Source organism: Ostrea edulis, chromosome 1 (genome assembly GCF_947568905.1).
Source record: "Ostrea edulis chromosome 1, xbOstEdul1.1, whole genome shotgun sequence".
Lineage (NCBI taxonomy): Eukaryota > Metazoa > Mollusca > Bivalvia > Ostreida > Ostreidae > Ostrea > Ostrea edulis.
The window spans coordinates 99075693-99136640 of NC_079164.1; the positions used below are offsets into that span (position 1 = coordinate 99075693).

General features: G+C 35.0%; 3 protein-coding genes across 4 annotated transcripts; 1 reads left to right on the plus strand and 2 right to left on the minus strand.

Moving 5' to 3' along the window:
- The first annotated feature begins 1574 nt into the window (after nt 1-1574).
- LOC125671127 (complement C1q-like protein 2) lies at nt 1575-11535 on the plus strand. Its single transcript, XM_048906610.2, has 2 exons — nt 1575-1952; nt 10163-11535. The coding sequence occupies exons 1-2, from the start codon at nt 1760-1762 to the stop codon at nt 10597-10599; spliced, it is 630 nt and encodes a 209-aa protein (XP_048762567.2). The 5' UTR covers nt 1575-1759; the 3' UTR covers nt 10600-11535.
- Nucleotides 11536-18028: 6493 nt separating this feature from the next.
- LOC125671135 (complement C1q-like protein 2) lies at nt 18029-21518 on the minus strand. Its single transcript, XM_048906621.2, has 2 exons — nt 21198-21518; nt 18029-18560 (listed from the first exon to the last, which is right to left on the minus strand). Exons 1-2 carry the CDS (start codon nt 21385-21387, stop codon nt 18124-18126), a joined length of 627 nt encoding a protein of 208 aa, XP_048762578.1. The 5' UTR covers nt 21388-21518; the 3' UTR covers nt 18029-18123.
- An 18042-nt stretch (nt 21519-39560) lies between these two features.
- Nucleotides 39561-60134, minus strand: LOC125671062 (transmembrane protein 208-like). Of its 2 annotated transcripts, XM_048906543.2 has the most exons (6): nt 59930-60134; nt 55587-55682; nt 51768-51827; nt 50575-50711; nt 50330-50414; nt 39561-40809 (listed from the first exon to the last, which is right to left on the minus strand). In XM_048906543.2, the coding sequence occupies exons 1-6, from the start codon at nt 59933-59935 to the stop codon at nt 40687-40689; spliced, it is 507 nt and encodes a 168-aa protein (XP_048762500.1). In that variant the 5' UTR covers nt 59936-60134; the 3' UTR covers nt 39561-40686. The 2 variants fall into 2 exon arrangements, with proteins under 2 accessions (XP_048762500.1, XP_048762501.1); XM_048906544.2 differs by lacking the exons at nt 55587-55682; nt 59930-60134 and adding an exon at nt 55356-55424.
- Between the last annotated feature and the right edge of the window lie 814 nt (nt 60135-60948).

Below are 60948 nucleotides of genomic sequence, written 5' to 3' on the forward strand. Positions count from 1 at the left end.
GCAAACTGACAACTCAACTGTATGACAAACGGGATGATTTCAGCTTCTCCATCGTCAACTTCCCACATTTATGTAGCAATATCCCATTATCACCTGCATATGGTGTTTATATATCTCAACTGATTCGATATGCAAGAGCTTGTTCTGGGTATAGTCAGTTTTTAAATCGAGGTAAGCTACTGACAAACAAGTTGATGGTACAGGGATTTCAACAGTCTCGATTGAAGTCAGCATTTCGTAAATTCTATGGTCGTTATAACGATCTAGTTCGTCAATACAACCTCGCATTGGGTCAAATGCTGTCTGACATGTTTCATACCGATTGTTAAGCCGTTCTTGGCACACTGATTTGACTGCGGATAACTCCCTTTACCTGATCAGGATATGGGGCTCACGGCGGGTGTGACCGGTCAACAGGGGATGCTTACTCCTCCAAGGCACCTGATCCCACCTCTAGTGTGTCCAGGGGTCCGTGTTTGCCCAACTATTTATTTTGTATTGCTTGTAGGAGTTATGAGATTGATCACTGTTTGTTATCTTCACCTTGCATTTGTGAACTTACCATACTTATTTAGCAATATTCCACTATCACCTGTATATGTTGTTTATGTGTCTCAACTGATTCGATACGCAGAAGCTTGTTATGAGTATTATCAGTTTTTAAATCGAAGCAGAATACTGATAACTAAATTATGTTACAGGGGTTTCAACAGTCTGGTTTAAAGTAACATTGTCAGCATTTCGCAAACTCTCCGGTGTTACAACGATCTAACAAATACAACCTGTCGTTAGGTTGAATGCTGACTGACGTGCTTCATACCAATTGTTAGGCCGTGCTTTAAATTCTAATTTTGACTGTAGATTACTCCGTTTACCTTATCAAGATATAGGGCTCACGGCAGATGTGACAGGTTAACAGGGTATATTTACTCCTCTTGGGAACCTGGTTAAGGGGATGCGTTTGTCCTCCTCTTAATTCTGGTGTGTCCAGGGGATGCGTTTGTTCTCCTCTATTTTGTATTGCTTATAGGAGTTATGAGATTGATCACTGTTCGTTATCTTCACCTTGTATAGGAATTGTGAGATTGATCTTCACTTTTTCATTGAATTCCTTTGCCTACATATATCAATATATCTTACCACATTAGTCGCTGATTACGAACTTGCGAAGGCACGAAGTACGCCTGGTCTGTTTTGTTACCAGAGTAGAGATTTAGTGGATCGGAGACGAGTTTTTATAATGTGTATTTTCTATGTCTGTTTTCAATACATTTTGCAATAGCATGCGCGGTTGAGTTTCTTACTACCTATAAAACGAAGTCACGTCAAGGGAAAGAGGGGTTACATCTATAAATCTTTCTAGAATATGTGTGAAAATTGATTTCATTAAATTATGTTAGAGACATTTAAAAAAAAAAAAGCAATACCATACAAAATTAACTGGACCCATACCCGTCCACTCCGCGCACATAGACAAATCATGAAACATGTCAGATTTTTATTTTGTGCTTAGTACATGTATATGCACAATTTTGATTGCTCCAAAGCCAAACCTATTTTTTTTTTTACTATACCGGATATGTTCTATGATCTGCCATGCATTGCGGAACTAACTGATACAATGTTACGATACCAAGGTTTCTATTGCCTGTAATGTTGCCAACTTCTCTAGATTTGCGTAAGAGATGACGAAGCTATCGGGGTATATAAAAAGGATTTTAGCAATGTTACAGTCACTAATGCAGCGATCGTCAGCAGAATGAAGTTTGTAAATACATGTACAATTCTCTATTTCTGGTTCTACGTGTGTTGCGTTTCTGCGTTCTCAACAACGGATAAAAAGATCCCAAAAGACGATCTGACAGACATTAAAAACAGACTGGGATCTCTGGAACAAATGTTGGGACAGCTGATCACAAATAACTCTTCTCTGGATGTTCTTAGATTACCCGGTAAGATTTCCTAACAATTCGTTTTAAATTCTGCGATATTGGTATACATATAAAATATTTCCATCGAAAATAAGATTTTAAAGGCGATTTGAATCTTTTATCGGAATTTACCAACATTTGTCATTTTTGACTTGTCAGATCATCTCTGTTTTCAATACTTTGAAACAATTAATATTGATTTATTATTGCAATTAATTAGATATGTGATACATAAACTTGCCCACTGTGTCACCAGTACTGTCTGTTTCGAATTCATTTTGCAACCGTTTGATTCAAAATTCGTTTTTTATATAAAACACAAAATCAACATAATCGTAATTATTTGAACATACCATGAATTCAATTATTGCTAGAATAATTGAATTGATACATGTATCAATTGTAGTGGAATTATTAATGATAATCATTATTATTTTAATTATTAGTGAAATTTAATTTGGAGATCGATAAAAATGATTTGATGATCTCTTTAGTTCGACTGAAGAGAAAAAGTAATTAATGCACGCTTCAATTTTTTAAAAGAGAGCAACAATTCATTTAAAAAGATCATTAATTCAAATATGGTTATATTGAAGATATCACACACATCAATTGAATTAATGATATGTCATGACGATTCGATAAATAACTGTGAACACGAAATAAAAGACAACACAGAGTCATCCGTTTCTGCTTCATACTTAGATATTTTATTGGAAATAGATACTAACGGCTAACTAACAACTCAACTTTATGACAAACGGAATGATTTCAGCTTCTCCATCGTCAACTTTCCATAGTTATGTAGCATTATTCCATTAACCTGCCCATGATGTGTATATCTCTCAACCGATTCAAAACTCACGAGTTTGTTCTGCGTATGATTAGTTTTTAAATCAAAGCATGCTACTGACAAACAAGTTAACGGTGTAGGGGTTTCAACAGTCTCGTTTAAAGTCAGCATTTTGCAAAATCTATGGTCGTTATAACGATTTAGTTTGAAAAATCCAACTTATCATTGGGTCAAACGCTATCTGACATGTTTCATACCGATTGTTTGACTGTTTTTTCCACACTGGTTTTGACTACGGATAACTCCGTTTACCTTATCAGGATACAGGGCTTTCGGTGGGTGTGACCGGTCGACAAGGGACACTTACTCCTCCTAGTCACCTGATCCCACCTCTGGTACTTCCAGGGGTCTATGTTTGTCCAGTCCTCTATTTTGTATTGCTTATAGGAGATACGTGATTGATCATTGTTATCTTCGCCTTTCATGAAATGGTGAACGCAGTAATCCGTAGTCAGAATCAGCGTGCCAAGAACAGTCCAACAATCGGTATGAATGACGTCAGACAGCATTTGACCCAATTACATGCCGGACTTGCAAAGTAGATCGTTATAACAACCACAGAATTTCCGAAATTCTTACTGTAAACGAGAACGTTGAAACCCTTGTAACATTGACTTGTTTGTCGGCAGCCTACCTCTACATCGTTAATTCAAATGAACAGGGCAATAATTCAATTAATGCACGCATGGATTGAATTGATGCCCGCAATAATAGAATTTAGGAGAACAATAATTCAGTTTTTGCGCGTATCAATTCAATTGTTGATATCAATTCATTTGAAGAAAGCAACCATTTTGTCGAGCATTCCTTACCGTACAACGGGTTTTACTCGCGATAATCTAATTTTCGCTTTTTTGCGGGTATTTTTTAATCGCAAACAATTCAATTCGCATAAAATTTACACCGATTGTGTACTATATCATACAAGATAAGAATAACTCGGTGAATAGAAACTCACCATTTCGGGTGTAGTACTAATGATCTTAAACGGTAGTCAGGCGTTATCGCTCTGTACACGCACCTGTTTAACTTGGGACAACATGTATAACGGTAATGTTTGTTCTGTACGAATTTGAAACTTGTCAAGTGTCAATTAATTTGTAACTTGGAGAATAGCAAACAAAGAAGAACGCGAATAAAAAAATTAGTGTTTTAGGATATTTTCGCAAAATTTGTAACACGCAAAAATAACCCGTTATACGGTATGCAGAAAAAGTAATGCTATAAACAAGTCATTAATGTGCGCAATGACTTATATCTGAAGTTTGAACATATATTGATTTGAATTGTTGCGCGCGTCAATGATTTTATGAAAACTTCAAATAATTAAAGATATCTTCAATTATTCAAGCTTATGTTAATTTGGCGCTCCATATGCTGGTATCATGCCGTTCTCATTATGTAACCCCATCTAACTTCACAATATGATATACAACATATGGAGTAAATATTTCATTTGCAGAAAACGATGTGTATAGTTCTACCTTTCCACTACCTTTGTTTCATGATCAGCTGATTTTTGTTTACTTAAGTTATTAAAGATTACCGAGCTAAGATAATGGAATATTATGATTCTTGATGAAATCATGTCTTGTACATGTGTAATACCTTTATTGATAGCGATCAGTCAGAAGCTAATCAGTTGATAATATAAAATGTTGAACGTCATCGAATGACGTGAAACCTACTTTATATCTACACGATTAAAACACTTTTGAAAATAAAAAAGTTACGTGTAATCATATGACTGTCAGTTCTATTTATTAACTTTTGTAATTATGATCATCCGTGTTTTCACATAATGTGAATGTCTGAAGTACGTTTACTTTTACGCTTTTCTGTTTTGTTTATAGAATAGAATACTTTATTCAACCATTTTGGGCATAGTTTACATACAGTTGTAAAATTGTAAACAATTTACAAAGTGGCATATATAAGTAAACAAAAAACCATTTACAATGCACGAGGAGAAGGCAGCTAACTCATGACATGAGTATCATTATACAGACATGAAACATTTTTATAGTAATCATTGCTAGATTATCTGTTCTGCTTTCTTACGCTGATATAATAAAGGCAGGATCTTCATTCGTCCTCATCAATATGTATCAATTAACACATTGCTGACCTGCAATATTATAATAATCTGTCCCAAGCACCTGCTCTTGTGTCTTGCTGTAGAATGTTAAAGGGGTATGGACACGATGGAGAAATACAAAGTTCACAATTCTTTGTTATATAAACAAGGCTCGTGCCATGTCTTTCTTTACATGCAAGGTGAAGATAACGAACAGTGATCAATCTCATAACTCCTACAAGCAATACAAAATAGGTTAAATATAACAATCAAAGTTTCGTTTAAATTAGTATTTTTTTTCAATTCACAAGTAAATTCTAAACAAAATTAAACAGTTTCTACATATGGCATGTCAAACGTTGCAATATTTGATCTTTTCCATTTGTATTTTGTATAGTTTTCCATTTGTATTCTATAGTTTCGATTTGCATTGTATATTTGTTAATTTGCATTGTATAATTTCCATTTGTATTGTATACTTTTCCATTTGTATTCTATATTTTCTATTTGTATTATATATTTTTTTCGTTTGCATTGTATAATTTCCATTTGCATTGCAAAATCTTGCATTTGTATTGCATCCGAGGGATTGTTTATTTTGATTTGTTATGAAAGGTGAAGATAACGAACAGTGATCAATCTCATAACTCCTATAAGCAATACAAAATAGATAGTTGGACAACCACGGACCCCTGGACACACCAGAGGTGGGATCAGGTGCCTAGGAGGAGTAAGCACCCCCTGTCGACCAGTCACACCCGCCGTGAGCCCTATATCCTGATTAGGTATCCTGAGAAATGCTTGACGTAAACCAAAAAATTCCAAAAAGGATTTCATTAGTTTAGGTCCCATTTATATCTAGCTGTCACCAGCTGTAGGTGACGTACCACAAATAGACTTACTATGCTCAGCGCACAGTGGCGTAGCAGTGGGGGTTCTTTAACGTACCAACGCCTGTCGCAACACGGGATGTCTGCTTTTAAGGTCACGTTATCCGAAATACCCGTAGTTCTCACTTTTAAATAACAATGCGTATGGGGAAATATTAACTACATTTACAGGTAAGGTTTGATTCAGCCATGACACAGGTAGAACTCGAACATGCGACTTCGCGGTTACGAACCAAAGGGTATATCACTGAACTATCGCGATCGGTTCCATATAGGACTAGTTGAACATACATGTAGCTAGCAATGAAGAATCTTGCGACGGGACCCCACCCCTTCACAAATATGATATTTTGTATATAAATGTCGGGGAAAAAGCATGCATGTACGTTTTATTTTGTCAGAACGCACTTGTTTCAGGGGACTTCGCCCTCCCACTGCAACACCCCCCCCCCCCACCACCACCACCACCAAGGCTTTGCACTGGACTCACTAGAGATCTTAAGACAATCCCCAGACATCCAGCAGTTTACTGCATCCTTTCGTTCAGAATTATCTAGATCAGTCAGTGACTATAGTTTGAATATGCTGATCACATTAAACGCATAAAAGCGATAAATTAATTGGGGGTACGCCATTGCATTTAGCAAATACGGTACATTCTTGCGAAACGTGGCTCCTGAAATTGACCTCTTCAACATCTCGCACATTACCAATTTCGATAAACAAGAACTTAAGCTTAATCCATTGAATAGTTGTAACAAACCAAATTCGATGTTAAGAATCGGTGGGGACCCAAGTCCCCCGAATCTACTGAATTCTGACTAAATAAATTTGCATGCTTTTCTGGACAGTTCTAATAAAAAAAAAAATGATCATGTTGGGGGGATTCGCCATTGATAGAGCTAGCTACGTATTTTTAAGAATAACTAGTCCTGCATGGACCTGGTCGCGGTAGCTCAGTGATATATCGTTTGGTTTGTGAGCGGGAGGTCGTCAGTTCGAGAACCGCTTCTGCCATTGCCGCATCAAACCTAAGACATAAACAAAGGCAGTGATTGCTCCTTTGCTAAACATTCGGCATTTAAAAGTGAGAATCACGGGTCCTTCCGATATGACCTTTAAACCAGGTATTCCGTGTCGCTGCACGCGTTGGTACGATAAAGAACCATCATTCCTACCGCCCTGTGCGCTAAGCACGTCCACATTTGTGGTACATCAGTGAACAATTCTCAAAGCAACGTTAACTAATGAAATCCTTCGTAACAAATCAAACTAAGAATTCCCTGGGATACAATACAAATGGAAAATATAGAATACAAGTGGAAAATTCTACAATACAAATGGATTGATTGATTGATGTTTTCCACCACACTCAACAATTTTTCAGTTAGATGGTGGCGCCCAGTTTTTATTGGTGGAAGAGAGAATCCAGATACAATGTACCTGGGAAGAGACCACCGACCTTCCGAAAGTAAACTGGGAAACTTTCCCACTTACCGGCGCGAGCGGGATTCGAACCCGCGCCGACCAGAGGTGAGAGGCCGTGTGATGGAAAATATAGAATACAAATGGAAAATTATACAATACAAATGGAAAAGTATATAATACAAATGGGAAAATATACAATACAAATGGAAATTATACAACGCAAATGAAAAATTATACAATGCAAAAGGAAAATAAAGAATACAAATGGAAGATTATACAATACAAATGGAAAAGATCAAATATTGCAACGTTTGACATGCCATATTAACACGTCTCATTTTGTTTTAAGGTAGTACTCTACATCGTCATAATGGCTGACTTCCTTTAAAAACATGGATGAAAAAATCGATATCAGCAATATTTGACTTTTCCTTTTTAATTTAAATACATATCCGAGTAGCTCAGTAGGTTAGAATACCGACTGCTGAAATGTAGGTCGCAGGTTCGAGTCCAGCGGGGATTTTAAATTTTTTTCCGATTATCTTCTACTAAAACTGTATTTTTTTGGACAAAATAAAGTAAATTTGAAAATTTTCAACATCAAAATATTGTTGTACATATCCTCCAATTTTCATCTACATCAAATTTCTCTGGTGTAGCATACCTCCTTAAACATGCTATTTTCTATTAATCAATCTGTATGTAAACAAAATCATGGCACGAGCCTTGTTTACATAACGAAGAATTGTGAGTGCTCTATCTCATTTGTAACTCGACAGCTGATATTCAAAATTCGTCTCTAGATTTTCTCAGATTATCTGCTAAGATTTCCTAACTATTCGTTGGAAATTCTATAATAAATTGATGAAATATTTCGATCGAAAATAAAATTGTGAAGGCGATCTGAATTTTCAAGAATTTGTCATTTTTGACTTGTTTGGTTATCGCTGTTTTCAATATTTTTCAAAAATCAATGTTGATTTACTACTTTAATGAATCAAATATACCATACACAAGTTTTACCACTGTGTCACCAGTACTGTCAGTGTGGAATTCGTTTTGAAATCTCTTGCTAGGAATTTCAATTGAATGCTTTTATGGAATGCCAAATTAACATGAAATCATTGTGCACAATACCAAAATATTATTGATGCGTTCATCAAATCAATTTTTGTTCTCAGCAATTGAATTCCCATGGACAATGAATGAATTTATGTGCGTATCAATTGAAATATTGCGCGCAATAGTGTTGAACTGATGCTTGTATCAAATTGATTATTGCACTCATCAATTGCATTGATGCGCGCATCAATGTGGTTAAACAGTAATACATGTAAATGATAATTAATAACGTGAATTAATATTCTAAGTATTATCAAACTTTGATTTGGAGTTCGGTATAAATAATTTTATAGTCTCTTTGATTCACTTGAAGATATTTCTAATTATTCATAACGACTTTGTATAAGGAATTCATGCGCGTATCAATTCTTTCAAATAGTGCAATTATTCATTCATAAGATTTAATTAATTCACTTGTTGACTTATTGAATAATTACCCTCTCTGAAAGAATGTTTGCGCGCAATATAGCAAAACTTCAATTATTGTTGGCATTAGTTGAATTATTCCTCTCTTCAACTGAATTATAGCGCGCATTGATTCAATTCAATTGTTGGTATCATCAATTCCTTTGAAGAGAGCAACAATTTATTTAAAGCGTGCATCTATTCAGCAGAATAATCAATGCTATCAACATTCAATTAATGTGCGCAATAACTTTTATGAGGATATCATTATTTGAAGAGATCTTTATTTGAAATGTTGCACGCATCACATGAATTGATATCTTCAAATGATAAAGAAATCTTCAATTATTGGAGTTTGCTCCATATGCTTGTTAATTTTTGCATTATGCTCTCTCACTGTGATTCAATCTAACTTCAAAATATGATATGAAAAGATGTGGATTAAATATTTCATTTGCGGAAAACGTTGTGTGTAGTTTTCATCTTTATGCTGTCTTTGGTTCATGATCAGCTGATTTTTTTTTTTCATCTACGTTATAAACAGTTACTGAGCTAGCGTAAATTGTATATTTCATTTCTTGCATGATAAAGCCAGGCTGGATATTTTCTGATATTATGTATTGTGTAATACCTGTATCGATAGCGATCATTCAGAAGCTGACTAGTTGAGAAAACAAAATGTTAAGGAATTTATAGCCCCTGACGTCACAGAACCACTTCAATCGTTTTTATCACTACAAATTACAAACACTTGAAAATGTAAAAAACAAAACAAAACAAAAAAAACACCATTAGATACGTGTAATCACAAAACCATCAGCCTTAATTACAAACTTTTGTAATTATGATAAAGCAATCCGTAAGCCATCATCCATGTCTTCACATCAATGCATTAGAATATCTTGACTACGATCGCGATAGTGCTGTTATGCTTTATTTATAGAATTGAATAGAATACTTTATTGAAACTAATTTGGGCCCACAGAGAAGCACATCGTGTATCTTGTCCGAAATTGTAAAGAATTACAGTAAAATTTACAAAGTGATATGTATATATCCAAAGAAATAACAATATATTTATAATCCACGTGGAGCAGCCAGTTAAATCATAGCATGGGTATCATTATACAAGCACGAACTATCTATATAGTCACCATTACTAGATCATGTGTTTTGATTTCTTACCTCCAAAACATCCTCACCTAAATGTCGACATAATATAGTATTAAAAGCAGGATCATCATTCGACATCATCCATATGTTTGTATATCTATTTAACATATCGCTGATCTAAATAGTATAACTATCTGTTACCACACTATGTCATATCACCCTATGTCCCACACATCTATTTTGTTTTTAATTTGTGTCTCACTGTAGAAGATTTGATCTATTTTTTTAATTTCCCCACTTTGTGTCCCACTGTAACCTACTAAAACAACAATCTGTTTTGTAGGTTCCGCACGTAGAGAGGAACACGTGGCTTTCTCGGCGTACAAGAATCAAACCCAGTCTGGACTCAATAAGAGACACATCATCAAGTTTGAGGGCACGGTTTTGAACCTGGGCCACCACTACCACCCCGAGGACGGTATCTTCATCGTCCCGGTGACGGGCGTCTACCTCTTTCACTGGACTATCAATAACAACGGATATTATACGTATACAAATATATTAGTTGGTGGTAAAGTTATTTCTACCACCACCACTTCTGTTGTGTCTGGGAATTGGAATTCTGGATCCGCCCTGGTGATAGTTACCGTGCAGAAGGACGAACATGTCTGGATACAGACCTGCTGCGGTTCTGGTAATGAGGTGTACGGGAATACACTGGGCCAAGAAAACTATTTCCAGTCCACGTTTTCCGGAACCTTACTTTTTTCAGTTGTTTAAAAATGCATAGTCATACAGAGAACAGAGTGACAGTTCCTACTAAAATGACGACCGTTTTCAGCTTCAAAGCAAAGTAGCGAAATATTATACAGTTAGTTTGAATTGATGTCGGCTAATTTACTTTTAAATGAAGTGCTTAAATTATCAAAAAATATTAATTTCTTGTCATTTTCACAGCACTTAGAAGTATGAGAGTGTCTCAAACGATGCATTTAGCTTGACACGTGACATTTAAAAGTAATGAGTTCTACCTTACCTGATACGAAATCGTAAAGTTAACTGCAGCGAGTGACCAAGTATCAGCAACTGGCTGCTTAACATGGGAAAAGTTGGCTACTAGTAGTCATCTACTCGACAATGGAAAAGTTGGGTAATAGTAGCCACTACTTAATTAAAGTGAGGAAATCTAGCTACGATACTTGTATATTAGTACATAGCTGGCTACTTCAAAGAAGAAAGGCTATACAAGTACAATTAGCTACTAATAGCCATCTATAAGAAACATGTTATTGGGTTTCAATATAACTGCATATCAGGTTTATTTGGATGATGAGAAGAATACCAAACGTCATACTTGAGTTGGCCAGCTATTTAAACTTTGTTGTGTAGAATACCATTAACTTCCAAGTTGACTGTAAAATGTTGAGTGGCTGTTTATTTCTGATGCAACAATATTCCATCCAGGATAAAATGCATGAAGAGGATAGAATAAGCTATAAACATTTCAGCTTTTATCCAACGGACAATTATCTACTTATACTGACGTCTTTATAAACTTAATAGGTCCTTCTGACTGAAAATGTTCACGAAGAAGAAATCTCTTGCTGTGGCTTTTAGACATATCAACAATGTTATATCTATTAACAATAATCATTTCCATTCATATATCGATTCGATATATCCCTGTGAACTCGAAATTAAAGACAACATAAAGTCTTCCATATTTGCTTCGTACTTAGATATTTTGTTGTACATAGAAACGGCAAACTAACAACTCAACTTTATGACTAACGGGATGATTTCAGATTCTCCATCGTCAACTTCCCATATTTCATTATTATCTCCATATATTGTTTATGTCTCTCAACTGATTCCATATGCAAGAGCTTATTCTGCGTATGATTAGTTCTTAAATCAAGGCAGGCTACTGGCAAACAAGTCGATGTTACAGGGGTTTCGAGTCAGCATTTCGCAAATATGGTCTTTGAACAATCTACATGTAGTACATGTATGCTAATACAACCTATTATTGAATCAAATGCTGTCTGTCTCCGTTTACCTGATCAAGATATAGGGCTCACAGCGGGTGTGACCGGTCGACAGGTGATGTTTACTCCTCCTAAGCACCTGGTCCCACCTATGGTATATCCAGGGGTCCGTGTTTGTCCAACTATCTATTTTGTATTGCTTATAGGAGTTATGAGATTGATCACTGTTCGTTATCTTTACTTTTTCATTAAGATGTTGAATGTTTGTATTCAATTACCTATATAGAAGTATAGCATTATTTATGTATTATGGGTGTATATGTGATTGTTTTTCTGAAGTCCATGCAGGAAATGTATTTAAGCAATGTTAAACTGGATATTATAAGGAAAAAATCAGCTTGTGCATGCAGAAGTGTACGTTTATCTCAGTCCATACGACCTTTATTAATGTCCAGGTGTCCGTGTTTACCCTCCTATTGCTTGTAGGAGTTATGAGATTGATCACTGTTCGTTATCTTCACCTTTCATTAAAACCTAATAACTCTAGTAGCACGTGACTGTACACATGGGGTGGGGTGGCTTGCACATGCAGATATATATGCACATGCACTTACTGTGTTTAAAGGACAGCAACTTATTTCACAGGATAAAGTACACCATAGAGTTAGTATCAGGACCGAAATTTCAAATAAGATGATCATATAAATCAACGCGCTTCAAAATAAATAGTTAGTGTTGGTGTCAATTATGTATTTTTGTTTTTATGTGGTCAGAAAAATAACCATTTCTTTGAAATACAGCTCATTATTCAAAATATTAAGGTTATTTTGCTTTAGGAATGATTAAATACAGGCGTGATCGGATGTTGGATGTTGGAGTCACGAGGGTTCGATCGCCGGTGGTCAGATAGCTCCGTTTGTGAACATTTGCATGACTAGAGATTCAGGGAGCCCGGGTTCAAATCCCGGTCTGGTCCGTTGCATTTTCTCCCTTTCTGTTACATAGACTCCATGTTTACATATGTTACTCTCGTTCTTCTTTTCTTTTTTGTCTAACTAGCCTTAACTAGGTTGTATCCACTAGTGATTTACGAGAGAGAGAGAGAGAGAGAGAGAGAGAGAGAGAGAGAGCAATCATCTTCGTGCCGTCATAGCTAAATAGTTCCGTAATTAAAAGTAGTTACTACTGAGGTAATATTCCCAAGGTTCGTATAGCTCGTTCTGATAATCTAATACTGCATATACAATTATCTATTCTATGGAAGGGAATTACCGTCTTAATTCTCTACATCACTTTGTATTCTTAAATCAGACTTTGATTTTACTATACTTATTCTGCCCATTCGTTCGCAGATAGTATAACCATGATACTGTACATGTATAAAACTTCAATCACAAAGACGTCAGTAGAATTCAGTAGACTTTATTCCTTTCGAAGTGGTGCTAGTTCTAAACCATGTACATGTATGCGTGTGAGTGTGTGTGGTAAAAGACTGAAACAAAGAAACATGTTCTAATTACTGATTGATTCACAGAACATATATAATAGCTATTGAATACAATGAAACATATGACAAATTGGTAATTATAATAATAAAGGCTGAAGAACTATCAAAAAGTAACAATATAAGTCCAAAATATGTATTTATAACACAAATGGCTTTCCATAGAAAATTGTTAGAACTGTACTTTTATACATATACAGTTTATGACAATAATGGTTTTCCATACTTTTAAGAGTGAATGAGAGAATTACTGATACAGCCTAAATTCCTAATTATAGCAAATAATAAACATTGTGATGATATATACAACAATATATATGCACAAATATCACAATGTACTTACACTGTGTGCCTGCATACGGATGAAAATCTGAGGAGCTCAGAGTGAACGATGAGTGGTGTGGGTCACACCCAAAACAAGTAAACAGGAAGTAAGGAACATTAACTCTTTTAAAAAGAAAGATAACTAATTCACATTATCAGGGAAAATAACTCTAGGGAAAACTTAGCATAAATACATACAAGAACATTACAATACTTCTTAGCCATATTGGAAATTATTTATCGAATTGATAATCAAACTGCGCAGTAATGTCAGAATATGGAAAGAAATTGGGATCATTGTGACTGGCAATCTAAACTTCCTACGGAAACAATGACAATGACAATATTCGTATTCTCTTAAACTGATTTACTGTGTAGAAAAACAGAAAAACTCTGTAAAATCGGAGTTTTCAGTTGAACTCGACACTGTTGTAAATGAAAAATATGTGGGGGTTTTCCTGATAAATAGACAAGTGGGGTAGATAAAAATTTTGAGCCAGCTTGACCAATTAATTGAACCCATGTAACAAATAATGAACCCCTGCCTTCCCCAACCAATTTTAGGATTTTAAGGATTGTACAAACATACTCGTACATCTGCAACGCACTCTTTCATATTCTATTTGAACTACCAAATTTTAATTTTTTTCACAAATACACCATTCCCGTGGGGATCCGGGTTAGAATAGGTCCTCAGTACCCCTTATTTGTCGTAAGAGGCGACTAAATGGGGCGGTCCTTCGGATGAGACCGCAAAAACCGAGGTCCCGTGTCACAGCAGGTGTGACAGGATAAAGATCCCTTCCTGCTCAATATATAAATTTTACAGTCAGACCTTAGTTTACAGGATTGATGTATTTCGTCGTTATAAATTTTACAGTGAGACCTTATTTTACAGGATTGAAGTATTTCGTCGTAATGAATTTTACAGTCAGACCTTAGTTTACAGGATTGAAGTATTTCGTCGTTATAAATTTTACAGTCAGACCTTAGTTTACAAAATTTTCGTCGTTATAGATTTTACAGTCGAGTCTTTCGTAACAGAGCTACATCACTATCATCAAATTGTAAAACGAGTAAGTGATTTTGTAATTGTAATACATAAGTGAAATGTTTGTACATGGAATACCAAAACCGAATATGTTTCACTCCAGCTACTTAATCTGGATTGGTTTGGTAAACCTATCATTTCTAAATCTGCTTTACTAACTGATATATTGAACCAGTCTGAAGTCCACCATGTTATGCTTAATTATTGTTTTTACGAAAGCGAGTTATGGTTCCGCTTCCTCTACAGTTTTATTGGTACTTTGATTGTAGTTAGAGTTGTTTAGACGTAGTATGACGAAACCTAGTATGCAAAACTATATCCCACTCTCCGTGAGGGGAAACTCCTTCTGGTTGATATTAGCCACAATTCGACATTTCTCACCCTATCGCCCATCTTTAAAGGAAAGACGGCGATGTTAGTCAACACAATTCCTTAAACCTTTAAAGAGAAGACTTTATTCAAACTCTTAGATGTACAGCTAGAGTTTGAATTTTAACTTCTTTTATCTTCACGACAAAAAATGTGTATGGTTGAACATTTCACCTAAACATGTAAGAAGTACCCATGCCGTCTATAATGACCAATCGGGTGTCGTGACGACCATTTAATGTCTTCAAGAAAGTGGGGGTTTTGAAGTGACAATTGACCTCCACTTTAAAAAACAACAGAGCTCCTGGTGGAATTGAATCCCGCAACTAAACGGTGGGGTAGAATCAATTAATAATAATGTGTTTAATGAGCGCTGTATGTGCCTGGTAAACAACGAATAACAAACAACGAATAACAAAGGCTACAAAGACACGATGATTATTGGATGTCACTGAAGCAGGCGGTGAGACAATCATCATAAACGATTCTTCTGTGGTGGATCTCAATTTTTCGGGTACGATTATACCGCTTATATAGATCTATCTCGCATTAAAAAGAAATCTTGATCACGATGTCAAATGGTGTCTGTGACTCGGTATATATTCAATGTACATGTATGTGTAATGATTCCGGATATTTGAGGTACGACCATGCGGAGTTCTCAATTAGTCACTTTACATCACGTGATCTCATTTGTGTATAAATACCGAGACTCCGCAGTCGTCTGTGTCATTCAGATAGAAGACCCAGCCAAGTTGAGAGGACGAGAGTATGGGTACTAATAAAGTATTCATGGTAAACAATTCCTCGCCTGTTCTTACAGTTAGAGAGTGAATTTGGAAGGCCATCAGAAGTCTGGCCTGCCACGAAGAGGTTGACCTCCAGTAAAGAGGCTAGCCATAGTTTGTTTTCTTCGGTGTCGTCCGCATTGGCTGAACAGACCGTCGTCCAGGCCGCTATACTCATTGTCCGTCCTGAATAAGGCATCCTACAGTGAGTGTAGTGGTTGAAGGGCTACCACATATACTGTCCGTCCTGAATAAGGCGTCCTACAGTATATGGGGTAATCCGAGGGCGACTGGGCTCTAGATCTACATTTTGTTAGTTAGCACTACCAGTTTATCGTTGCTTGCCTCTGATTGATATAGTGATTCTCTGTTTGATTATAATTTACCTAGATAAGGTTAGGACATATTTGTATATTTTGGCAGTCCACTAAAATCATACCAATTAGTTTAAATTAGTTATTGTTGAATACCCCAAACCCTGGAATTGACCAGGTACGATCCCAGAAGTTAATGTAAATACGTTACAGAATTTGGTGGCAGCGTCGGGATTTGGGGTGAAATTCTATCATTAAAGTTTACATTTGTTTTTGGTTTATTTTAGTCGACTTTGTTTAATTTTGTGAATTACTGATATGTCTGAGAGCGATGTGAATGCTGAAATGACTGCCTTAGAGCAGGAGCTAAGTAGGCTTCAGGCTAGTATAAATAAAAGTCGGACAAGGCCAGCCGCCAGAGATTCGGGATTACCTGAAAGTAGGCGGACTACCATAGATGACCAAGGTTACATACGGGAGGGCGCAAGACCTAAAACTGTTAGGACGACCACCCTACCTAATACATATACTAGGCCTAACAATCTTACTGATTTAAGTAGGGCAGATGATGGCGAGCCAGATAGATTTTCTATTACGAGCACACCATACCATGCAAATACATCCAGGCATGATTTTCCAGTGATGAATGAGACTAACATTACAACTCGCCGCCCTGAGAATACTGCACAGAAGAACAAACCCAAGATCACCGTAGTGAAACCAGATAAATTTGACGGAAGTCCGTCATGGGCCGATTTTAAATCTCACTTTGATATATGTGCAGAATTGAATAAATGGGCTCAGTCAGAGAAGGGAATGTATTTGGCTGTTGCCTTGCGAGGTCAAGCACAGAGTGTTCTTGGAAATATGCCAGCAGTAGACAGTTCTAAGTAAAGCTCTAGAGGAGAGATTTTGCCCTCAAACCAAACAGAATTCTGCTGACTTTTTGGTTCAGCCTAGCGGTACATAGTTGAATATATAGTTGTCGGGGGAAAATTTTAAAATTAAAAGAGAAAGGAATTCTTTGTAAATAGCTTTGAAATTGATCGTTCTGTCGTTTATTAAACCTTTGCCTAAAATAGAAGAATATTTTAGTTTCGAAGCTGTACATGCGGGACGCACGTCATCGGAGGCATGGGTAGTGTAATGATTCCAGATATTTGAGGTACGACCATGCGGAGTTCTCAATTAGTCATTTACATCACGTGATCTCATTTGTGTATAAATACCGAGACTCCGCAGTCGTCTGTGTCATTCAGATAGAAGACCCAGCCAAGTTGAGAGGACGAGAGTATGGGTACTAATAAAGTATTCATGGTAAACAATTCCTCGCCTGTTCTTACAGTTAGAGAGTGAATTTGGAAGGCCATCAGAAGTCTGGCCTGCCACGAAGAGGTTGACCTCCAGTAAAGAGGCTAGCCATAGTTTGTTTTCTTCGGTGTCGTCCGCATTGGCTGAACAGACCGTCGTCCAGGCCGCTATACTCATTGTCCGTCCTGAATAAGGCATCCTACAGTGAGTGTAGTGGTTGAAGGGCTACCACATATACTGTCCGTCCTGAATAAGGCGTCCTACAGTATATGGGGTAATCCGAGGGCGACTGGGCTCTAGATCTACATTTTGTTAGTTAGCACTACCAGTTTATCGTTGCTTGCCTCTGATTGATATAGTGATTCTCTGTTTGATTATAATTTACCTAGATAAGGTTAGGACATATTTGTATATTTTGGCAGTCCACTAAAATCATACCAATTAGTTTAAATTAGTTATTGTTGAATACCCCAAACCCTGGAATTGACCAGGTACGATCCCAGAAGTTAATGTAAATACGTTACATATGCATACACATTTTTTCAATGTGACGTATTCACTGACATTCTTCTATTTATTGATATTGGTCAATACATTGATATTCGCTGATTCATTCAGACCAATGTTCGGCTAAGTTCTTTCATATTTGTAAAGTTTACAACACAGAAAAAAGTAAGGTTCCCGAAAACGTGGACTGGAAATAGTTGTCCAGACCCAGTGTATTCCCGTACACCTCATGACCAGAACCGCAGCAGGTCTGTATCCAGACATGTTCGTCCTTCTGCACGGTAACAATCACCATGGCGGATCCAGAATTATAATTTCCAGACACAACGGATGTGGTGGTGGTAGATACCACTTTACCACCTACTAATATATTTGTATGTGTCCAATCTTGATAGTTATTGATAGTCCAGTGAAACAGATAGACGCCTGTCATCGGGGCGATGAAGATGCCGTCCTCTGGGTGGTAGTGATGGCCCAGGTTCAGTACTGTGCCCTCAAACTTGATGATGTGTCTCTTATTGAGTCCGGTCTGGGTTTGATTCTTGTACGCCGAGAAAGCCACGTGTTCCTCTCTACGTGCAGAACCTACAAAATATTATTCTAACACCCAACAGAGTTCTAAAGCGTAACAAAGAGCATTGAGCTGGAGTTTGAGGTGATTATGTTGATACTCGTGATCTACTTGTTTATGTATGGAACTCTCTGCTTTATGGGGCATGTAGAGACTAAGAGTACAACCTGGATACCAATTGTTATAAAATATCTTTTTGTGCTGAAGTCAGTTTTGGAGATTCGTAAAACTTCGTCGTCTTTTGATTGTATCTGGTAACTGTATGCAAACGCCTTACTGCTACAATCTTGAAACTCTGATTTTCCTTCACAAAAAGAAGTCAGGTAAACCTGATATAGAACAAGAGGCCCATGGACCACAACGCTCATCTGAGTGACACTGACCTTGTTGTTCTTCACAAGAAGTTATGTGGTTGTGAAATGCGTTTGTACTCGATATTGTGTTGATTGGCACGTGGGACCTATATTCTGCACGTTCTATTTCTAGAACGGTGTTTTGAAGAGTTCAATAGAAAGATGATACATGCCTATTTAATAGAATTATCTTGAAGATGATACATACCTATTTAACAGAATTAGCTTGAAGTTCGTTTCAGTATATTTACTGTAAATTTTGTGATGATAAGCACTCTGGAGAATTACATTGGATATTACTTTACTGAGGACTAAAGCCGATTTCAATAGCACCTTAAACGTAGTAAACAAATAACGGACACTGTTTGTGTGAACTTTGATCACTGAAAATTACATTTTTACTGATATATTTTACTGCAGATAATTATAAATAAATTATCAAATGTTTGCATTATATGTAATTAGGTTTTACTGGACTGGAGGTAATTCTTACCCATAACACATTATTCTCTCTTATCTTACGACAAATTATGACCCCAACTTGGCCCTATGGTATTGTGACTTAACATAACTTGAATCCACACAGAACTGGGTGGCTAACATGGCCTCTCTGTTTTGGAAAAGATATTTAAAGACGTTGAAAATCTCCATGTATATACTGTATTGCGTAAAATTTGATACTGATTTGATCCCCACCCTAACCCAAAGTCCATATAAACCTGAATTCAGAACGTTTGCATTTTTATCTGATTTAGCGTGGCCCTGCAAGTCTTGAAAATCGTCCTTTTTTTAATTTCTGATATACTCTCATGTAAAACTTTAATTCCCTTTTCAACCCAACGCAAGTCAAATACGAATTTGCACAACATAGGGATACTTACATAACAGGATACCTAATCAGTACTTTTTTATAGATTTTCCCATGTAGAAAATTTGATTGGCTTGCATAATAATGATGACCAAATTCCTCATAAAATACGATACCCTATTGTGACCTCACCTTACCCCCAATGCCATGATTTCTGTTCTACTTGAGAATGGCTACATGTTGATATGACTGATAATGACACTGTTGGCCATGAGAAAAGGATTTTTAAAGATTTACCTATATGAATTCCCATATAATATAATATAAAACTTAGTTACCGTATTGTGACCCCATCCTAGCCACAGGTGTCATGATTGATTTTTTAAAAACATTTTCCCTGTATATTCCCATGAAAATCTTTGTTTCCCCATTGTGGACCCATTCTACCTCTAGGTATACGCTAGCTGAGTATGATTGCACATTGATATGACTAATCATTGCCCTGTGGTTCTTGCAAAAGAGATTTTCCCTATATATAATTATGTAAATCTGTGATCTCCTACTGTGGCTCAACCCTAACAATTACAAACCTCCACTCATTAAAAAAAAATATTGGGAGATCAGGGATGTGCAAAGCTTATTTGTTTCATTTAGTTAGAATAGAAAGAGCCAAAAAAGACTTGTTAGAACGATTCTGTTTTACATTTTTTAAAATAGCATTTATTAAATCGTTAAAGGGATTTTCAGGAAGTAATATTATTGAACGCCAAATAGTGTCCTTAATTAATTTACGTGAGTACTTAATATTGAGAAATGACTCGTCGACGTCATATTGCCAGAACATGAGCCCGTGAGTGGTCTGTTGATGAAGGGTTTTGTTCCGCGAGAGGCGCTTCTCGCGAAGTTACAGGGGTATATTTAGGCACCAACAGTATACTGCAAATATATTAGTCATTTGATATTTTGGGATGGTATCGCTAACTGAATAAGTGCCAGGTATTATTCAATTACTGCGAACCATATTTCTAAAGGAGAACGTAGGAATGGAGTCCCTTATTGAAAACGAATTTGATTTGATCTGATTTGGTAAGTTCATTTTCTCGTCAAGTGTAAAATCTTATATGATTACATCGAATACGTTACGTAAATTATAGGTGTTGATTACTCCTTTGCTAAACGCTAAGCATTTAGAAGTGAGAATCACAGGTCTTTTGATATGACCTAAAACGGAGTCCCTGTGTCGCTGCAGGAGAATTTTCACAGTTACGGCCCTGAGCGCTAATCATAAGTCTAAATTTGTCGTACTTCACCTACACCAGGCCCCAAGACCATAAACTGAAAATAGATTTAAGTCTAAATTTCAAATCCAACTAACTTTTGAAATAATTAATTTTGTTCCCATCGCACTTTGGAGTCCTACATATATCTTCTTTATTTATCAGAAGATCAAAATCTATTGAATGCGAAGAAATTGCTGTCAAACATCTTACCGGATAATCTAAGAATATCCAGAGAAGAGTTTTTTGTGATCAGCTGTCCCACCATTTGTTCCAGAGATCCCAATCTGTTTTTAATGTCCGTCAGATCGTCTTTTTGGATCTTTTTATCCGTTGTTGAGAGCGCAGAAACGCAATATATGCCATATAATACAAGAGCAAATGCACGTTTCAGGGTGTACATGATTGTTGCGAATAAGCAGGAAACTGTAATACTTTACTTATATATACACCAATAAACTTGAATTATTTTACGCCGGACTCCTCTAGATTCTGAAAATAATCATATGTTCGTAAGATACGAAACTTGGCAGATTTGTGAACAATTCATCCTTTCATTTTGAAGAACTCAATACAGATTCCTCAAATTTCTGATTCTTACCATATGTTTGTAAGCAAGTTTTCTATTTATTTAGCTCACCTGATCTATCAGCCCAAATAAGTCTTCCTGATCAATTTAGAATTCTTTTTCAAGAACCACTGGATCAGAAAAGTCACGACTTATTTCAAATCTTCCACAATGAGAAGGATTTCGAAATTGTTCAAATCATGGCCTTTGGGGGTAGGACTATGTAGGGGAAAATCTTCTTTTCAAGAACAGCAAGGTTTTGAACAGTTATATTAATATGCAAGCATAAAAAAAGAAAGTGCAGAATCATTTTTTTTTCAATTTGTTATCCTTGAGGTAGGGTGGGGCTAGAATATGAGGTTAAAGTTTTACATGGGAATAAGTGGCGGATTTAAGGGGGTGCAACCGGCGCCCCCCCCCCCTAAAATTTTAAAATTTAAGGTAAATCGTGGTATCTTGTTTAGAAAAATATGCTAAACGATAAAAGAAGCAATAATTTCTTCCACTCCCGGAGAAATAGATGGCAAGATCTTTTGAATTCTTGAATTACTATATTGGGAGAACTTAATTTTTTCCAAACACCCTTAAAATTTGCGTCATTTTATAAATTTCACCTTATCAAAATTTATAGAAAATAGTACAAATGACTAAATAGGACACATATTTCAAGTCATCAAGTCATATAAAATCTGTATTTCCATGAGTTTCGCCCAAGGCGGCCCCTGGACCCCTGCTTCGTAAAGTCCCCCCCCCCCCCCCGTAACCACAATTCCTGGATCCACCCCTGAGAATATATGGTAAGAAGTCTTTAAAATTTCCATGTTATGGAAATTGAAGATAGCAATCAGTGGTTAATCTCATAAATCCCATAAAAACACAAATTTAAGAGTAGGGCAAACACGGATCCAGGACACATCAGAAGTGGGATCAAGTGAGACAGCAGGGTCATGATTAGTCATATTATTATGCAAACATCCACAGGTTGTGCAGATTCAAGTTTGTTCAACTTATGGCCACGGGGTAGGATGGGGCCAGATATGGCGTGTAAAACGTTGCACTATTATACTAATCTTGTTATTCATATTCGAAAACTTGTAATTTATATTCTAAAGCATATCAATCATATTCGAAAAGTTGTTATTCATATTCGATAATTTTATCATTCATATTCAAAAACATGTCATTCTTATTCAATAAATTGCTATTCATATTCTAAACTTTTCATTCATATTCAAAAACATGTGATTCATATTCGATAATCTTATCATTCATATTCAAAAACATGTGATTCATATTCGCTAATCTTATCATTCATATTCAAAAACATACGATTCATATTCGATAATCTTATCATTCATGTTCAAAAACATGTGATTCATATTCGATAATCTTATCATTTATATTCGATAATCATGTCATTTATATTCGATAATTATGTTATTTATATTCGACAATCATGTCATTCATATTCGATAATTTTGCTATTCATATTCAAAAGCATGTAATTCATATTCGATAATCATGTCATTCTTATTAGATAGTCATGTCATTCTTATTAGATAGTCATGTCATTCTTATTCGATAATTTTTTTAATTCTTATTCAATATAATTTGCATTGTGGGTAATATTATCTGTTTGTAAAGTCTCTGTTCATTGGGTACATGTATGTGAAAACGAAAGTAGATTATGGTGTTACCATATCTGGTGGTAAGTGTACATTCTTTATGTTAGTTAGTGTAATACGATGAACATTTACCAAAAGTTTATCAATTAATAGACATTCATTACCTATGAATGTGCTACGTACACGTGGTCCAGATATGGTAACACCATAATATAGTTTCGTTTTCACATACATGTACCCAATGAGCAGAGACTTTACAAACAGATAATATTACCCACAATGCAAATTATATTGAATAAGAATTAAAAAATTATCGAATAAGAATGGCATGACTATCGAATAAGAATGACATGATTATCGAATATGAATTACATGCTTTTGAATATGAATAGCAAAATTATCGAATATGAATGACATGATTGTCGAATATAAATAACATAATTATCGAATATAAATGAATGATTATCGAATATGAATGATAAGATTATCAAATATGAATCACATGTTTTTGAATATGAATGATAAGATTATCGAATATGAATCACATGTTTTTGAATATGAATGAAAAGTTTAGAATATGAATAACAATTTACTGAATAAGAATAACATGTTTTTGAATATGAATAACACGTTTTAGAATAAGAATGACATGTTTTTGAATATGAATGATAAAATTATCGAATATGAATAACAACTTTTCGAATATGTTTTAGAATATAAATTACAAGTTTTTGAATATGAATAACAAGATTAGTATAATAGTGCAACGTTTTACCCGCCATAGCCAGAATATGGGAACAAAACTTTATATGGAAAATAGTGAAAAATCGATTTCAAGACTATCATGGTCATGATTAGTCATATCAATATGCACCATTATCAGGTAGTGCAGATTTCAGTTTATTCAAATCATGGCCCCGATGGTAAGGGTAGGGCTACAATCAGGGATCAATTTTATACATGGCAACATAATTTGAATTTTTTTATAAACGTCTTCTCAAGACAGGCAGCACCATGATGTGTCATCAGTATCACGCAAGCATCCTCAGGTGATGCAGATTTAATTTCCTTCAAATACCGGGGGTAGGATGGGGCTTCAATAGGGGTTAAGAGTTTTACATTGGAATATATGTAAACATTTCAAACTTTATTGTCAAGGACCACTGTCACAATTTGTGTACATAACCTGTATAGTATGTGAGTGTATCTATCATTCGGCGAGAGCGAGGCCACGTGTTTATTTAAACCAGTTCTATAGTGGTGCGTCAGTTCAGATCGAATCGTCGAGGTATGTCCTTCATACAGTGAGCGCTAAAGTTATGTCTCTGTGGACCAATGGTCTCATATAAGTGACATGTATGGTCATAGAACTGTCCTGTGTGGTGGTGCTATTCTGGTGTTAGTGGTGCCGTTTATTCTGTGTGAAATCCTGTTTGGTCATAAAACTGTCTCGTGTGGTGGCGCCGTTCAGTCTGTTGGTGGTGCTGTTTATTGTGTGAAATTCTGTGTGGTCATAGAAATGTTCTGTGTGATGGTGTCATTTTTTCTGTGTGAAATCCTGTGTGGAATGATGGTGTGTTTTGCGATACTTTACTCTGTGTAGGTATTCTGTATATATGAACAATTACAAATACTCTTTCTTTCTTTTTTATCCAACGCTAATATAGAGTTGAGCTGTATTTGCATATCTAGAAATCCCGACTATAACCCGACCATGAACAAATATTTTAAGTGGCCTCTGGTGTGTACTCATTGATAGCCGATTGAGGCAATTCACGTAATCCATGCACTGGTTGGTTCTGTGGGTTTTTTGTTTTTTTTTGTGATAACCACTGATTGGATGAATCCCAAAGTCGTGCAGATTTATATTTGATTAGAGTTGTCTTAAATAGGGAATTAAAAGTATTATATGAGTATGTATAGAAAATTCGAAAAAAAAAAAAAGAGAAGCAGGGTCACAAAAATGAATATCAATTGCAAATATTCTGTATTCAGGTTGTTTATTTGTTTTTAGCTCACTTGAGTTATAAGCTTAATGAAACGTTACAAATATTTGTCTACTCTCTATTTTGTATTGCTTATATAGGAGTTATGAGATTGATCATTGTTCGTTATCTTCACCTTTCATCTTCTCAAGAGTACATATAGCAGGTCCATGATTAGTATTAGTAAGCAAACATCCAATTTATTCAATGACAATTATAAAGACAATGACTTTATTCTCATGAACTAATGTAGAGAACATGTAAGATACATATATACAATACAAATCAGCACATACGCAATAAGTAAACCGCCTAATCAACCTGGAGGTTGGACTCTGTTCATTCGGGGAGGAGGATTAGGACGGGGATAGGGGATAAAGTTTTACAAACGAATAAATCTTTAAAAATCTTACATATAGGGGAAACTTTGAAAACCATTTTCTTTTTTTCATTTTTCAAATAATCGACAATGGGTTTAAGGAAAGTCCATGCTTTTACGTATCCGGTTTTAAATTTTAAACACCGACTAGAAAGTTCCAGTTATAACTTCTTTGTCTGATGTTTGTAGTTTACGAGAACTGTACGAGTCAAATTTAGCATTCAAATATGAATCTTAGATATATTTACCATGAATTATTATAGTATTAAGTCCTCACTAGCTCCAATGGTACAAAGCAATGTAATATCTACATTGATTTTTAAAAGGCTCATAGCTTGCAATCTAAGCCTGAACAAGTTAAAAATCATACATAGGCGAGAAGCCTCACAGTGGAATTCAAACTGTTTTTAGTGAGTTTGTGTTTGGTTCAAAGAAACCCAGAATTATAAAGCCTCAGAAAATCATCAGCAAAGTTGTTGAATATTTGAACTCTTCTTCACAAGTACTTTCAAGAAACAAAATTATTTGTACATGAGCTGTAGTTGCTAGAATCTACACATATGTTACACTATATTTATTTTTTCTACAAGTATGAGATAGCATGCAGGTATTTTTATGTATGATATGATTGATAGCCAAACAAAAAAAGAATAACACACACACCAAAAAAATTGTGAGAAAAAGGAAGGGGTGGGGGTGCCCCCCCCCCCCCCCCCCCCCCCCCCCCCACACACACACACACACTCCTTGTGTTCTAATTGTCTGGTAGGACAAAATTTTCAGTATATGTTTTACATATATATATATTGTCATATTCTGTTAATCTTGATTTTAAGACTGTATTTGCTGTTACAATTGACTATTTTCAAAGTGTGCAAAGAATAATTGTAAAACCTAAATTTAAAAATGGGGGTTTACGTAGTCAGGAGACCATTTTGCAAAATATCTCTGGTCAACTATGGTAAAATATGTTTTTTTGTTAACCTTAGATATAATTCTAAATATTTTTAAAGAAAAACTGGCATGTAAACAATTTAGATTTTGAGAATTTTTCAAAATTGCGATATTCTGTGATTTTTTTCTGAAGGATGTGAGCAGATTAAACAGCAATTATGTATGTTTTCAATTGAATATCTTTAAAAATTCTCTCAGTAAATGAATAGTTATTGGTTTTTATATATTATAGCTTAATATGATGTGCTTTGGTGCGTATTTTTAATAAAATATGAGATCATGCATTCTTGTATTAAAATTTGGCTTTTGCATTTGGGGGTATATGTGCTCTGTAGCACATAGTATAAAAATAAACCCGCAAAGGTATGTCTAATATGGGTTTTTTAGTTAGTTTATGAGTTGGTAAAGTTATTTAAATGAAAAAAAAATTTGATTGACAGAAATTTCTAATAGTATTTACCTACCTTAAGGTGGTCTAAAATCGGGGATGATAATTTGTATGATACATGAATATAGGGGAATACAGGGAATCCCTATGTTGTGTGAAATTCCATTTCGGTCAAGTCATGACCTCGTTTGGCTCAGGTAGGGTCCTATTTGGGTTAAAAAAAATTCGTAGGAATAAATGGGGTAAAATACTTTCTTAAAATCTGAGGAAGAACAGTACAACAAGGTTGTTTCAGGTGAGCGTTGTGGTCCATGGACCTCTTGTTTTTCTTCCCCTATCATAAAATTTGAACCCGACGTTTACGAGATTCCTAGATATGTACATATGCATTCATTTCGTTGTCGTGTGAATGGAGCTACAGTTTCGAGTTGTGAATAAATGACGCTGTGTTTCATTTTCATATCACTTAGTAAGCTAACCAAGTTTTGGTATTTTAATAAATATATCGTGGAAGATAACGAACAGTGACCAATCTCATAACTCCCACAAGCAATACAAAATAGATAACTGGACAAACACGGACCCCTGTACACACCAGAGGTGGGATCAGGTGCCTTTGGTGAATGAATCATCACGCTTATACACCGGTTGCGGTAGCTCGGTGGTAGAACGTTAGCATCGTAGTCGATGTTCCCGCCCGTGTCATGGCTGTATCAAACCTAAGACGTAAAATATAGATAGAGATTGCTCCTTCGATAAACACTCGGCATTTAGATGTGAGAATCATGGGTCTTTCGGTATGACCATAAACATGGAGGTCCCGTGTCTTCACAGACGTTAAATTAAAGAACCTACATTGCTACGGTCATGCGCCCTAAAACATAGGTCTAAATTTGATGTACTTCACCTACAACTGCTGACGTTTCAATATGAATGAAAAATACTGGACAGGGCGTAAAACAAACAAATGATCGTCTTTTACTCGGTTCCAAACTTTCACAAAACCCAACGCAAGAAAGATACATTGCAAGATAAATAAAGGCTTTATTATTATTATTATTATCCAATAAAAATGTTCTACCAAAGCCCCAGAAAAATATTACCTGCTGTGAAGAAGAAAGAAGAAAATTCATACGTTTTGTGCCACTGAGAAATGGTGTAAATTGAATCTGGATTCTAAAAATTACAAAGAACTTGAGTTAGAAATCACTGAACTCAAAGTATGTAAACGTACGATACTTCAACTTTTACACCACGTTCTCCGTGATGAATTAAAGATTAGGCTTTCAAATCATAGACAACAGCCTCTGTCACAGAATTGGAACCAAGATATATTTATATTTTGCAATCATATATACAAAAAACAACTCTTTATTTAATACCATTCCTATTCTACGCTCACATACTCTTCAGTTGATATCGACAAAATCCTGAAGTTCCTTGTTGAAACTATCTATGTATTCTTTAAAGATCAAATCTTCCAATGGTCTGTTGGAATTTCCACAAGCACAAATTATCCTTCTGTATTGGTTAACCTGTTTTTATATTCTTGTGACACAGAATTTATTCAAAAGATTATATGAGAAGAAAACATCTCCTGCTGGGGCCTTCACACTATACTTATACTCCAACTGCCCTTTCAAAAGATGAACTTCTTCAAAATCATGATTCAGTTTTAAACATATTTACAACCTAAGTTAATGGGATAGATGAATATAGATTAACGTGTTTATAACAACGAGAGGCTTCAATCCTGTAAACTAAGGTCTGACTGTGATGTTTAAACCAGCACTTTTTAAAGAAAGTTCGGGGATATTGTCATCCCGGTTCGTCCGTCCATCCCATTTGTGGTTTCTAAAAAAAACTGTGTCATCATATTTGGACCAGGGGTCATATAGGGGCCGAACATGACGTTTTCTAATATAAAATTTGTCACTTGAACTCCATCTACATTTTGAGGAGTTTAAGTCGGAGTAGTTACATAATATTCTAGTAGCTGAACAGTAATGTCCTGTAGTTGCGCAATAAGGGTTTGGAATCTTCATACTGGTCACAGTGACGTTTTCTATCATAAAGCTTGTCACTTGAACATCTACATTTTTAGAAGTAGTCACATGCTATTTTTGGAGCTGAACGGTAATGTCCTGTAGATGTGCAATAAGGTTTCAGATTTTTCATATTAACGCCGGGTCAAATAAAGAATTATTTCTATTATATAGCTTATCAGTTGAACTCCAGATATTCTAGGAGATGAACAGTACTGTCATGTAGGTGTGCAATAAGGTTTCGGAATTTTCATATTGGCCACAGAGGTCAAATAGGGGCCAAAATGATGTTTTCTGTTAAACTCCATTTACAATTTCCGTGACAATTTTTTCTAAAACAAATCCTGGTTCCCAGAACTCACAAAGAACAAGGTACGATTGTTTATATAAAAAGGCCCAGAAATTTCTCTGTTTTAAATGTGTCTTAAATTTATCTTGAATCAAAGTTATTGCTTATTTGATTGAATTATTACGTCATGAATAAGACTTTCTCCCGCCTTTTCTCAAAAAGAGCTTAAAAACAACTGTTAGATTTCATCCAGAAAAAGATGTGCCCATCTGTCGAGCAAAATGAAATCAATATTTATTGTTTTTCAATAGACGATAAAAATGTATTTGAATATGAATTTGCTCGATGCATGGGCTGCATGTTTTCTGAAAGGAAAACCCCCTGAATTTATGATTTTTTCATTGATTTTGGCATTTTTGGCAATTTTATGTCAACTTCACGCTCTTGTCATTACAGCACGAAGTAATTTTGGATCAAATTAAATGTAGTTTGGATTTGCTTATATATTCTTCATTGGAATGGCAGATTTTGGGACTCCTGTTGAAATCATAAATTTTCTGGGCCAGATGACTGTAGAAACTGTACCTGCTTTTTTATGCAGTAGCCAAATCTTTTTTTTTTTTTTTTTTTGGAAATGATTGGTGTATTTTCATTTTCATCCTGGGGTTAAATTGGGATTTAAAAAATGACGGGGTGTTTTTTTTGACAAAACAAACCTGGTTGTCAGATTTGCTCTCACATTTTACACAGTAGCCAAATGATATTTTAAAAGTAATTGGTGGTGTCCTATATGTGTGCAATAGGGATTCGAATTTTTCATTTTCACCCTGGGTCAAATGGAAGGCTGAAAATGACGTTTTTCTATAAAATACTGGTTCCCTGAACTAATCATCGAGGCAGGCTACTGACAAACAAGCTGATGGTACAGAAGTTTCAACAGTCACGTTTAAAGTCAGCAGTTCGCAAATTCTATGGTCGTTTTCCACTCTAGTTTGCCAATACAACCTATTGTTGGGTTAAATGCTGTCTGGTGTGTTTCATGAGGCCGTTCTTGGCAAACTGATTTTAACTACGGATAACTCCGTTTACCTGGTCAAAATATAGCGTTCACGGCGGGTGAAACCGGTCGACAGGGGATGTTTACTCCTCCGAGGCACCTTATCCCGTACTAAATAGATCTCAATATACAATATGATTATAAATGAAAAAATCACTTCCAACCTTCTTTATAAATGTGTGAACGGCACATTTTCTGATCTTTAATTGATGAGCGTATTGAGGGCGGCGCCCGGAGTATTTCTGTAGTCCTTAAAATCTTAAATGGGTTGGGGGAGGCAAGGGTTCATTATTCGTTACATGGGTTAAATTCTTCGGTTCAAGCTGGATCAAAAATTTAATCTACCTGTCTATTTATCAGACAACCCCCACAAATTGGTGTCGAATCAAATCCAATTAAAAACTTTTATTGAGCTTATCTGTTTCCGTAGTCAATTTAGATTACCGGTCATATTGATCCCAATTTATTTATGGAATAATTATGGCCAAATTAACATAAACTCAAATAATTGAAGATATCTTCAATTATTTGAAGATATCATCAATTCAATTATTGCTCTCTTTAATTGAATTAATGCGCGCCTTAAATCAATTATTGCTCTCATCAAATTAATTAATGCGCGCTTCAATTCAATTATTGCTCTCATCAATTGAATTAATGCGCGCATCAATTGAATTAATGAGAGCAATAATTTATTTAATGCGCGCATTAATTCAATTATTGCTCTCTTCAATTCAATTGATGAGAGCATCAATTGAATTAATGAGAGCAATAATAGATTTCACGCGCACATTAATTCAATTATTGCTCTCTTCAATTCAATTGATGAGAGCATCAATTTCCTAGAAATATTGCTCGCAATAATTAATTTAGAGCTCGGTATAAATGATTTGATGATCTCTTTTAAAATTCAATTGAAGATATCTTTAATTATTTACAATGCTTTTGTATAAGGACTTAATGCGCGCATCAATTCTTTTAAAGAGAGCAACAATTCAATGAAAGAGATCATTAATTCAATTGTGGATATGTTGAATTGAAGATATCTTTAATTATATAGTTGCTCTCTCTAAAAGAATTATTGCTTTCTTCAAATGAATTAAAGATATCATTAATTCAATTGAAGAGAGCAATAATTGAATTAATGCGCGCATTAAATCAATTATTGCTCTCATCAAATGAATTAATGCGCGCATCAATTCGATTATTACTCTCATCAATTGATTTAATGCGCGCATTATATCAATTATTGCTCTCTTCAATTGAAATGTAGCGCGCATCAATTCAATTTTTGATATCATTAATTCATTTGAAGAGATCATTAATTCAATGAAAGCGCACATCAATTCAGCTGAAGAATTAATGATATCATCAATTCAATTAATGAGCGCAATAATTCAGAATTGAAGATATCATTTTATTTGAAGAGATCTTTAATTAATTTGTTGCGCGCATCAAATGAATTGATGATATCTTCAAATAATTGAAGATATCTTCAATTATTTGAGTTTATGTTAATTTGGAGCTCCATATTTATTTCCATATTATGACATTTCTACCCAATTATGGTATCATTTTGGATGAATCTTTTCCAATTTGGCTAAATGCGAGCATAGTAGTACATTTGTATATACGTATATAAGTAGCATAGTCAAATCAAAGTCAGATTTAAGAATATTAAGAAGGATGTATATAATCATACCGGTAATTCCCTTCCATAAAATAGATAATTGTAACTCTGAGCGGTAATGGGTATTATCTGCCCCTAAATTACATTTTGAGGAAAACCAGCTATACAATGTTAAGTCCCATGGATCTCGATTTAGATAAACATACAAGCTGATTTTCCCCATAGCATCTGGTTTAACTTTGTTTAAATACATTTTCTGCATGGACCTCAGAAAATGGTCATATATCTATCTATGGATTAGAATAAAAAATATAACTGGAGATTAATGGAGGAGATCCGTCTTAATTATATTCTGATGAGAAGTATAAAAAGTAAGGTTAAATAGAGGTTTTAGCAATAGTAAAGGTAAGTAGACAATCAACTCAGTGGCCCGAATAGAGCTGAAGCTGTTTTGGTTGTTTGTTCGCCTTATTGTTTTCCGGAGTGGTTGTCCATTGTAACCGACCATATAACAGTAAGTCAGGGAAATAGCTACATGTAGTGCTGGGAATAGTGGCCCGAATAGAGCCGACCTGTTCCTGGTACTAGTCTATTTAGTTAAGGAAACATACTATTTACATTCTTAAAGTCTTCCATTTATTATTGATTTACTTCTTGATTTCCACCCAAGGTAGGTACATTCAAATAAATAGATACTTATCCAGTCAGTGATTGAGGAAAATTATACTTGTGATAGATTGACAGCAATAGAGTGCCGTTACAAAATAACTATTTTCTCCTTTAATCGCCTTCTATTTGCAATTTGCAATTCTTTTTACATTACAAAATATTTTAATGAGCAGAGGAATATAATTAATTAGTACCTTTGAATAAGATTATTTTGGTTTTATTCGCTACATTGTATTATATACTCCACTCTTTCTGGTTATAAATCAACTAAATCTTAAACGCCCCCATTTCTTTCCAAATTCGTATTTCATCTTGGTCGTAGATAATACTCAGTGGCGGATTTAAGGGCGCAGCCAATTCTTAAATATCGTGGTATCTTGTTTAGAAAAATGTTCTAACGATAAAAGAAGCAATAATTTCTTCCACTTCCGGAGAAATAAAAGACAAAATCTTTTGATTTCTTGAATTACTTTATTGGGAGAAATTATTTTTTTGAAAACCCCTTAAAATTTGCGTCATTTTAATAATTTCATCTTGTCAAAAATGAGAGAAAATAGTACAAATGACTACCAGGTAAATAGAAAACTTATTTTAGGGCCTATAAAATCTGTAAAATCCAGGTGCTTCCAGGCGGGGGCTTCACCCCTGCAGGGCCCCCACCAGGACTTCGTCCTGGACCCACTGGGGGCCTCAAGGCAGTCCCCAGCCTCATAAATTGGCGCCCCCTGTAACCGCAATTCCTGGATCCGCCCCTGATACCAATACGTTTATTCTCAGTAATAAACATCCTCGATACAAAAACAAATAAAAAATATATATACGCACAACCGAATTTCAAACAAGAGGTTAGAAACCTATTTCGTGATAACCAGCATTCTTTTACGCTTTCTTCCATTCCCTCACGTTTCCTTTCAAGTGCAAGATTACCAGTTACAATCTCGATTTTTCTATTTTTCTCCACTCCAATCAGACAGTCTTTATTAATATTTATATATATGGTTACATGCTACTAGGAGATTTGGTTCCGCAGGTCGTGAGTTCAACCCTGGGTAGGGGAGGAAGTGGGTACACACATGTATTCAAATAAAGTGAAATTTTCTGTGCTTTATATTAAATATTTCTTCACTTAGGACAGTTATGTTCATTTAAGAGTTCATTGCTATTTCCGTGCTTTATATAAAAATATTTCGAATGCAATGTGTATCATGATCCTCTTAAATGAACGTTATAGAACTGTATCCCATTTCATTCTCAATGACCGTGTAGCGTGTGACAGCGTGGCGAGAATTCCGTCGTCATCAAAAGCAAGTTTTTTTTTAGACTTGCCTAGATGGTCGAGCGGTCTAGTGCGCTGGTTACATGCTGCTAGGAGATTTGGTTCCTCAGGTCGTGAGTTCAACCTCGGGTAGGGGCGGAAGTGGGTACACACATAAAGTGAAATTTTCTGTGCTTTATATATATACAGTACACGACACGAGTTTTATACACCCCACCGTGGAAAGACCACGGAGGAAAATCCACGGAGATACACCGTGTCCTCCGTGTTCCACGGTGTGTGTTATTTGCGAATACACACAGCTGCTAAGAGCTTTGTTCTGGCCACGGGCGCCTTGCAGGAGATGTGAAAATGTGCCGCAGGCCAAATAATCAAGATAAGGGTGGAATTTTAAGAAAAGAAAAAATTTCAATATTTTCCCCCCTGATACGATATTGTTTTTCAGTATATTGAGCCGATTCCAACGATACCAAACACTATATATTATGTTTTTAAGAAAACCTGGTTTTGACTTTTTTTCTTTTAGTCTTCTTTCTTCATTAAAATATTCTTAAATTCTATGTTTAAATAATGCGTACTTGCAGGCAATTCCTGTTTTGAATGCGAATTAGTATATTCAGTAAATGAAAAACATCCATGTACAACATGTGATAGGGATATTTAATAATTACCGATGTGCTCTCTCTCTCTCTCTCTCTCTCTCTCTCTCTGACAAATGCGCTGTTTAACATAATTACCTCCATCATATTGTGTTGATATGCATCTTGACAAATATAACTTTATCCAATATAGAAATTAGAGCATTGTCGATGATTAACAAATTGGAATTAATTTATTACGTAATTAATAGAAGCAAAAATACAAACCATCGAATGATTTATTTTTAAAATCCCGAGTTAATTACATTTGACCGAGACTTATGTTCGATGCACTTTGATAGAGGTTTTCATTAAAAAAAATGTTCATCGGGAGTGTCTGGATAATGCAATGATTTTTGTATAATAAGTATATACCATGCAAATTCCTAGGGTCTTTCTCACAGTATAACTAAATTACGGTTAGCTAGTTTGGGTTTTGACTTCTCATGAAAAGTGTGAAATATATTGGGTCGGCGCGATATCAGATCTAGTCTAAGATCACGGGTATCTTACGCCGACCCAATATATTTCACACTTTCCGCAAGAAGCTAAGCACTTCTGTTGATTTCAAATACACGGATTAGCTGACTCCCATTGTTCTACTGAGGCGAAAACCCCTTCGAATTTGCATGGAATGTACAAGTTATACACAGGTCATTGTTATAGTCATACATCATAGTACCGCTAACCCGACAAACATTTTTTTTAATTTTGAATAAGTTATTGAATGACGAAGTATGACCAAACTGCAGATTGAACTTTATAGAGCCCCGTGCTAACATTACTTATATTTTTCAATGTATCAGAAGGGGTATGTTGCCGGTTAAGTTGTGTAAATTTCTTGACAAGCAATAAAATAACAACAAAAATGGTGCTTAAATTGTCCGATTACGAAAACCTTTCAAGTTTTCAAAGTACACCCTCTCCGATTCTACGTGCTTGTAATCAATATTTAAGGATGTAATTCCTCGGTGTCAAATGCAACTAGTTCATGAAAAAAAACTAATATAATGACTTAACGATTATTTGCTTTTATTCATATACGCTATCGATTATTAAAATCTTTAATTTAATCTTTAGATGCATTAGATAATGAAAGCAAGAGAGAGAGAGAGAGAGAGAGAGAGAGAGAGAGCATTGGTAATCATAAAAAATAGGGGTTTTTTTTTCATCTTCGTTAGCCGAGATTATTCGTGCACGAAGGCACAGTTGACTCAAAACCCATTGCTAGCGGAGATTAGATGAATTTTACCCCCGTATTATGTTATAACTGACCAAAACCTAGTACGTTTGTTTTACAACTTTCATTCAGAAGACGCGCAAGTTATTGAGTTACTGAATAAACGAGAAAACGTCTGCAGTTTTATTTCAATCGTTGTCAACTCTTTACTTTGTGATATTTCAAGACTACATGCACTCAATTCAATTTATTGGATCTCATCACCATTATGCAATGGTATATAAAAATATAAAGACAAAAAGCTGTTATATATACATTTAGTAAATAATACATGCGTGTAATAAAGTATTTATCAAGTTAGAAAAAAAAAACCTAAAAAAAAAACACGTGTTATTATTCATGTGAAGTATGGGCATTCTAATGAAATTTTCCTAATGAAAGTACGAAGTTTTCTAAAGGTTTGTTTAAAAGTAAAGATAGTTTTAATATTTATTTGTTTAAGTGATAAAAATTTGATTCTTCGCTCACATTGCTTCACAGTTGAGTACATAATGAAATTCATATCCAATGTAAACATGTGCATGTATATAGCTGACCTTAATCACATATTCCTAATTACAATGAAAACCTTACGTAAAAATAAACTATTGCTTATGGTACACATTTCTTTGAACTGCTGTTTATCAAATTGAAATTACTGGCATGTGATTGTCGTTGTTCATGACCCTTCTTTTATTTGGTGAAATTGTGCTGCACGTGCCGTGAAACAATGTACCGACGAGTGGTAGGAATAACACAGGTGTTTATATACAGGATGTCGAGAATTTGGGCGTTTCATAAAAAGGTGTGAACGTCTGCAGGGAAGTCTACATACGGATATGAACCGAAAACACCACCGTATCATTAAACAACAATTACAAGAATTGAATGATTTATAGCTAATTTCTAAATAAGTAATGGGGTGAGGGCATGTATGCTGGCCAAGCGAAAAGGTTTTTTGGGTGAATCATTTCGGAAATTATTTCTTTGTTTTATCACACGGAGGTACACGGTGGCATCGACGGAGGTACAGGTGACATCCACGGAGATCCTCCGTGGACTTCAATGTCAAGCTCGCGCGGAAAAATAGGACTTCAAAGGTGCCGACAATTTTAAAAGTCCACCGTGTTTGGGGCAAATTTGTTCCACCACGTTGCGTGGAACACGCATAAAACTCGTGTCGTGTATAGAGAGAGAGAGAGAGAGAGAGAGAGACTGTCTTGTAAAGCTTCTGCTTTTGAGTTCATTGCTGCTAAAGAAATCAAACATGTTCGGTCTGATTGTATGCACCAACCCCCGGAAAATCTTAATGAAGTGAAAATGCATTTAATCTACCTTCCACAGAAATAACAGTTCTTGAAAAAAACAATGAATGCATCCATTACCAGGAAAAATCTTCAGTTACGTAGTTGTTCGAATATGTTATGTTACAAAAACCAACAAGCAATATAATAATGCATTATGATCCAATATTAATGAAAAATAGTTCTCATTTAAATCGTCATTCGTTCTGATTAAATAAGCTTATATATTCTTTAAAATTAGACTAAGCTTATTCAGTGATTGATAAAAATATTTGACGAGTGACAGTGATAAGTCTGGGTTGGGTTTTTTTTTGGGGGGGGGGGGGGTAATGCATGCTCATTCATACCACCTCAGCTTAGATATCTATATATTTTTTTCTAAAATTTGAGAAAATGATGTGTAACTTGTTTTCAATCTTTAATTCTAAATTGTCAGATCTTTTCAATATGAGGGCCCCGAAACTAAAGCCAATATTTCACTAAATTGTAATTATTTGAATCTTTGTGTGTACTCCAAAATGTGCCTAGATGATTAATTTTGCACAAAATTATCTGAGCACTAAACCTTATCTCCGAACACTTCAAGTAGAAAAAACCATACCAGTTCATGGCCGAATGATATCTTCCTGGAACACCTGCTTCTGCTTTCTCGTAGCACTGTGTGATAAGAGATTCAGAAATTCAGTGCTGGGTCACCAGCAATCAAGCTAACATTACCCAAAAACTTTCACTGAAGGCAACCACAAGAAAATTCCACACAAACACACAGACCGGTTTTAAAAATTGACAACACTACAATACAACGTAAGCGTTTTCATTTCAATTTTGATCATCAGACGTTTTTTATTAGAATATTCTTTGAAATGTAAAACACCTATAATCAAAATGAAAGAGGTCATGTAATAAACGTTTTACTAGTGTTGTCAATATCTTACTAGTGTTGTCAATATCTTACTAGTGTTGTCAATATCTTACTATTGTTGTCAATATCTTACTATTGTTGTCAATATCTTACTATTGTTGTCAATATCTTACTATTGTTGTTAATATCTTACTAGTGTTGTCAATATCTTACTAGTGTTGTCAATATCTTACTAGTGTTGTTAATATCTTACTAGTGTTGTCAATATCTTACTATTGTTAATATCTTACTATAGTGTTGTCAATATCTTACTAGTGTTGTCAATATCTTACTAGTGTTGTCAATATCTTACTAGTGTTGTCAATATTTTACTAGTGTTGTCAATATCTTACTAGTGTTGTCAATATCTTACTAGTGTTGTCAATATCTTACTAGTGTTGTCAATATCGTACTAGTGTTGTCAATATCTTACTAGTGTTGTCAATATCTTACTATTGTTATTAATATCTTACTAATGTTGTTAATATCTTACTAGTGTTGTCAATATCTTACTAGTGTTGTCAATATCTTACTAGTGTTGTCAATATTTTACTAGTGTTGTCAATATTTTACTAGCGTTGTCAATATCTTACTATTGTTGTCAATATCTTACTATTGTTGTCAATATCTTACTAGTGTTGTCAATATCTTACTATTGTTGTTAATATCTTACTAGTGTTGTTAATATCTTACTATTGTTGTCAATATCTTACTAGTGTTGTCAAGTTGCCAATTCAATATGTATCTTACTATAGTCCTATTCGTCCAATGTACTGATCCACTATTTATATATATATATATATTATCTGTGCTTTATATTAAATATGTCTTCACTTAGGGCAGTTATGTTTATTGAAGAGTTCATTAGTCTTTGTGCTTTATGAAATATTTCAAGTGCAGGGTGCATCTTGCATGATTCTCTTAAATCTATGTCAAATGACTGTATCCTATTTCCACCCTTAATGACCGTGTAGTGTGTGATGAGAATTCCATCGTCATCGAAAACAAGTGTTAAAGACTTGCCTAGATGATCGAGCGGTCTAGTGCACTGGTTATACACTGCTAGGAGATTTGGTTTCGCAGATCATGAGTTCAACCCCGGGTAGGTGCGGAAGTAAGTATAGTGAATTTCTCTGTGCTTAATATATGTGCACATACTTATTTTCTAATCATGAAAGTGAAGATAATGAACAGTGATCAATCTCATAACTCCTATAAGCAATACAAAATAGAGAGTTAGGCAAACACGGACACCATTTAATGAACCACCAACAGTACACATTTCGTGAAGCCCCTCATGAACAGTTAAAACAACAAAACAGTGTAGTACCCCATGTTATTATAAGAATGTTGACATCCAGGGAACGCCCCTTTCTGTGTTATTCTAAGAATGTTGACATTTAGGGAACACCCCTTTCTATGTTATTCTAAGAATGTTGACATTTAGGGAACACCCCTTCCTGTGTTATTCTGAGAATGTTGACATTTAGGGAACACCCCTTTCTATATTATTCTAAGAATGTTGACATTTAGGGAGCACCCCTTTCTATGTTATTCTAAGAATGTTGACATTTAGGGAACACCCCTTCCTGTGTTATTCTGAGAATGTTGACATGTAGGGAACATCCCTTTCTGAAGACACACACTAATGAGTTTCAGTCTTCATTTTATTTAATTGCACTGAATCTAGAAACATAATGCACAAGTGTCTTACAAAAAAGTAAACCTGTTCTTAATTGTCATACACAATATCCATATCACATTTTAAACTACAAGACATTCAGCATCTGTAGAGTATGTCCGGGACAGCGAATCCAAGTATTTGTTGTTGGATATACACCACTGAAAGGGGGGCACAGCCTGTGTCACAAAATGTATAGAGCACATGTCATTAAGTTTTCTTCTTCTAAAGTTATTCAACTTATAAAGATTTGAAAGGAAATACTAAAAGATTTGCATTTATAAATATTTTTCAATACCTATGGATGATTGTAAAGATTTCAGTTTCATATCTACTTCTATCTATGACAGATGCTCAACATGCTAAACAGTTGCATTGCTGCAAACTGCAATCAAAGTTAAAATAACACCCCAATACGTAAATCTGACTATAGCACTGTTTTAAAAATGTCTGTCAATGAAATTTAGCAGGTATTGACCTCTGAAAATTAAGTACAAATGACTCAATTACAAGCTACATTCAGAAAGTGCAAAGTGATAAATAAAATAATTTCTTTTGCATATTTTTATTTTACAAAAATGAAACATGCTTAGTTTCAAATGATATACCCAAAGAGCTGTGTATTATCAAAATCCATGTAGACTGTATAGACACCCTACCACTTACAGTGTACATGATCATCCTATTGTACACTGAACACAAGAAATGTAATGAGATGCAATGAAATTCTTAAAACTTCTACAAATACAAGATGTGATGTGTTTGTGAAGCATTATATGCCAAAATCATGACCAAGTCCTGTTGTGGTTAGTTTGACCTCGACATGTGACCTACACCTTGACCTGGAGTCAAATTTTAACCTTGACCTATCTGTTTCGTAAATATTTGTAATTACATGTGTAAATCAAATTGTTTAAGTTGCAGAGAGCCAAACGGGCAAAAAGGATCCGCCTCCTGATCCTCAATCTTGGAAAGGTCATTTCAAAAACATGAATCTGTCAAGCAGATCAACCATGAGACAAAGTTGAAAATCAATAAAAGGAATGAAGTGTGAACAAATCAAACAATAAATTAATGCCTAGAGGTGAAATGTGTCAGTGCCGCTTCATTTTACGCTCCATCTTCTTCTGTTTTTTCTCATCTATTTCTGGGGCAGGAGCAAATATCCAGGGTGCCAGAATATTAACCCACAACATGTAGACAGCACGGGCTGGAGCCTGCAAGGGAGAAGCACACAATAGACTACAGAACATGATATGTATACACGTCATTCAGTCAGAGTAAACTACAGAACATGATGTGTTTACACGTCATTCAGTCTGAGCTAACTACAGAACATGTGTTTACACGTCATTAAGTCACAACAAACTACAGAACATGATGTGTTTACACGTCATTCAGTCAGAACAAACTACAGAACATGTGTTTACACGTCATTCAGTCAGAACAAACTACAGAACATGATGTGTTTACACGTCATTCAGTCAGAGTAAACTACAGAACATGTGTTTACACGTCATTCAGTCAGAGTTAACTACAGAACATGATGTGTTTACACGTCATTCAGTCAGAACAAACTACAGAACATGTGTTTACACGTCATTCAGTCAGAGTTAACTACAGAACATGTGTTTACACGTCATTCAGTCAGAGTAAACTACAGAACATGATGTGTTTACACGTCATTCAGTCAGAGCAAACTACAGAACATGTGTTTACACGTCATTCAGTCAGAGTTAACTACAGAACATGTGTTTACACGTCATTCAGTCAGAGTTAACTACAGAACATGATGTGTTTACACGTCATTCAGTCAGAACAAACTACAGAACATGTGTTTAGATGTCATTCAGTCAGAGTTAACTACAGAACATGTGTTTACACGTCATTCAGTCAGAGTAAACTACAGAACATGATGTGTTTACACGTCATTCAGTCAGAGCAAACTACAGAACATGTGTTTACACGTCATTCAGTCAGAGTTAACTACAGAACATGATGTGTTTACACGTCATTCAGTCACAACAAACTACAGAACATGATGTGTTTACACGTCATTCAGTCACAACAAACTACAGAACATGATGTGTTTACACGTCATTCAGTCAGAACAAACTACAGAACATGATGTGTTTACACGTCATTCAGTCTGAACAAAGTACAGAACATGTGTTTACACGTCATTCAGTCACAACAAACTACAGAACATGTGTTTACACGTCATTCAGTCAGAGTTAACTACAGAACATGTGTTTACACGTCATTCAGTCACAACAAACTACAGAACATGTGTTTACACGTCATTCAGTCAGAGCAAACTACAGAACATGTGTTTACACGTCATTCAGTCAGAGTAAACTACAGAACATGATGTGTTTACACGTCATTCAGTCACAACAAACTATAGAACATGATGTGTTTACACGTCATTCAGTCAGAGTAAACTACAGAACATGTGTTTACACGTCATTCAGTCACAACAAACTACAGAACATGTGTTTACACGTCATTCAGTCAGAGTTAACTACAGAACATGTGTTTACACGTCATTCAGTCACAACAAACTACAGAACATGATGTGTTTACACGTCATTCAGTCAGAACAAACTACAGGACATGTGTTTACACGTCATTCAGTCAGAGTTAACTACAGAACATGATGTGTTTACACGTCATTCAGTCACAACAAACTACAGAACATGATGTGTTTACACGTCATTCAGTCAGAGTTAACTACAGAACATGTGTTTACACGTCATTCAGTCACAACAAACTACAGAACATGATGTGTTTACACGTCATTCAGTCAGAGTTAACTACAGAACATGTGTTTACACGTCATTCAGTCAGAGTTAACTACAGAACATGATGTGTTTACACGTCATTCAGTCAGAGTTAACTACAGAACATGATGTGTTTACACGTCATTCAGTCAGAGTTAACTACAGAACATGATGTGTTTACACGTCATTCAGTCAGAGTTAACTACAGAACATGTGTTTACACGTCATTCACTCAGAGTTAACTACAGAACATGTGTTTACACGTCATTCAGTCACAACAAACTACAGAACATGTGTTTACACGTCATTCAGTCAGAGTTAACTACAGAACATGTGTTTACACGTCATTCAGTCACAACAAACTACAGAACATGATGTGTTTACACATCATTCAGTCACAACAAACTACAGAACATGATGTGTTTACACGTCATTCAGTCAGAGCAAACTACAGAACATGTGTTTACACGTCATTCAGTCAGAGTTAACTACAGAACATGTGTTTACACGTCATTCAGTCACAACAAACTACAGAACATGTGTTTACACGTCATTCAGTCTGAACAAACTACAGAACATGATGTGTTTACACGTCATTCAGTCAGAGTAAACTACAGAACATGATGTGTTTACACGTCATTCAGTCAGAACAAACTACAGAACATGTGTTTACACGTCATTCAGTCACAACAAACTACAGAACATGTGTTTACACGTCATTCAGTCAGAGTTAACTACAGAACATGTGTTTACACGTCATTCAGTCAGAACAAACTACAGAACATGATGTGTTTACACGTCATTCAGTCAGAGTTAACTACAGAACATGATGTGTTTACACGTCATTCAGTCAGAACAAACTACAGAACATGTGTTTACACGTCATTCAGTCAGAACAAACTACAGAACATGATGTGTTTACACGTCATTCAGTCAGAACAAACTACAGAACATGATGTGTTTACACGTCATTCAGTCAGAACAAACTACAGAACATGATGTGTTTACACGTCATTCAGTCAGAACAAACTACAGAACATGATGTGTTTACACGTCATTCAGTCACAACAAACTACAGAACATGATGTGTTTACACGTCATTCAGTCAGAGTTAACTACAGAACATGTGTTTACACGTCATTCAGTCAGAGTAAACTACAGAACATGTGTTTACACGTCATTCAGTCAGAACAAACTACAGAACATGATGTGTTTACACGTCATTCAGTCACAACAAACTACAGAACATGTGTTTACACGTCATTCAGTCACAACAAACTACAGAACATGTGTTTACACGTCATTCAGTCAGAGTAAACTACAGAACATGTGTTTACACGTCATTCAGTCAGAGCAAACTACAGAACATGTGTTTACACGTCATTCAGTCAGAACAAACTACAGAACATGTGTTTACACGTCATTCAGTCAGAACAAACTACAGAACATGGTGTGTTTACATGTCATTCAGTCAGAACAAACTACAGAACATGGTGTGTTTACACGTCATTCAGTCACAACAAACTACAGAACATGTGTTTACACATCATTCAGTCAGAGTTAACTACAGAACATGTGTTTACACGTCATTCAGTCAGAGCAAACTACAGAACATGTGTTTACACGTCATTCAGTCAGAGCAAACTACAGAACATGTGTTTACACGTCATTCAGTCAGAGTAAACTACAGAACATGTGTTTACACGTCATTCAGTCACAACAAACTACAGAACATGTGTTTACACGTCATTCAGTCAGAGCAAACTACAGAACATGTGTTTACACGTCATTCAGTCAGAGTAAACTACAGAACATGATGTGTTTACACGTCATTCAGTCAGAACAAACTACAGAACATGTGTTTACACGTCATTCAGTCACAACAAACTACAGAACATGTGTTTACACGTCATTCAGTCACAACAAACTACAGAACATGTGTTTACACGTCATTCAGTCAGAGTTAAATACAGAACATGATGTGTTTACACGTCATTCAGTCAGAGCAAAGAAAATTGGGTGAAACTTGTGGGGTCTGGAAATATTTTAAAAAGCTTTAACATTTAGTGAAATACAAAATACTATAGTCACCTGCCTTATATAATGAGAATGTGTATATAATGAGTATGTGTATATAATGAGTATGTATATATAATGAGTATGTGTATATAATGAGTATGTGTATATAATGAGTATGTGTACAGTCCCTGAAACGTTCTTTCCCACTTGAACGGTGAGCAAACGGTGAACGCACATTGAGCGAACGGTGAATGCACGGTGAGCGAACGGTAAACAAACGCAGAGCAAACGGTGAAAGTAATTTGGTGAACGGTGAGCGAACGCAGAGTGAACGGTGAACGAACGCTGAGCGCACACTGAACACAAAATGATCTATTTACTCGGAATGTTTCGGATTTTTCCCTGGGATTTTACTCATTTCATAATCAAGTAATAAAATACATGTACATGTATATTTTATCAATTAATAAAAAATTAAATAAACCGGAATCGTGATACAGCGTATTTTACAGTTCTGGATATATTCAATGTAATATATTTTTGTACAAGTACCGAGTATACATGTATATATTTCATGAAATTATTGCAAATTGTACATTTATACACGCAACAGTCATACACAAACAAAAGCAAATTTCATATGTACATTGTGTATACCATTACATGTACAGATACATTTAATGTATGGGTATAATATATAAACAATGCATGTGAAAAGGAAAACACCATAGTCTACATGTGTAGTGACATCCAGAATTTACAGGTGTTCATGTATGGCTTCAAACTTTACGAGCTCGATCATTTGGGATACCTGTAATTAACAAACACCCGGGAAAGGAGTCAAGATAGATGCAGTAAACAAACAATACAGACTGTATATCCTGTGTCAACACCTCAACACTCCTAACAGTATTAAATATTCCTACTTACATTTTGTGTCATTCATTTGTCGCAGCTTCATCGACCCGAGGAAATAATCCTAGAATTTATGCACATGTAAGTACAAAACTTACTATTTTAATTATTTATGTGACCATAGATTGCAGTTATATTGTGCAATATTTGTATATATTTGATGTAGATAAAACTGTTTATTGTACTGAACTACCTGTAGAATGTTTAAAGGCTAATGCAGAAACGTACAAGATAAACAATTGCATTTTTGCATTAAGGACAAATGTTACAAAAGTTTCAAATTTGGCAAGAGTAGTAAATATCAGTTTATTGACAATATCTTTCATAAATACAGGTGTAAAAATAGCTATATCAGTTTGACATTCTGACACATACATACAGTACAATGTACATTATATAGGATCGTTTGTTTGTTTTTATTTTTCAAAAAAGGGGGATGATTTGTTTAAAACTCTTGTCAAGCAATGCAAAATAATTATAATAATTTGTGATTTTGCCCGAACTTGTAAATGTTAAATCGTGAACACAGGCGAAAAGGTTTTCATTACCTGAAACTGTCTTATTTTTTGTACTTGGGTTAAATTCATAACTACAAGCTCTTATATTCATCTCTCATTTAGAATTTTTTTTAACAAAAGCTCAAATGTACCTTTCGGCATTCACAGTGGATAATCCTGACATTTTGTACTTCAAAATTATATTTCTGATATAGTAAGAAAGTCTCCTTCCACTCCTACGCACACGCTCAATTTTCATTTTCGCCTTGCTATCAAGATTGGTCCCTTCACTTTGGTGTTCCGAATGACAATGAAAAGACACGAATGATGAACAAACGGTGAGCGCACGCTGAACGCTTTGTGAACGGTGAGCGCACGCTGAACGCAAAACTGAATGGAGAGCGCACGGTAAACGCACGCTGAACGAACGGTGAATGCATGCTGAACGAACGGTGAACGCACGGTGAGCGAACGGTGAACGAACGATGAGTGAACGGAAAAATGGTAAAGTAGAACGTTTCAGGGACTGTATATAATGAGTATGTGTATATAATGAGTATGTGTATATAATAATTATGTACATATAATGAGTATGTGTATATAATGAGTATGTGTATATAATGTGTAGGTGTATATAATGAGTATGTGTATATAATGAGTACATGTATATAATGTGTACATGTATATAATGAGTACATGTATATAATGTGTACATGTATATAATGAGTATGTGTATATAATGAGTATATGTATATAATGAGTAGGTGTATATAATGAGTAGGTGTATATAATGAGTACATGTATATAATGAGTATGTGTATATAATGAGTACATGTATATAATGTGTACATGTATATAATTAGTATGTGTATATAATGAGTATGTGTATATAATGAGTACATGTATATAATGTGTACATGTATATAATGTGTACATGTATATAATGAGTACATGTATGTAATGAGTACATGTATATAATGAGTACGTGTATATAATGTGTACATGTATATAATGAGTACATGTATGTAATGTGTACATGTATATAATGAGTACATGTATATAATGAGTACATGTATATAATGAGTATGTGTATATAATGAGTACATGTATATAATGTGTACATGTATATAATGAGTACATGTATATAATGATTATTATATACTTTCAATTTCATCTCTTCTTTTTTCTTTAAAAGTTTGCGGGCATATATCACACGATATATGCCCGGAAACATTCCGGCCCGCAAACATTACGTCACAATCAAATTTCTACGCCGTTAATTTTCAAATCTTTCGTGTTTTTCATCTTTTACTCAGTTAAACCGATAAAGTTATTGTTAAAAATAAAATTATTGTTAGTTTCTAAATGAAATTGAAAGTATATAATAAAAAGGTTATAGACTTTGTATGGGAAATATGACGACCTCGTTTTTTTGTCGCGAACGGACCTCGCAAGCTCGGTCCGTCTACGCGCCAAAAACCTCGGTCGTCATATTTTCCCATACAAAGTCTATAACCTATAAGTATGTGTATATAATGAGTATGTGTATATAATGAGTACATGTATATAATGCGTATGTGTATATAATGAGTATGTGTATATAATGAGTACATGTATATAATGAGTACATGTATATAATGAGCATGCGTATATAATGAGTATGTGTATATAATGAGTACATGTATATAATGAGTATGTGTATATAATGAGTATGTGTATATAATGAGTACATGTATATAATGTGTACATGTATATAATGAGTACATGTATATAATGAGTATGTGTATATAATGAGTATATGTATATAATGAGTATGTGTATATAATGAGTAGGTGTATATAATGAGTACATGTATATAATGAGTATGTGTATATAATGAGTATGTGTATGTAATGAGTACATGTATATAATGTGTACATGTATATAATGAGTACATGTATATAATGTGTACATGTATATAATGAGTATGTGTATATAATGAGTATATGTATATAATGAGTATGTGTATATAATGAGTAGGTGTATATAATGAGTATGTGTATATAATGAGTACATGTATATAATGAGTATGTGTATATAATGAGTACATGTATATAATGTGTACATGTATGTAATGAGTATGTGTATATAATGTGTACATGTATATAATGAGTACATGTATGTAATGAGTACATGTATATAATGAGTATGTGTATATAATGAGTACATGTATATAATGTGTACATGTATATAATGAGTACATGTATGTAATGTGTACATGTATATAATGAGTACATGTATGTAATGAGTACATGTATATAATGAGTATGTGTATATAATGAGTACATCTATATAATGTGTACATGTATATAATGAGTACATGTATATAATGTGTACATGTATATAATGAGTACATGTATATAATGAGTATGTGTATATAATGAGTATGTGTATATAATGAGTACATGTATATAATGCGTATGTGTATATAATGAGTATGTGTATATAATGAGTACATGTATATAATGAGTACATGTATATAATGAGCATGCGTATATAATGAGTATGCGTATATAATGAGTATGTGTATATAATGAGTAGGTGTATATAATGAGTACATGTATATAATGAGTATGTGTATATAATGAGTACATGTATATAATGAGTATGTGTATATAATGAGTACATGTATATACCGTATATACTCGCCTATAAGTCGGTCCGCCTATAAGTCGAATGTATTTTTCAAGGTCATTTTGTAGGAATTTGCCATTGACCCACTTATAAGTCAGTACAAATTTTTGTCAGACTCGGTTGACAATTTCAAGACAATGCTCTAGTGTTTTTACCTATGTTTCAAAAAATATTTTGAGAAATTAATAATTATGAGGTACTCAATATCCAAGCCATATCTGTGTGGGGTTTAAACGCAACCCTTGCTATATTATGGACAATGATCCCTTGTTTACCTAAGCAATTATGGTATCCTAATTACCAGTACCTGACACCGTGTTTACTTAGTGGCACGTGCCTCGCGAAAACTGTTATTGTGGGATTCTGGTATAATCCATTGTATCAACAATAGAGTTTTTAAGAGTCAAGAATGATGATCTAAATTATCTGTTAACAATATTCAATCTTCCATGAAATATATTTCAGCCAGTATACATATGAATATTTCAATATTAAATCGGGTTCGTAATTCAATTTTACCGATAAACGATTGAAAGTATTAGTTACACCGGTATGTAAATAATTTTTAACTAGATAAAAATATGTAAATACTTGTACTTTATACATAATTTTAAATTTTAATTTTAACAATACAATATGTCTAGATAATTTTGAACAATATTCATTTGTGTGGTAGTCCATGATAATCGTCGGAGTTGTTTAAAAAACACTACATTACGCCGCCCAGTAAAAATACCCATCTTCTTAGGACGCGCCTACAAGTCGGACATAGAGTTTTGGACCAAAAATTGACTCCCAAAAATCCGACTTGTAGGCGAGTATATATGGTAATGAGTATGTGTATATAATGAGTATGTGTATATAATGAGTACATGTATATAATGAGTACGTGTATATAATGAGTACATGTATATAATGAGTATGTGTATATAATGAGTACATGTATATAATGAGTACATGTATATAATGAGTACATGTATATAATTAGTATGTGTATATAATGAGTAGGTGTATATAATGAGTAGGTGTATATAATGAGTACATATATATAATGAGTACGTGTATATAATGAGTACATGTATATAATGAGTATGTGTATATAATGAGTATGTGTATATAATGAGTACATGTATATAATGAGTATGTGTATATAATGAGTATGTGTATGTAATGAGTATGTGTATATAATGAGTATGTGTATATAATGAGTACATGTATATAATGAGTATGTGTATATAATGAGTACGTGTATATAATGAGTACATGTATATAATGAGTACATGTATATAATGAGTATGTGTATATAATGAGTACATGTATATAATGAGTAGGTGTATATAATGAGTATGTGTATATAATGAGTACATGTATATAATGAGTATGTGTATATAATGAGTATGTGTATATAATGTGTAGGTGTATATAATGAGTATGTACATATAATGAGTACGTGTATATAATGAGTACATGTATATAATGAGTATGTGTATATAATGAGTACATGTATATAATGAGTATGTGTATATAATGAGTAGGTGTATATAATGAGTATGTGTATATAATGAGTATGTGTATATAATGAGTATGTGTATATAATGAGTACATGTATATAATGAGTATGTGTATATAATGAGTACATGTATATAATGAGTATGTGTATATAATGAGTATGTGTATATAATGAGTAGGTGTATATAATGAGTATGTGTATATATAATGAATATGTCTATATAATGAGTATGTGTATATAATGAGTATGTGTATATAATGAGTATGTGTATATAATGAGTACATGTATATAATGAGTATGTGTATATAATGAGTACATGTATATAATGAGTTTTACTCACCAGCAGCCACAGTATCCAGAAGTAATTTGATATTAGACTAAGACTTTGTACAATGCTAGTGAGGAGGATTAGATCCTTGGCGTGCCTGAAAACAAAAACTTCTTTTAAATTGACAAAAATATATGTAATAGATGTGCTATATTTGGAATGGAGAAGACAATCCAAGAATACGAGTAGATAGATTTAACAGTAGTTGTGCACTATGCTTTGTTTTCATTTCTGATACTTTTATCTTTATAACTCACTCTGCCATTCCTGATTCCATGTTCAGATCGATTCCGCTGTCCAGAAGCGCCCCATCTGTGGAGAATTTCGCTCTGCCCATACTGGCCATGAACTGGTAGCTACCCAAGCACACAGCTAATGACGATAGCCACAGGAACTAAAAACAAAATAACAGATTTTACAATCGGTAAAATTAATGGAACAGATTTTACAGTTGGTATGTGAATGGAACATATTTTACAATCGGTATGTGAATAGAACAGACGTTTTAGTCAGTATGTGAATGGACCACACTTTTTAGTAAGTATGTGAATGGAACACACTTTTTAGTCAGTATGTGAATGGAACAGATTTTTTAGTCAGTATGTGAATGGAACAGATTTTACAGTTGGTATGTGAATGGAACAGACATTTTAGTCAGTATGTGAATGGAACAGATTGACAGTCAGTATGTGAATGGAACACATTTTTTAGTCAGTATGTGAATGGAACAGATTCACAGTCAGTATGTGAATGTAACACACTTTTTAGTCAGTATGTGAATGGAACAGACTTTTTAGTAAGTATATGAATGGAACAGATTTTACAGTCAGTATGTGAATGGAACAGATTTTACAGTTGGTATGTGAATGAAACAGATTTTACAGTCAGTATGATTTTACAGTTGGTATGGGAATGGAACAGATTTTACAGTCGGATTTTGAATGAAATAGATTTTACAGTCGGTATGTGAATGGAACAGATTTTACAGTCGGTATGGGAATGGAACAGATTTTACAGTTGGTATGGGAATGGAACAGATTTTACAGTGGGTATGGGAATGGAACAGATTTTACAGTCGGTATGGGAATGGAACAGATTTTACAGTGGGTATGGGAATGGAACAGATTTTACAGTTGGTATGGAAATGGAACAGATTTTACAGTCAGTATGTGAATGGAACAGATTTTACAGAGCCACTGAAGACAGCCACGGGAACAAAGACAAGGTGACACATTTTACATCTTATAAAATTTATATCACAGACACTTCTTTTCACTTGAACTAGAATCATTGAATAATCATTAACAAATGATATTAAAATGATATTTTTGATATAAAGCATTCATTACAAAGACATATAAAAGTTTCTACATATTCATTTTATACATAACATAATCATAACTTTAATATAATTTGCTAAAACATTTCAATACTCTTGTAAGTTGCTTACCACATAAAGTGCAGTGAAATATTCCCAGAAGAGAAAATATTGTAATAGTATATAACCAACCTGTAAAAGGAACAATAAACAATGCAGATATACAAAGTAATGTGTCATCTGTATGTTTGTTTGATATTCGTAGGATTGGTTAACTATATATCGTTAACCGATTGGTGACTGTATGTATGTTACCACAACACACTTCAACTTCACTATGTTGGTGCATTTGGGAGGTGTTGGAGGGTGAGGCTGGATTGTAATGAGATGGATAGTATTATGGCAGATAATACAGTCACCAATCGGTTAACGATATATAGTTAACCAATCCTACGAATATCAAACAAACAACCTTTAAAAGGAACAATAAACAATGCAGATATACAAAGTAATGTGTCATCTGTATGTGAGTCACACTTATTTCTGGTGTCTGTCAATCTGTCTGTGAGGTTAAACTTTACCTAGTGTCTGTTTATCTGTCTGTGGGGTCACACTTTGTCTAGTGTATGTCCATGTGTTCATAAAATCAAACTCTGCCTGGTGTCCATCTGTTTGTGGGTCACACTCTGCCTGTTATCTGTCTGTGAGATCACACTTTGTCTGATGTCCATCTGTCTGTTTGTGGGTCACACTATGTCTGGTGTCTGTCTGTCTGTCTGTGAGATCACACTTTGTCTGATGTCCATCTGTCTGTTTGTGGGTCACACACTGCCTGGTGTCTGTCTGTGAGATCACACTTTGTCTGATGTCCATCTGTCTGTTTGTGGGTCACACTCTGTCTGGTGTCTGTCTGTGAGATCACACTTTGTTTGATGTCCATCTGTCTGCTTGTGGGTCACACTCTGTCTGGTGTCTGTCTGTCTGTGAGATCACACTTTGTCTGATGTCCATCTGTCTGTTTGTGGGTCACACTCTGCCTGGTGTCTGTCTGTCTGTCTGTGAGATCACACTTTGTCTGATGTCCATCTGTCTGTTTGTGGGTCACACTCTGCCTGGTGTCTGTCTATCTGTCTGTGAGATCACACTTTGTCTGATGTCCATCTGTCTGTTTGTGGGTCACACTCTGCCTGGTGTCTGTCTGTCTGTGGGGTCACACTTTATCTGGTATCTGTCTGTCTGTGGGGTCACACTTTGTCTGGGGTCTCTCCATCTGTCTGGGATCACACCTTGTCTATCTGTCTGTGGGATCACACTTTGTCTATCTGTCTTTGGGATCACACTTTGTCTATCTGTCTCTGGGTCACATTTTGTCTAGGTTCTGTCTGTCTGTGGGGTCACACTTTGTCTGGGGTCTGTCTGTGGGTCACACTGTCTGGTATATGTCTGTGGGATCACACTTTGTCTGGGGTCTGTTTGTCTGTGGGTCACACTTTGTCTAGGGTCTGTCTTTCTGTGGGTCACACTCTGTCTGGGGTATGTCTGTCTGTGGGGTCATACTTTGTCTGGGGTCTGTCCATCTGTCTGGGATCACACTTTGTCTGTCTATCTGTCTCTGGGTCACACTTTGTCTGGTGTCTGTCCATCTGTCTGTGCTGTCACATTTTGTCCACCTGACTTTAGGTTCATACTCCTTATTTTGTCTGTCTATATGTCTGTGGGGTCAAACTTTTTTGGTGTCTGTTCATCTTTCACATTTTCTGGTTGTGAGGTCAAACTTTTTCTGTTGTCTATCTGTCTGTCTATGGAATCACACTTTTTCTGTTGTCTATCTGTCTGTCTATGGGATGACACTATTTCTGTTGTCTGTCTGTCTGTGGGATCACACTTTTTCTATTGTCTGTTTGTCTGTCTGTGGGATCACACTTTTTCTGTTGTCTATCTGTCTGTCTGTAGGATCACACATTTTCTATTGTCTGTTTGTCTGTCTGTCTGAGATCACGCTTTTTCTGTTGTCTATCTGTTCGTCTGCAGGATCACACTTTGTCTGTTGTCTGTGGGATCACACTTTTTCTGTTGTCTATCTGTTCGTCTGCAGGATCACACTTTTTCTGTTGTCTGTCTGTCTGTGGGATCACACTTTTTCTGTTGTCTATCTGTTCGTCTGTGGGATAACACTTTTTCTGTTGCCTATCTGTCTGTCTGTGGGATCACACTTTTTCTGTTGTCTATCTGTCTGTGGGATCACACTTTTTCTATTGTCTGTTTGTCTGTCTGTGGGATCACACTTTTTCTGTTGTCTATCTGTCTGTCTGTAGGATCACACATTTTCTATTGTCTGTTTGTCTGTCTGTCTGAGATCACGCTTTTTCTGTTGTCTATCTGTTCGTCTGCAGGATCACACTTTTTCTGTTGTCTGTGGGATCACACTTTTTCTGTTGTCTATCTGTTCGTCTGCAGGATCACACTTTTTCTGTTGTCTGTCTGTCTGTGGGATCACACTTTTTCTGTTGTCTATCTGTTCGTCTGTGGGATAACACTTTTTCTGTTGCCTATCTGTCTGTCTGTGGGATCACACTTTTTCTGTTGTCTATCTGTCTGTGGGATCACACTTTTTCTATTGTCTGTTTGTCTGTCTGTGGGATCATACTTTTTCTGTTGTCTATCTGTCTGTCTGTGGGATCACCCTTTTTCTATTGTCTGTTTGTCTGTCTGTGGGATCACACTTTTTCTGTTGTCTATCTGTCTGTCCGTGGGATCACCCTTTTTCTATTGTCTGTTTGTCTGTCTGTGGGATCACACTTTTTCTATTGTCTGTTTGTCTGTCTGTGGGATCACACTTTTTCTATTGTCTGTTTGTCTGTCTGTGGGATCACACTTTTTCTATTGTCTGTTTGTCTGTCTGTGGGATCACACTTTTTCTAATGTCTGTTTGTCTGTCTGTGGGATCATACTTTTTCTGTTGTCTATCTGTCTGTATGTGGGATCACACTTTTTCTATTGTCTGTTTGTTTGTCTGTGGGATCATACTTTTTCTGTTGTCTAGCTGTCTGTCCATGGGATCACACTTTTTCTATTGTCTGTTTGTCTGTCTGTGGTATCACACTTTTTCTATTGTCTGTTTGTCTGTCTGTGGGATTACACTTTTTCTGTTATCTATCTGTCTGTGGGATTACACTTTTTCTATTGTCTGTTTGTCTGTCTGTGGGATCACACTTTTTCTAATGTCTGTTTGTCTGTCTGTGGGATCATACTTTTTCTGTTGTCTATCTGTCTGTCTGTGGGATCACACTTTTTCTATTGTCTGTTTGTTTGTCTGTGGGATCATACTTTTTCTGTTGTCTATCTGTCTGTCCATGGGATCACACTTTTTCTATTGTCTGTTTGTCTGTCTGTGGGATCACACTTTTTCTATTGTTTGTTTGTCTGTCTGTGGGATCACACTTTTTCTATTGTCTGTTTGTCTGTCTGTGGGATCACACTTTTTCTAATGTCTGTTTGTCTGTCTGTAGGATCATCTTTTTTCTGTTGTCCGTCTGTCTCCGTCTGGCATTGGTCTTTATCCTCTAAGGTCACACTTTCATAATAAAGCATTTACAAAAGACATGAGTTCGTAAAATGATCTTATTTAAAATCTGTCTATTAAAAATTTTGATACTGATTAGCAATCCACACTTCAGAGTGAATCAATGTGATAACATCATACACATTTTAAACACTCACATTAACTCCTCCAATAACATACTGTATAGTGTTAAATCTAAAGCAAACTAGCATGGCGCCGCACCATGCCCTTGTTGGCTGGCGTCATGCCCTTTTTAACTACGCCATGCCCTTTTTTCTCTGAATTTTTTTTTTAATTTCCGCCCTTTTCTCGGTATATGGGCACTTGTTGACCGACATACAGGCACTCTCACCTAACCCTAAACAGAACTGCAGTGTTCAAATACTTACATTAACTCCTCCAATAACATACTGATAGAACTGCAGTGTTTTCTTGTTTTCCTCTACGATCTGTTTAGCACCTTTAGTGCCCTGCTTTCCTTTTGGCTAAAGAACAGAAATTAAATGTACATGTAACACATAGAATTGTTGCTTCAGACATAGATGACTATTTAGAAATTAAGTATGTTTCAGTTCCATACTCCAGATACCACAGGGAAATATTCAGCTGAGTCCTACTTCTATAAACATAAGATACAGTTCTCTCCCTTTATCTTACTCCAGATACCACAGGGAAATATTCAGCTGAGTCCTACTTCTATAAACATAAGATACAGTTCTCTCCCTTTATCTTACTCCAGATACCACAGGGAAATATTCAGCTGAGTCCTACTTCTATAAACATAAGATACAGTTCTCTCCCTTTATCTTACTCCAGATACCACAGGGAAATATTCAGCTGAGTCCTACTTCTATAAACATAAGATACAGTTCTCTCCCTTTGTCTTGCTCCAGGCACCAGAGGAAAATATTTAGCTCAGTCCTACTTCTGTAAACATAAGATACAGTTCTCTCCCTTTATCTTACCTTCATCTGACATGTGATCTTGATATAAATTGCACATTACTTTAATTCTATTATGAGAGAGAGAGAGAGAAAGAGAATGAGAGGGAGAGCTAAAACCTCTTCACTCAATTCAATTCTGTTCAGAGATAGCAATATGTGTACAAGATTTTTATTTTCTACATATCGATTCAAAGACAATTACTTTACTTTTGACAACATTGAAGATACATTCTGCACAATTGAAAATAACATGGCTACAGTTTCATCTTAATTTTCATTTTTTTTTAATAACAAATACAATATGATGCAATATATATTTTATAATGATGCAATTTGTATTAAAATCTATATCTCAGGCCAAAAATAAAAATTGATTTGTTTGATGTACTCCAACCGACCCGTGAAAATCGCCTCTACCCAATCATTTTTTTCAGTACTTTTAATTTTTAATTTTTTTTAAAATTTGGTTTCCAGTGAAATAGACATTGTTTCATTTTAAAGGTTTATATTCTCTAAGAAACTTTTTTGATGAATGTTTTATAGCAATAATTATTAAATCTGTCTTGTCCAATGTTTAATGAAAACATCAATAAATTTCTAAGTCTGCATTTTTATGACAATAATCAATTTTTTCGATACTGCAAAAAAAAAATACCTACCTACCCACCTTGAAAAATGTGGGTCGGAGTACATCAAACAAAAATGTTTTTAATGATGGCCTCATACAAAAATACATTTTTCTTCAAGGTGCATATACAAATATTTCCAAACTAACATGGCTAATGTTTCTATAATGATGTTATATATAATAACTTAAGCATCATTCAGACAAAAGAAACTGGTTGAAAATTCAATCTTGACTAATTCAACTCTCGGATATCTTTCGTTATCATGTATGCCTTCCTCACACGAAGTCAGAAAGAAAACAATGGGATGCGCAAATTTTGACATTGTATCACGTAAGGACGTATCACGCTATATTCATTATGCTACATCATGTGTAAAACACTAAAGCAAACTAGCCCTTTTTAATTACACAATGCCCTTTTTTCTCTATAAAATTTTAAGAAATATTTGTTAACATAAACAATTCTTCTTTATTTCACAAGGTTGATTGAAAAGTTTAAAATCAAGACAGCAGGTAATAACTTTTAAAGAGGCTAAATGATTATTCTATTACTATCATAGTATGATACAATGAAAGTGTCCCGAAATTGTCTTGCCACGATGAAAAGTGCCCTTTTGAACATATGATATGTGTGCCCTCTCTAGATCCTACATTTAACACTAGTAGTTAGATATACAAATATCTAAGAATTGGTGGGGAAATAGTCCATTGTGTGCTAATACTGGTACTCATAAATCAATCAGTGCATCACATGATCAGATCATTTCTGAAAGAAAGTGCGTCAAAAATTTGGGTCATATTTATTTGAAAGTGTTTTCATTTATGTCTCTCTACGGCCATAGTTTTTTGTATGCATTGTTTTATTTTACTTATAGAGAATAACATCAAAATTGGAGCATATGTACTTTTTTCAAAGCTCTCACATGATATAATATAATTTTTTTTTTATTTCATTCTGTTTCAATTTACTATTCATTGTTTAATGCAGAATTTCATAAAAATCATTACAGAAAACTATATTTTTTTTCAATAACACAAAGAAATATTTTCCATCAACACATTTATGATATAATTCAACTAGAATGTAACTCCACATAGTTTTGTGAGTTATTTGCCAGAAAATAAAACTTTAGTAAAAATTCACATCATTTGCATTGAAGCTATCAGAAAATTAATTTGTTGTGTGAATAAGAAAATACGAAAGCAATGTTCTATAAAGAGCATCATGATATCAATTTGAGGCAAATAAACATTAGCCTATTTCTAATCAAGAGCCCATTGAGAGACATAGAGACAGAGATAAAAACAGTGATCAAAATGAAGTTACATCTACATAAAGAATTGTGTGAGGAAAATGAAATACAATAATGATGTTTGCTCACACTTGTATATACAGTATATATATTGTTTTAAAAAGCTACCTTAACTAACAGTCAGGGACATAGTGCAAACAAGTTATTTTCCAATGAGTTTATTTTTTGTCACAATGAGTTACTTCTCTTTGCTCTCAGTTGCTCCTGTCCTTCACCAGTTTTACTCTTTCCTTCATTAATAAGTTAATTAACTCAGACTATTTTTAGTTAAGTTACTTGTTTATATCATTTTGTGTCAATCCACCTCACTTCACACCACATGCACCAGATTTTCACTGATAAAAACAAGTGTTTGTTTAATTCAAAAGCTTGCTTAATTCAGAGAAATATTCAAAGTCTTCAGAAAAGTGTAGAAAATTGTTCATTTCTGGATAAAATTTTCATCCAAAAATGTAATAATAACACCTCAAAGTAACAAGGAAATGCTATAATTTGTAAACAGTGCATTGTAACGTTATATCAGCTGCCATGTTTTTCTTCCTTTCAAACCAAGCAATAACAAAACATAAAAAGGTAGGAGAAAGCTTGTCTGGAATTTAAAAACGATTGTGGTACTTTCCAAACAATTTATTTATTTTATTTAAGGTGTTGTCAATGAAGTATACCGCAGTGACAGTGACATTTTTTCAGAAGCATTATGGGTAGTCCCCATCATTTTTCAGTTTAAGTGTAATCATTGGAGCGAGCTCATTGCGTTGCTTTCCTTGCTATAATAGAGGGCAAAGCCCTCTCACGGCCCAAAGGGCCATGAGAGCGGAGCTCTCCCTATAGGTAACACGTATATACATGTTTAAAAGGAAAATATAGAAAGCTAATGAAAAATTAAACTATACCTTTGGAACTTGAAAATTTTGGTCCCAATGGCGTCGATTCGAATACTAGCGCGTGGACATGTATTTCTCCATTTTGAATCTCGTGTACCCAAGTTAACGTCGTTCTGAGATGTTACATGAAATCCGTAAAAGCATGTAAATCTTATTTTTTTAATCATATATAATCACTCTTCGATTTAAAACGTGATTGTACAATGCAACATCTCCCTATGTTTGTGTATTTGCTAAACACCGACGTTGAATATGACGTCACAATGCACTGTTTACATCAGTTGCATAGCGTTTCCCGCGTTCAATTAATAGGCAGATCAAAAATGTCTAAAGTTAGAATACTTTGTTTGAGCTCTGTCTTCACACGTTAGGTGCTAATTTTTCGAGATATTTTTGCCCCGTTATGGATCTAGATACTAATGCCAATATTTTTTGCTTCGCCCTCAAACACGGTCACACTGTAAGACATATTATGTTCGAGCCAGTATGAATTAGTACCTAGACAGCTACTCATAGTACTTGTTCAAGAGTTAAAAGCTAACAGGGTAGACAAACCCAATACTCTATCATTTAAAGTATAATGTATGTAGCTGTTCTTCAATAGGCCTATGTTATATTGTACATTCCCATGAGTAGCAAATCTCATTTATCACGTGACACGAATAAGAAGAAAAAATCGTGATTAACGTGACAGAATATGGTATTAAACTAACTTTGAATTCGTTACATGCCTAAGCTGGGATCTTAAACAATCTCTAAATGTAAAATTAGTCATGGATCAAACTTTTGCATAGACTCAATAATCCTAAAATATATATCTAAAGAAACTAAAAATAAATCCACAAAATTTTGAAACGTCCATTCCCATATGTTGACATATGTTAGGTTTCCTACATGCTGCACTGCTCATGAATACGTTCAACATCCGGAGTACTCGTGTTATCCCTTACTATAAACACTTACCGGCATGTTTCTTTGAAATCTAAATCGATGAACGATTTACATTTATTACTAGTAGCAAGATGAATTTAAAGTTACCACAAGTACTAGTAGTAAGTACTAAGTAAAAATGAAACTTGCTCCGTGTTTTCAAAGTACTTTGATATTCTATAATCATTGAATGTTATTCAAAGTGTGTAGATGATTAAGACTCGGGAATATCTAATTTACAATCCCCACACGTTGGACATTTGATTTCCGGTGGAGAGAGAGAGAGAGAGAGAGAGAGAGAGAGAGAGAGAGAGAGAGAGAGAGAGAATTATTATTAACTTAATGAAAATTTAGCTCGCCTTGAGGATGAGGAACTTTTTAAAAATATGGTACATTATGCATCTTAAAAAGCGTAAATTACATAGAGGTTGATAGCTTATAATCTTATCTATGATATCTAAGTCCACAAAATCGATGCAAGGCAGAGGAAGCCTTTGACAATTATTTCCGCCGGGGTGCCCTCAGTTTTGGACTGTAGGGGTACCACTGGGGTGGCGTTACTCAAAGGGGTCACTTTTCATTTCTACATAATATTAATATATTATTGAATATAGGATGATCAAATGAAACAAAATTTATCAAGAAGTAGATAGTGTAGAAGAACCCATAGAACCCAAAAAAAGGGATCAGGTCAACCTATGAGAGCAACTTTGAAGAGCCAACGAAAAAAGTATTGAGGTAAGGTAGTTGACCCCGCGCTCTGTTTGGACTGTAGTGGTACCACCTGGGCGTCCCAAGAGTGGGATCACTTTTAATCTCTCTTATCTGTAATTATCATGTGATGGAATGCAGCTAACCTGATAAATAGATAAATAAGAATGTAGGCGATCCCATAGAACCTTAAAAGGAGGTCAGATCGGCCTATGAGGATAACTGCGCTCACCCGAAATTGCCTACCGGTATAAGGTACAAATAAAGGTTAACCTTCGATGAGTCCACAAAACGAGTATCAAGGCAAGATCACAGGCACCTGAAGTATGGGTATTAATTAC

Excerpts from the sequence above, each read along its gene's own strand:
- LOC125671127 (XM_048906610.2), top strand. The coding sequence starts at position 1,760 with ATGAAGTTTGTAAATACATGTACAATTCTCTATTTCTGGTTCTACGTG. Across the intron at positions 1,953-10,162 it reads GGATGTTCTTAGATTACCCG|GTTCCGCACGTAGAGAGGAA; the intron begins GTAAGATTTCCT and ends TCTGTTTTGTAG.
- LOC125671135 (XM_048906621.2), bottom strand. The coding sequence starts at position 21,387 with ATGTACACCCTGAAACGTGCATTTGCTCTTGTATTATATGGCATATAT. Across the intron at positions 18,561-21,197 it reads GGATATTCTTAGATTATCCG|GTTCTGCACGTAGAGAGGAA; the intron begins GTAAGATGTTTG and ends AATATTTTGTAG.
- LOC125671062 (XM_048906543.2), bottom strand. Across the intron at positions 51,828-55,586 it reads ATGTTATTGGAGGAGTTAAT|GTTGGTTATATACTATTACA; the intron begins GTAAGTATTTGA and ends TTCCTTTTACAG. Across the intron at positions 40,810-50,329 it reads TCTGGATACTGTGGCTGCTG|GCTCCAGCCCGTGCTGTCTA; the intron begins GTGAGTAAAACT and ends TCTCCCTTGCAG.